We start from the raw sequence: 71,645 nt of genomic DNA on the forward strand, positions 1-71,645 counted from the left end.
AGGATGTTTATACAGCCTGAGATCATAGAGGAAGACAGTGTGTGATTCCTTCTGGTTGGTGGTGGTGTGTGTGTGTGTGTGTGTGTGTGTGTGTGTGTGTGTGTGTGTCCAGACAAGCGAAGAAGTAAAGAACACAACCTGACGTACTGGATCATGACGTCTTTTATCAACCTCTGAAAACACTGCTTAGAGTCATTTCAAATGCTTAAACAAGAAGCACTTTTCTCCATTAAATTGAATAGAAAAGAATAATATGCACTGGTGACACAAAAAAACCTGTGTGTGACCCTTGGCTCAGGGGCCAAATGTGTGTGTGTGTGTGTGTGTGTGTGTGTGTGTGTGTGTGTGTGTGTGTGTGTGTGTGTGTGTGTGTGTGTGTGTGTGTGTGTGTGTGAGATTAAAGTGGTGCCAATTTGTGAAGCAATATTTTTAGAGCGGAGGCCCATCAGCTCCGGTAATACCCCTCAGATCAGTCTAACCCTTTGATGCGTTCATTGTAGCGTGATCCTACTTCAAAGCTGCACACGGGTACAGGATGGGATGGGGAGGAGGGGGACTCCACGGTACACTTCATTACTGCGGGCCAGAGATTCGGCTTTCTGTCACCTCTGACCTTTAGGCATTTGTGCTCATAACACACTTCCACTCCACAAGATCCACAACCGGAGGTATTTATTTGTAGAAGGGCTCAGGGCAGAGAGGATACATCTTTTTTTCTCTTTTTTTTTTAAATGTCCAAACAGTGTTAAAGAAAACCAATAAGTTAATTTTCCAATTAGCTCCAACCCTGTGGCTCAAACTCCCCCTCAGTATCAGATCAGCTGAGTCTTTTATTCCAATTCACAGAAATGTCTTGTATTTCATGGTATTGTATTGTACGTGCACCTGCAAGCATTGTGTAACACATGTTTTGAAAGGCGATATAGAAATAAAGTTAAACTATCTAAACTGAATATTTTCTAAGCAACTCGTATCAAGCATGACTCTCACGGCTATATGAAACGTTCAGTGTTCATAGGCTTTCTTAAGATTATTTTTTGGGCATTTTTAGGCCTTTATTGACAGGACAGCTGAAGAAATGAATGGTGAGAAAGAGGGAGAATGACATGCAGCAAAGGGCTGCAGGTTGGAGTTGAACCTGGGCCTGCTGCATCAAGGAGTAAACCTCTATAATGGGCGCCCGCTCTACCAAGTGAGCTATCCGGGAGCCCCTTCATAGGCTTTCTATGGTAGAAACACAAAATCAACCCCACGGTTTAAAGTTTGTTGTTAGTATCTACTATGAATATAAGACAACTGCATTAAGTAAGTCGGAAATCCCAACACATGCTTATTAAATATGCCTAACTGGCATTTGGTTTATATACAGCCAATAATATACAGCCAATAATATACAGCTAATTTAAAATGACTAATAGTTTCACATGAACTTTACAACCTGCATTTTATTATAGGCCTTTCAAGGTTTTCTGAATATGACTGAAGCCGTGCCCACTGGGTTTATAACAGTTATTAAATAGGTGTGTACCTGGTGTCATATTATACCTATTGAAACAGCCGTTATGTCATGAAAACAGGGCAGTAAAGTGGACTTCCTGTGTGTTTTCTCCGCCTTGTAAAGAACGGAGGCGTCTGATAAGGAGTTTGTCATCTGTTAGTTTGAAAATCAACTAAAACCAAATTTAGCTTATATGTGAGGTTTCTGAAACACCGCCACAACTGCAACACATTCAAATGTAAGATTTTAAAATGTAATCATTTAGCATTTCCATCCCAACAGTGACCTATACACCTACATTACCAGGAAGCAGTTGAGGCAGTGGTGTGGTCTACGTGATACGCAGATATACGCAGCTCCAGGATTTCCATATATTCACTTAAAAATGCCCAATGACACGTAACAGCATACTTTGCATTGTAATTTTGATATATTTTGAATTGTCATCTGTATTTTTCTTCCTTCTTCACATAGGCTAAATAAAGGTATTTCCCCCGCAAAATGGTGCATAAAAGTGTGTCAGAATGCAGGATATGAAGTTGATGCTCAAAACTTCTCTGGGGGAGGACACCCAGACCCCCCACTATGAAATGCCCCCCCCCACAAAAAAGGTCCATTCTGGCCCATTTATACAGTATATGTCCATTCATATACAGTACAGTATACCCACTACAATACATTAGACTACACCACTGAGTTGAGGTGTGTTCAAAGATGCCACTATGTCTTTCAAGTATCCCGTGCTGCTGACTAAATCAGCTTATCAGTTATGACTCAAGCCTGAAACCCTCCCAGTGACAATAAAGAGCCACATTCCACCTGACAGCAGAGAGGAAAGGGACTTTCCTGTCCTCCACTCCCTTACTATTGCGTGTCTGGCATTTACAAAGAAATGCTGCTGGTGAAAAGCCCCCAGAGTGTCAAATATAGGCTGTTACTGACTGTATAATGATGTCAAGTAAAACGTTTCTAGTTGAGACATGACAAAACAGAAATAGAGGAGAGCATAAAGTTATGTCAAAAATGCATGGATATTTATTCAAATAAATACATACTCAACACACATTGAAAATAGTAAATAATTTAAAACACAAGCTGTTTGCCAGTAACACCATATTCTGGAAACAAATAAATTAACATCATGGTTTTAGGAGGCATTCCCAGGAGAGCAAACTTGAAATAGTTTTGACAATTCAAGGGTTCAGTCCTGTGTGTGGAGCTTCTGAAAATCTCTCAGTCTGTCGGTTTAGATCAGTTTTTCCCTCTCTCCCGAGAGCTCAGTCCCGAACAATCCTTCATCTCTGGACCGGATGACCTCGTCCTCCTTTTGGTCCTCGTATTATTTCTGTATGGTCCACTTTGACACTAAAAAGGAGATAAAAACCCATGTCATTAGTTTTTAAGATTCTCCCACTGCGTTAAACTACATTTAATGTTTATTCGTATTCACATATCATGGCAGCTTTATGTCATGGTGTTTCCCCTCACCATATAAGGAGTTGGTAACTGCCAAAGTCCCTGCGGCGGATCAGGGCGCCCTCGCCATGCGCCTCTCCTGCTGTCCGGGCGAAGCGCTCTCATTGTCCTGCCGCGTTTTAAAGTCCTGGATGGCCTTTCTGTTCTGGAAATCAATCAGGGCCATGGTGATCACTGCGTTCCAGCAGTTCTCCTCCCCAGAGCACCGGAAATCGATCTCCTTATTGTCTGTGGTTACGATGGTGAAATAGACGAACTTGCCGGTGTGCTCCACGCAGTCCACCTTCTTGATGGACTGCAGCTTGAGCTCCTTGCCCTTGGAGCGCTTCTGCGTGTCGGCGTAAATTGTGAGGCTGTCCGTGGTCAGGACGCACGTCTTCCTCCTCCAGAACTGGAGCAGGTTGTCGCTCCTCTTCTCCAGCTCTCCCTCTTTGAGCACCTGGCTGATCTCCGCCGCTGACATTTTCATTGTTTATGTCAGGTAGGTCTGTGAACTCCCTGCTTTGTGTCGGTCGTGTAGGACCCCGAGGAAGGAGCTTCTCTACTGAGGCTTTGGTAATCCAGAGTGGCGTTGTGTGAATGAAAGGTAGCAGAGGACTTTTATAGCCTACTCTGGCCTGAGCCCTTCCCACTTGACGTCAGATGACTTGGGAATGCATCAACAGTTGCCAGTGGAGTAATTCAAGGCTGTGTGGGCGGAAGCTGTGGCGCAGGCGGGGAGAGGGCAGAGTGGAGAGGAAGTCCTAACGTGGACCTAATTACACCGCCAACATGTTAATTACTAATCCACATCCTACTGCGGTAGTCCAAATATTTGCCCACTCTGCAGTGAGTGATTCAGTATACGGTTAGTTACCTGATGTGCACTGAGTGAGCTGAGCACATGCGTAAAAGCCAGTCTGGACAACCGGGGTGAAGTTCGCTTAATGTATGGTATTCTTCGGTAGCCTGAGTAACTTTAACCGTTGTTCATGTGAAATCTCAAAGACAGCCTGATGCTTTATTTATAGACTATTTGTGGGTGGCTGTTTGACCTATCAATTCCTAGTGATAAAGTATAAAAGGCTAAATCCTGTATAGTGCATACACTTGTAGCTGTTATGTACTTGCAGCTTTGTAAGTCATTGTAATCGCAAGCCCACGACCCACAGTGCCACCCTGCTCTCCTACTCTGATTCTGTACCTCAGATTAACTTGTTTTACCTCAGTGGTCCATCCATCCATCTTCGTCCGCTTATCCGGTCTCGGGTCGCGGAGGTAGCAGCTCCAGCAGGGGACCCCAAACTTCCCTTTCCCGAGCCACATTAACCAGCTCCGACTGGGGGATCCCGAGGCGTTCCCAGGCCAGGTTGGAGATATAATCCCTCCACCTAGTCCTAGGTCTTCCCCGAGGCCTCCTCCCAGCTGGACGTGCCTGGAACACCTCCCTAGGGAGGCGCCCAGGGGGCATCCTTACCAGATGCCCGAACCACCTCAACTGGCTCCTTTCGACGCGAAGGAGCAGCGGCTCTACTCCGAGCTCCTCACGGATGACTGAGCTTCTCACCCTATCTCTAAGGGAGACACCAGCCACCCTCCTGAGGAAACCCATTTCGGCCGCTTGTACCCTGACCCACCTCAGTGGTGTTTTACATAAACTTTGCTATTCCTGTCTGCGGATGTCAAGCTGCTGAAATACACCCAAACAGCTCACGAGCACAATTAACATTCAGTGAGGAGAGGATTCTTTGGAGAACTACCTTGTAGTACCTTGTGCTAATGTGCACAATTTTTCTCGAAAGCCAATCAGAGCAGACTGGGCTTTTTTCGGGAGGGGGGCTTAAGGACAAGTGCTAACATGGGGCGTTTGGTAAATAATGGTAAATACAGCTATATTCAGACAGACAGTATGAGAAAAATAATGTTTTTTGTTTTTTAAAGCATGTGAACATGTTCTAGTAAAAACCCAAAATACAAGTATGGACCTGAAAATGAGCATCAAATGTCTCTAACTGAACTAGACGTATTATTTAGACACAAAGACCTTGTCTTGGAGAACTTTGGCTACTCTTTGAAGAGCTACATGGAGCTGGTACTGAGACGCAGATGCAGGGCTTCTCCCAGTGATTGTGTTCAATTATCAGATCATGAATTGGATACTAAACTTCATTGTGATTTGCCTTGTTTTTATTATTACAATGAAAACAAAGACATCTACAAACACCAACCATCATGTTTGAACTCTCAAACATTGGATGGTGGAAGTCTGCTATATTATACACTGATATATTTATTAAAGTTAGTGGACTAACTCATAATTTCAAGACAAAAGACTAGAAGTTAAGTTGAAGTGAGTTCAAATTAATACGACGTAAATATATACATATATTTTTTATATTAAGTTAATGACAAAATACGAGTTGATACCACTAAATCCCTGTATGTTCTACAGTGTTTTTCAAGAATGAAATAAGGAAGAAAAGGGTCAGCTATAACTAGAAAATGCATTTCCTGCAGAAAGTTCTTGTGAATGCTGAAAAGCTAAATTGCTAAGGCTAAACTGGATTTCTGGCATAATTTTGTAAGAAGAAGGTGAAGTTGTGGGAATAGTTGGAAAAGTGGTTATGGTTTTAATTAATATGAATTTCATTGAAATGTTGAATAACACCAACAGTGTATCAAACAAAAGTGGAATAATTTAAGTTTTTTTTTTTTTAAACTGTCCCTACACTGAATTGCTGCGGGGTATAGTATGTTGAAAAAAGTATCATAGTATAGTATGTTGAAAAAAATCAAAAAAGTCATAGTATAGTATGTCGAAAAAAAGTGATACAAAATAATAGTCGAAAAAAGTCATAACAAGTAATAGTATTGTTTGTTGAAAAAAGTCATAAAAAGTCATAGTTTGTTAAAGAAAGTCTAGAAGAACATGCAAATTCCACACAAAAAGGGCCATCCAATACTGGGGATCGAACCAGGGGTCAGGGTCTGTAGCGCATACTTGCTGATGCTAGTTAGACCACTGAGCCACCTTGAGACCAAATAGAGTACATGGAAGCAGTCATAGCATAAGATGTCCAAAAAACCCATTAAAAAGTCATGGGAAAGTATGTCGAAAAAAAGTCATAAAAATTCATAGTATAGAATTAAAAAATAGTCATAATATTACAATACTGTGAATGCTGCTAAATCAGCATTTACACAATTATTTCTTGATTTAACAGTCATGGGACTTTGATGCAACCTGAGGTTACATGTCATATGCCCTTTGATATCGCTGCATAGGTCACATATGCCACTGCATGCTGAGCCCCTCTGACCACAGTGCCATCTGATTGGCTTAGTCCTGGTTTACATTCCTGTCAGACTGACAGTAGCAGGCTATCACTGAGCTCTCTGAGCCTGTGTGAGAGGGATCGACCCCCAAACTATTATACTCCTGATCCCAATCTTGTTTACAGTATTGATGAATACGATCGATACAAAAACAAAATTGTGGTATCACCACTATCCTGTGTGAATCTCTTTTTAAACAGTCTATGGTGTGAATCAGCAAGATGAGGTGGTAAGAAGGCACATGTCATCGACTTATAATCACCCACACAAACACGACCCTGACCCCAGTGTCCAGTTCACATACAGCAGCCAGGGTTCATAGCTTGTGTGCAGAGTGGCGAGTGTTCACCAAGCGCCCACTTCAGGCTCTTCTGCCTCGCTATCAGTCTCTTCTCTCAGACGTTTTCGGAAAGATCTCCCTCCAGTTTCCCTCCGGAAGTGAAATGTCATTGTGGACTCAACACACACACACACACACACACACACACACACACAAACAATTGAGTTTATGTGTTATGTTAAGTGTGCTACTGATCACTTCTCTAGAGTTCTCCAGTAATTATGCAAATATCTGGGTGACCCTAAATTAAATTAAATCACATTGTGCTCCCATGAGTTAGAGAGAACCACACATAATACCACACAGGCAGAGCAACTTGTGCCATGTGCCACACAGAGCGGGATGTGGCGGCCTCTTTAATCCTCTGATCTCAAAGAAAAGGAAACCACATGTGTGTATGGCTTCTCTTTACCACTCCCTTTGTATCAGGGGCTTTTCTCTTTGTTGCCTGGCGGTAGGCTATGTGTGATGTGTACATGTGTGCATATATAGGTTTTTGTTTGCGGTGGAGTCTGGCAGACATGCCCAGGCAGTGACTCAGCGTGTGGTGGAGCGCCTTACTTTGGAGGAGTTTGCTTGCCAAAGGAGGGCCAGGTGTGTTTGAGACAGAGTGTGTGCACATGTGGGTGACTATGTTGTGTCTATATCATCAGATCATGATTTATTTTCCCTGTGAAGAAGGTTGGAGGCTAATGAATTATATGCAGCAGTGTTGTTAATGTTTGTACGTGTTTCTGAAAGAAGAAAAAAAATAGAAAAATAAGAAAATATAGAAAATGGAAAACTAAACAAAGTCTGAAGAAGCAGTAATGGGCGAACATGCAGAGAGTAGCTCTTACGAGTTTATCAGAATAAATATGATCCATATTTAGTCAGTACACACTCAGTAAATATGATCCATATTTAGTCAGTAGACACTCAGTTATCAAAGTGTTTTGGCCAACATCATATGCAGAGCAGTAATTCTTTAAGGTGCCAATGTGTTCCATTTATTTTCCTGCTTGTGAGAAAGTACAACTCTTACTGGAGGGAGTCGGACTGTGTGTTGGATCTCAGGAAGTGTGTTGTGGCAACCTCAGGTTCAAATCAGCGCCCTCCAGTTCTCACTGTCATTGAACAGACAAAACAAAACCCCCAGATACAGAGAGAGAGGGAGGAAGTAAGATAATGTGTCATCTGCAACAATTGAGGAGGGTTTTGATTACAAAATGAACAGATAAAATGTGAGTTCCTGAGCACAGGGGTATAAAAACAAACCAACTACATGTCTGCTCTTTTCATCTTGTTTACTTCAGTGTGAAGGAGTTTTGCAGCCACGGGTACATGGGTGTGACAAGACAGCAGGTGGAAGGACCGGAAGGGCCCAGAGTTTGGTAGTCGTGTCGGGGCATGAAGCTGCTAAGTGTTTACTGTGAGTCACAGAACACAAAACACCTAAAATAAAAAAAAAGAAGTCAACTCTTTTGAACCCTGCCAGAATTAATTTGATAAGGCTGAAAATAAGTCAGTATGCATTAGAGATTAATCTATATTAATACAAGATTTGGGGAGGTTACAAAAAACAGGACTGCAGAACTCTGGTAGAGAAAAACAATCTACTTTGTTACAGCCTTTTAGAACAAGTCACTACAAATGGGAAAATAGTGTACTTTATTAAAGGATTTGATGATTCATTATTGGTCATTATTGGGCCTTTGGTCAATGCATTTTTTTTGTAATGTTTTGATCTGAACCTACAATAAATCAAAAACCACTAGAAAACCAAAACAATAAAAGAAACTAAAACTCTGTAGAGCTCAGAGGAACGGCAGAGTCAGAAAATAATGAGAATGAATGGAAGTAATCATGTGATCCATTGTTAATGTAAAACTAAAGTTGATGTAATAAAGATTTAAAATGGCCAGGACAGCAGCAATAAACTGTAAATAAAGGTGTGGACTGTGTTAACTGTCACACCCAGCAGTTACACTATGAACACGCTGTCATCAACTATCCTGTGCTCAAATGTTTGCATATCCTCAGATTGCTATACACTAAATGGTAACTAGAGCATAGTAAGTGTTCAAAATGAAATCTGCTATCTGTTTAATTTAAAAAAAAACATGTTGGATTTTGGAGGCTTGTCGTAAAAAAACAGGTGCATATTCTCAAAAGTTTGGTAGTTATTGATTATACTGCTTATAGTTTTATACAGGACAAATAAGACCTCTTTTTAATTTTAGTAAAGAACACAATTTCTTAACATGGCTTTTGCATTTTTTTCTTGTTTCTGCACAACAGTTCAGACAAATGAATCTTGTACGAATGTTTGGTGTGCATGCACATTTAATACAGTATATGTTTATACAGTTTATTCACATTGTGAAGCCTCCATCAGACAGTGAACTATACATAGTCAGCCTAACAATGGGGAGCAGTATGGATGAGCTGGCTGTGATGGGCCGCTGACAAGTACAGCAGAGCCCACAGGTAACAGCTGCATACTATGACACGTTTATGACTTTGGCCTGGTGCACACACACACACACACACACACACATCCTCTTCTGCTCTTCTGCTCTTTGGTGACATGCCCTTGTGATGAGACTCTGGAGCTATTTGAAGCATTGTTCTGATAAGCCAGTGTGTGTGTGTCTGTGGCCCTGCTGGCATTTAGCAGCGTGGGAAAAAGAACAAATGGCTGATGAGGGCAGCGCACAGTTAAACACAATGCTGCAGGAGGATCCTTGAAGAACAATCACAACAGACAGGAGGAACTGGGCAGTTATTGTATTTTGACAGTGAAGATGGCCAAGAAGCTCAAATCTACATCACTTTATGTTACAGCCAGAGATTTATGTAGTGATGGAAGAACTATTACTGTAATATCCTTGAACTTAAATCAAAGCAGCAATACAATCATGTAAAAACACTTAATTACAAGCAGACAACCTGCATTGGAAATTACTATCAATATTTTGTCTTAAGTATCATCAGTGCTTATTATGTAGAATGGCCACAAAGGGTATTCTATATTTTAATGGATTATACATTTTTGCATTGACATATAAGTAGCATTTTAATATTGTAGCTGATTGTAAAAAAAAGGTTCATTTAACACCTTTATTTATTTATGAGTAGTTTAATATATAAACATGCATATACATGTATTTAAAATAGTAACCTGCAAAATAAATAGTAAATACCGCTGCCAGGTAAATGTAGTGGAGTAAAAAGAACAATATGTCTGTATGAAATGGAAATACAAAGTGCCTAAGTACATGTAATCATACTGAAGGAAAGTATATGTATATTTAGTTTCATTCCTTCACTGGCCTCATTACTCTGTGAGAATGCTGTTCAGCCAAAGAAAAATCTCATAAATGTAACTGCTTATTAAACACTCTAATTGTTGTGTCCCACTATCATTAACACATATTTCCACACAAAGGTGTGTGAATCATGCAGCCTGTGATAATCACACTTCCTTCACAAACAACACGAGCAACGTGAAGAGGCTCCGGTGAGAGTTACGAGATCTAGCAATTCCGCTCGGAGAGCCCAGCACTACTTCAGTACTTGCCAATTTGACTCTGCAAAGAATGGCAGGTATGCAGGTCTGCGATCCTTCTCCCTGCCAGGAATGTAGCATTCACTTTGCTGTCTGCATAGCTTTACTGCGGCTTATATGATAAACCTAGAGTCTTTCCATTGAACCAGAACTAGTCAAAGTTGGAGCAGGGCCATAGACTGGACTTTTAGGCTTGATGGTTTACCTTCTTTCAGGCCTGGGCTGTGCATTTCCACAACTAAAAGGTTTGCTGTAACAGCGGTTTATCTACCATGTTGTAATGTAATGTAGAATACTTAGGCAATGCCTCATTGTCAGATAATCCACATAAAGACAAGAGGGATAGTGATTCAACAAGTCTGGATTTGACTGGTGGTCATCAATCAAAATCAAGTCTTCATAATTCGTTGTGTGTGTAGGTAATTCCTAGTTCAAGGTTAGGAATTAGCAACATAGTAATTTTAAGTCTTAATTGGAAATCTGTGATGCAATATTCTGGGGGGGGGAGCCAAGAATACAATTCTCTAGAATTACAAAAGAAGTCTATTTCTGTCAGGACCAAGTGTTTATCTTGAAACAAAGCTGAGCATGGCGCAGCATGCTAAGTTTTGGTCTTACTGACTTTATCTGTGCTCAGAAGTCGAGGAGCGTGATTCAGGTTAAAAATGCCGCACCTAGTTCCCTGTTCATTCACTGTTCCATTCATAAATCCAGAGGTGTGCTGCCCTGTCGCTATGCTGTAAATGGGTGTGAAGCTTGCATTCCCACACATACCAGGCAGAAAGGTAACTGGTGATAATGCAGTAATGCAAATAAGATTAGCAGGGTTATATTGACCATTGTTTAAAGTCATTTGTGTTTAACAAACAAGGATAAACATAAAAGAAAAGAACAAAGTGCGCCTGGCTGACAAGTCACTTTAATGTAACATATTGTGGAGAACTTTCTGACAACTCTGGTGCATTTGGCTTACTTCAAAATGACATTTTGTTTCTCCCACAGCTCCTTCTAATGTTTCCTCAAATGTAGTTTTAGTGAAACAGTGACGTACAGTAGAGGTCAGGTTTGATTCCACTACCTTTTCTCTTTTACAAAGAGTTTACACACTCTCCCCGTATTGCCATACAGTTGTCCAAAGACATGCCAGTCAGGACTGTACATGCTCCAGCCCCAAATGAGCAAGTCAAAAAATTCAAAAAATAAAAAAAATACATGAATTGTGCTTTGGCCAACAGCTGTCAACATCCTTCCATCACCCGACGCCCACATACAACATTTAAACAGTGCGGAAGAAGATGATTGGAGGATTCTGAAAGAGTTTGGGCTGGAGACGATGGAAAATATATTGTGAAACCCACGCTGAAGTGTTAGTCACATCCTTGTTTGGTCTTACTCCTGGAGGAGATTGTGCATCGCTGTCCCCAAGGACGCTGTGCTTCCTGGTTCCCATGAGGCCTCTGTGTGTGGCAGGTCTTGTTTATGCATGGCAGGTGCTGTCAGGAGAGGTTAAGGTGACAGCTGAACAGCATTTTTTCATTCATTTGCTAACCTTTGATTTAGTACTTCACAGCACAATTCCCCTCAATTTGTCCTTCACTTGTTTTTGGTTTATAGGAATCATTGTCTTAGGAGTCATTATCTTCTCACCAATACCGCAAAAAGTTCTGAGCAGGCAGGTCACGTTTCGAAATTTGGAATGATTTCCATTAAACAAGACACAAGAGAAAAACAAGAGTCTACAGCCATGCTAGCAGCTCTGTCAGTGCTTTGAGTTTAATGCTAATGTGAAGGTTTTTATTTTTTTTTTGGCATTTATTTGATAAGACAGCTTAGACATAAAAGGGGAGAGAGGGGGAATGACATGCAGCAGGTCGGAATTTAACCTGCAGCCGCTACAGCAAGGACAGAGCCTCTGTACATGGGGCTGTACAAGGGGCATTTACTAATTATCACTAAACACAAAATACAGCTGAGGCTAATAGGAATGTTATTCATTTTCACAGGTAGGCTACAGTATTTGGTCATAAGCCAAAGTATTCAACAAATTAAATGTTTGACCTGATGATGGAACTAGATGAAAAGTTAAGGGATCACCAAAGTGATTATAATTCACCCTTAAGGAATCATGAATGTCTGTACCAAATTTCATAGACATCAACTAAATTGTAGTCGAGACATTTCACTGAAAATCACAAATGTCAACCTCATGGTGGCGCTAAAGGGAAAAGTCAGGGGATCACCAAAGTCATTGGTATTCATCCTCTGTACAAAATATGTTGGCAATGTATTCATTAGTTGTTAAGATACTTCAATCTGGACCAAAGTGGTGGACCAACAGGCCGACATTGCTGTCCATAGAGCCATAGAGTGTGGCTGAAAAATAAGAAAGAAAGGAGACAGTTACTTCAGTTTTTGTACTTCATGCACCAGCTGATAACCTGAAAGAATGATCAAAATGTGTGCAACGCTGTGAGTTCTTGTGTCAGCGCCATCAGCAACATTATCAGATCTAAGATGTGATGGGCTCTTTAGTTCAACTCATTCAGTTCTAAACACCACCCCGGCATCAGCAGCATAAAGCACCTCTCTATTCCCTTCTTTCTCTGGAAGTCAATCTGGCTCACACCACTTCCGACCAGGCGGGGGACGATACAAAAGACCCACAAAGACAACCTTGTTAACACACACTGGTGTGTGCTCTCGTACACGTATAGGCTCTGCCAAAAGCACCTTGGGGCCAAGAGTGGACAGTGGGTGCAGCTGCAGTTGGGAGAAAGTTTGGAAGTAGACTGCACCCTTACACTTCTGCTGGATGAGGATGAGACGATGGCAGAAGGCGTCATTGAGGAATAATCCCAGCAGTCTGAATACTTTCCTTTGTTCTGCTGCTCTGGTCATGTGCAAAGTTTAGAGATCATCTCCCTTTGAGCACACCAAACTGATTTCTTCTATCTGTGTTGTTGATACATCCTCTCTGTCCATCCATCCATGCACATACACACGTGACAAAACATCAGACATCTGAGGAGTGGTGTGCAGAGGATGTCACAAAGAGCACAGAAAATAAAGCCTCACTGTAGGTTCTTTATTCCCCATTTTCTTTTCATTCTCCTGTTTCAGTCTCAACAGGACCAAATGAGTTGATTTGACAAATATGCACAGCCTGCTGATCCCTCTCTCTCTGATCTCAAGATGCCCTGCAATACTGCAGGATGAGAGTTGTACTACACCTGGGTTTAGTAGCCTCCATATTTGGTTCAGAATTGACATTCTCTGATACCCCTTGAATTGTTTGTCTGATATACATTTATCATTTCATAAGTGCATTGTTTATTAATGCTTACCTACTTTACTAGTCTCTATTATGCTGGCATACTAAAGGTATCGTAGCAAATTTGGTTGACACAGACACCTTAGATATCAATTTTCAGTGCAAAGTGTAAGCAGTGTGTCCACTGTGCAGTTCCATTTCCCTGGCGGTGTTACAGAAATTAGTTTTCAGACACAATTGGACTCCTTGTTACAGTGAAGCAATCCTCAAACCCACACACAGCAGTCTCAGCATGAATAGCATCTTGTTCACAAGTCTGCAGAGCAAGATCCCCAAAATTACAGACTGGAGAGATATTTCAGTTTGTGGTCTGCTGTGGGGGGACTGAAGGATCAGAAGTCACTGCTGCCTACTCATTCCCTCCAAAACATCAAAATCCATTGTGCATTTTATTATTATCAAACAGCATTAAGGACTTAGTGTTGACAGTGGCCTAGCTCTTGTCATTAACGTCCGTTGTCACCTCTGTTCCCATGAAGATCGAATCATAAACTCACACAGTTGAAAGTGTTGCTGGACGAGGTGACGGGATAAGAAAGCGCCTGTCTTTCAGCACTTGGCTCAAAACTTGGGTTGCTAGGACACAGTGTCGCCAGCCTCCTCCAGAAACTTCAGAGCACTCAGACATTATCTCCCACAATGCATTACAAGGGTCTCTCAGAGGAGTGTACATGCTTTCTCTATCTGCAAGACAGAATTCCAGACATTCTGGTTGCCTTGCCTGATGTTGGGCAGATCGTAGTCAAATTCCTCCCGCCTGGATACCACCATGATGTCACAAAGTCGCCATGGTGTTTGTGAGGAAGAAAAGGGTCAGTGGCTGCATTCTTAGGTCATCATGTTGAGGCTGTGACTGCATGCTTTGCATCCAAGCTCCTGCTAATCATTTGCAAATCATCACCTGGTGCCTAATAGTGAAGTCAATGTGTGTGGCTACTCAGTGTCCAGTCACATTGTGCCATCAACAGCGTGTACACCCACCCAGAGAAACGTATCGGAACACACCATCTCGCTACAGTAAAAGGTGATGTGAGCTGGCCATTAAGACCAGTCTGTTACTGGCGACTACGTGCCTTGCTCAATAGGCATTTTCACTGACGACATTTTGACATGTTACAGTAGGAAAAGCACAGGTTTTAATAAAATGAATGGCAGAATTCCATTTAGCTGCTTCAGTTTCAGGATCCTGGTATTGTGCATGCTGGCTCGGTGGGACACTTTAATAGAACAGAGCCATCATTAATGTTATTGGTAACACCTGTGCTTTTCATACTATGACAACTCAAAATGTCTGCTGTTAAAAGGTCTAAAGATCATTAATTTAGACATGCGTAACCTGAGACGAGGGGTTGCAAGGGGTCACAACTCAAGAAGTTAGGAAACAACTGCTCTACACTGCTGGTCAATCCACAAATGGCACACACCACACACACAGGACAAAAGACACAGAAACAAATTTCCATGTCGCACAACTTTAATAGAATATTTTAACTAACTCTGTACAAATTGAAAAGAAATATTGCGCAAGTAACAAATTGTGAATAAGAACCAGTTAAGGCCATTTCTAGCACACGGTCCAATGTGGTAGATTTGAAGATGTCAACCGTGGCTCTGAGAGATCTGTCCAACAAGATCTACAATCGTTCTTTTTAAAAAGAGAGAAGGGCTGGGTATTCTTTTCGCTGCAATTGCTCTCGCTGACCAGTCACCAGGCAAAGGTGTCCAACCAAACAGCAAAATCCAATGGCAGTATATAAAATACATTGGCAACCTCTATTTGTTTCCACAGACATTCTACTGAATCATCAGACAATAACAGAAATATTTATATATTCTTAAACAACTTTAAACGCTGAATTAGATTACACTGTGTTAATGACAATTGGCAAACAATTGAATAAAAGAGGACGGTGTGTTTTGTCTTTCATTTTGGCTTCTCGGCAACAGAATTTTACATTTCATCCAAACATCCTGCACCCTGTCTCATCACTGACTGTAAATGGCATTTGATGAGAACTGGATGCATACCAGAAGTGATGACAACCAGTAAAGGTTGTGGGTCTGCCACTGTGTCTGCTTGTATGTGGTATCTTTAAGAGAAATATTCACCAGACTGGACGTAATGCTTGGGCTAGGTACATCCGACAAACGTAGATCAACCCAAGTGGAGAGAAATTTGTACTTTTCAATGGTCGTGTTTTCTGAAATTGGTCGTATTATTCAAAAAGAGCTTTTCAGGGGTGATTGGGGCAAACAGGGAAGAGCTATATATGACAGTTTTGAGGTATAACCACATGTCTGTCACATGATGTTAACTAAGTGTTACATGCTCAGTTTAATTGCTTGTTAAGCCCAATAGATCTGGGCAGAAGTGAGCAGCATTAATGCAGAACACAATTCTTAATTTCGACAATAAAAAAAACATGACTTGGCAGTATTCACATTGTTGATGACCTGCTAAGTCCAAATACGATTTGAACAAATGAGAATGAGCCTATAACTGCAGCAGGGTTCCCAAAATGCACCACTCACAGACAGCTGCATGACACCAGAATAAATAGTCCAATGACATGACAATGAACATTTAAAAAAAGTAAATGAAATTCAAAATGATACATCGTATGCCTCTTAAAAAACACCATAACAAAAGAAAAACCATTTAGCAACCCCAGTGAAAGATTAAGTCAGACTTGTTCAACAGTTTCCTGGTAACCTAGCACTTCTCTTCTTGACATTAAAAAACCCTGAGTAACTGATTTATTTTTTAATGAAAACTAAAGTTGGGATCCATTCCTTTCCTATCTATTTTCCTGATGATGTGCTGAGGTTCCTAGCAGTAGTAACCTACTCCACCTCAACAAAGAACAAGACTGTCCCTGATGCCATGGTAGTTTAATTAGAGTCAAGTCACTTCCTGCTTTAAGTTCGAATGAAGCCAAATAAAGAGGGATGAGATGGGCGCCAGACAAAAGAAAACGAAGTCATGCACATAGTAAAATCGCAGTTTGGTTTGCGTTCTATTGCGTTCAGATGAAAGTTCATAAAAGAGCGGAGCCTGCAAGAGTAGCAGGACTTGCTGTTTGGCTAAGAACTGATTTGACGGACAGCAGGTCTCCACCTCCCCTGGTCACCACGGTTACTGCTGTTTGCATTCGGCAGGCTGGGGCTGTTCTTTCTGTGGGGAGCAGACAAGAGAGAAACCAGATTAGAAAACAAGAGGACAGAGAACTAATGAGACCACTAGGCATTAACTAGCAACTAGAAGAGGCTAACAAGAAAGCAAACGCTAGAGAATGAAAGCACCTGGTTTGGTACAGCAATGTTAGAAACCTGGGATGGGACTACAGGAGGAAAAACAAATAGATGGAAAGAGCAAAGACAGGACGGGAAAAACAGAAGCCGTATCTACCCAAGATGTGAGTTGAGGGTCCTAAACACCTCGGACTACTGGAAGAATCAAAGATGTAGTGAAAGGGAGGGAGGCAGCCAGAATTAGAGACGAGAGCCAATGGACTAGACAGTGTATCAAGTACGTGGAACGCCATCCTTATTTCTCGCTTACCTAGAAATTGCATGGGGTGAGAATGATTTATTATGCCTGTAATGGAAGGGAATCCAGGGAAGGGAGAGAAAACAATATGCACAAGTTTAATCGTCACATTGAGAACTGACAGTGAGCACAGTGAAACATTGTTGAATTTGGTGAATGAGAACACTGAATTCCTGATGAAAAATAAACAAACTGATGAGCTGACAGCAGGTACCACGAGAGAAAAAATTCAAAACAACAAGCTACTATAGAAACTCATTCACAGACAACACAGCATTGTTGGTCACTCCTGATTTAAAAAAAAGAACTGCTTACAGGCCACATTATGCACTTACTCACTATCAGACTGGAATAGCTCATAATGGAGCATAGTCATCTTTGTCCAACTAAACAATAAAATAAATGTCTCTTTCACCGACTATCATTGTGTAATAATTTGTAGCCAATGGTCTGGGAGAGTGACTGCAGGAAAAGAAAACACCTTAAAAAGTCTGCCATATGCAGGAAGTATTGCCTGTCTGAGCTGGTTGTGGAAACTGGAGATACTCTAGCCTCTTTCCGATCAAGTAGTTACAGGAACGTAGTTATAGGAACAGTCCACTTCTAAACAGTTCTACTAACTACTCTCCCCCAAAACCGGTTTTACCATTTGCATTCACACTGGCCAAGTGGCCATAGGAACTGGTAGGAGGGGTAAGGGAGTGACGCAAGCACGGCAACGGTCTTTATAGCGTCGTCACTAGACTTTAGGAGGACTAGGCGGAGGCCATCGGAATGTTCCTGTTGTGCCTTGCCGGGATCCTCATAATGGAGTTCGAACGGCGGCGTTTAAAGACTAGGCTGGAGTAACAGAGAACAGAGAAATGATGAGAAACACAGAAGACGAAGGCTCCAGCGTAACATGATCCTAATTAATATAATGGAAGAAGATAGAAGAGCAGAGCGCAACAGGCAAACGAAATGACTGCCAAGTTTAACTAGCATTAACAACTAGCTGGTCGAATGCGTGATGTTTGTCTTACGAGTTAGCATACGTAGGCGAACTGCGACAGACAGTGAAGAATATGTACTGTTTGTGTTTCAGACGTTGCTAGGTCACTAAGGGTTCGTATGCGGAAAAGAAAAAAGACCCTGCCCTGAAGTAGGAGCTGAAAGAGTGACAGGAACTGCGGTAAGAGGAATTTAATAATCCCCAAATTGGTCCAGTTGGAACACAAGAGAAAAAGGGTTATAGGAACGTTATGTTCTAGGAACCGGAAAGCGGCTTATAACTTTTGAAGAATACTCACATTCTCATCATCATGGGTCTCCAGTGAAATATAGACTTAAAACTGCAAGTAAACTAAAATATACTCTGTAGCTTCAGTTTACAGGACATTGGCGACTATGAACAAAAAGATCTTGAAGATCACTTGAAGATATCCTAAAGGTGACAGCAAATCCATAACTCCATTGAGATGATTATTGGCGGTGGAACGACATACTGAGCTGTTCTGTACAGAATTTCAGTACGCTCTCTGAACCAAATCATTTTAAGTCTTTTACATCTGTAAGAGTGATATAAAGATGATGTCTTGACTTTGTCTAAGCTAGCTAAACCAACCATTAATAGTATCAACAATATGGAGAGGGCAAATGAGCCAGAGATGCAGAACCTCCCATATAATTTTGCCCCCATGTAGAAGCATTATCATTTTGCAGTTAATCAGCACATACGACTGGACAAAAAGTAGTACATTAGATGAACGCCAACAGTGTTATCTTGATACACTTTAAGTAGCTTTCAAATACACAATGGACTTAATTGCTTAAAATTGTGACACATAAAAGAGTAGTTTTTATTAGTGCTGTCACACGATTAAAATAAAAAATGTCCCATTATTTTTTCTCATTTTAATGCTCTTATCAACATGGAAAAGTGGATTGGCTTGCTTTGTGCAAATAATTTTTTTATTGAAAACAATATTGGCATACTGTAGTGTTCAATTTCACACTAACATTCTCACTTGGAGCAAATCTCTCACACAATGTAACGGCTTTGACGAGGGGGCGGAGAATTGGCATCAGCTGTGTGCTTGGCCATCAAGTGGTATTTCAGACTGGACGTGCTGCGATGATAGCTCAGTTCACAACGACAAAACACACAGATCACTTTGGTCTTGTCAATGGAACCATTTGGCAACTTTTTAAACGTAAACTTTCCATTCAGAATCTTATTGGCATCCATTTCGGCGTCTCGCGCTCGCCATCCACTCAAAACGTAACGCTAGCCTACTATTCTTTGGCCGGTTCGCAAGCCCAAACAAGTGTGTGCGGCGTGCCTGTTGTTTTGTTTCCGGTCTAGCTAGACCCGGTGTGGTGTTGTAGTTTTTCTAACGTTACTAGTTGTTGCTAGTCGTTAATAACGCGTTTAACTGACAGCACTAGTTTTTATGAATGTGATGTTAAGGACATCGTCCAAGTAGTTTTTTAGGAAGCCTTCTCTGACCACAACGCAAAATTGCTGCACGGCACTGTGCTGTTCCAGCAGGCTATCATTAACACAATAAAACCAATACAAATAATACAAAACACATGATGAGCAGGTGCACAATAAAAAAAATCTAATCAGAAAAAATGTCAAGAATTCATTCTGACCTTGGGGTCGTCTCCCTCATCATCGTCATCGTCACCCTCGTCATCTTGTTCCTTTGACATGAAGACATGATTATAAGATTTTAAGGAACCCCTGGTTCAACAAAATATATACCATGACTACTTTTATTATTATATGGTGTAGCAGTGATGTGTATGGTGGTACAGTTTGTGTGAACAGTGATGCCAGCTGTCTGATATATCAGATCAAATTCAGCATTTGAGTGGCATTACTAACCTCTTCATCTCCCTCTTCCAGCTCCTCCTCTTCAAACTGCATAAAGAAATATAAAAATAGTTAGACGTGGTAAAACAGTGACGACAAGTTTAGCTTATATGTCCTCAAAAAAAAAAAAAAATGTCAGTCTGCAAACATCCTATCTTGTGGCTTTTTTCAGTGTCCAAGTGTAACATTGTGTTAGAGGAAAAACACTCACACTCTCGTCATCTTCCAGGGCCTCTCCAGTGAAATACAGCACTGCTCTGGGAACTATTCTCTCACGGAAGAAATGACCAATCTCAAAGTCTGTGGCTAGGGTGAACTCAGAGTCTTCGTCCTATAAAACATGAACACATGGAGCCCATTTCAAAACAGCTCTGATTGATCTGATTGATGGTAATAGAAGATGCAGTAAAAATGGGTGGTGATTTTATGAAGAATAAGCTACATTTTACTCACCATTTCTCCATCTGGTGAAGCTGTAAGGGAGAGAAAATATATAATTTAACTAATAAGCACCTCAACACCTTGCTTTACAATGACTACAGAAGGCAATTATATGGTATGATGAAAAGTGGAAAATTGGATGGATTTTAAACAGCACATTCATTTTAAAATGACCAGTTAAGCCAACAGCCACAGGCAGATGTTACATTTGTTTTACAATATGGGGCAGCTTTGGGATTAGCTGTGATTCAACCAAGATCTGAAAGCCCATTTAACGGTACGTTCCAGACAACTCAGAACTCGAAAATGTTCGACTTCCTACTAGAAAAAATACAATGGAAAGCCACTCAAAGTTGGAATTCCTACTTGTAAACTCAGGGCAAATCCATCTACCCCGACTTCAAAAAGAAGGAGTTGCCTGACGTCACAAAAACATGGCAGCATCGATGTGAGCGCATATTGTTAAAAGGTAAAACATTCAACTAAAAGGCAACGTAAAGTATATTTGCCTGTATTTAAGTACAATAATATTTATGAAATAGTTAGGGCCTGAGCACAAAAGTGCCAAGGAACCTATTGTTTTTGTAAGAATTATTATTTTTCTGCTGCTTAAGCGCATTTTTGAGGGGCTTAGTATACTCAAAAACTGTCAGATCAGACCAAAATTGGCACACATGCAAAGTTCTGTAGTGATTGGGTTCGGGCGTTGCCACCGGGCTCCATGGCACCTCCTAATGCACCCCATGGTTTGGATAAAGTTCCTTTTATGTTCACGAAATTTGGTGGGAACATTTGTCCCATCTTGAGGAACATATATAATTTATATTTAATTTTTCCACCTGACAGGAAGTCAGCCATCTTGGATTTTGTGGGTTCATTTTAATTTTACGAACACGTTTGAGGACTATAGGATGCACGAAAACTCTCAAAATTTTATAATCTTGATATTTCAAATACTAAATATTCAATTTGATATCGCATTTAGGCTTGGGCGTGGCATGGTGGCTCCATAGCGACCCCCCCCCCAATTAGTTTTAGGCATTGACTGCATTTTTGACACCCTTTATCTATGGTATATTAGGCCCTTAACAGGTATGGGACTTTTTGAAACCCCTCCTAGAGGATTCAACAGATCCTTTTCAAATTGGGTCAGCAGCATGTCAAGACTTTTATGATGCCAAATTGCAAAGCTTTTGTATTTGGTAGAACGTCTGTATTTGCAGGCAATTTTGTGCGTTTCACTTTACATTGTCCAATCTGCCTGAGACTTCACATGCTAGATAAGACTCCAGACCTGGAGACATCTACACGCCCATAGTGAGTTATGGTCTTTCCGCCACCTGCTGGCAACAGGAAGTCAGCCTTATGTGACAAACTTCATCCGATTTACATGACATTTTTATGGTGTGGTCTACATGATATGATATGATATGATATACAGCAACATGACAAAGTGTGTTCTCTCTAGTGCCACATAGTGGACAGAGGAAGTGTTACAGGCAACCGGCATCCCGCCAGTTCCCCCGACATGCTGGGAGGGGCGAGGGCCTGTTCATCGCTGCTTGCAGCTTTAATTAGATATGTTTTCAAGTAAAAGTGCCGTAAAATAAATTGTATTATGGCATGTGTGCTAACACATAATTTTTCCTCCTACTGTTCCATTTATATCTATGGTTCATATATGCAAATAGGCTGTGCTGCTGAGAGTTCATTGTGTGTAGACCATTTACCAGTCCGACCTCCGACTGAGCAAGAAAACAACCATGCTTATTATCAATGACATCACAAGGCAAGGTCACATCATCTACAGAAAATGACAGGCTGTTAAGCAAACAGCTGTGCTCCAACCTCTGAGCAAGAAACTGACTAAAGGTGACATCATCCCATCCTTCCTCTTCTTTCAACAATATTGCAGGAAGGAAACGGCTTTGTTACACTAACAAGGTTCTGTACACGCTCTACAGCATGAGCATCAGAATTTCAACATGTACTCCAACATCGGGGTCCACTACTGTACGATCATCAGCATACATTTAAAAGGCTCAGTATGTGCTGTGCCATATACTCTCTTATCCAATCAACAACAACAAAACTGTTCACACATCCATTAACTACACAGCAGTCAAGTCACATGCACTGTTTTGTGCGTGTTCATATGATCAGTGAGCTTCTTCACTAATGGGCATCCCAACCCAGAACTGCACAGTGCACACCTGAACACACTTAAATAAGGGCTATTTATATCCACCATTCATATACCGGGGCTATGACTGAAGCAGTAAGACAAACATTTGCTCAGCCAATGAGTGATCAGTCATCCTGTCAAAGTCAGAATAAGTCCAGGCATGTCTCACAGGTAAGTTGACTACACAGGAAAGACGACACAGTAGTTAAATAAAGGTGTATTCTGCCTAGCTTACTGATCCTTTGAGAGAGAATGACTCCTATTTACTTACATGATCTGTCACTGTATTATTCACTTACTGTTTATGCAACTGCACAAAAGACTTTTAGACTGACCTGCCTCACCTTTGATGAGGGCAATCACACCAGTAAGGTTACCTAATGTCTTAAAAGGTATGATTTAATCATTTAAATAAACTAACATCAGGCAGAATTATTCTAAAATGTAACAAGCTGAAAGCCCTTTTTGTTGTTAAATGCTTCTACAGTACTGGGTCTGTGATTTGTTGTCTTCTTTCATTTATTTATTCTCTTTAAGTTCTCTGAGATGTTTACTCTTGAGCGTGTGCTATATATATATATATATAAACGTAACGCTTACAGATTTTATAAACGCACATCAGTCGTTTGTGAAGTTGTTTTAGGTAGTAGTTAGTTGTTTTTGTTGTGTCAGTGCTCTTATAACTTCGCCACTTTGTCATTTATGTCACTCATTAACTGACTGTTTAGTGCCGCAAAAGCTACTAAACTCTGGACGCCCTACAATAATGGGAAAACCAAAGTTGATGTAAAAATTTGACGGTCCAGTGACACACAGTCCAACATCAGTGAGCAACAGACATGCTGACTGTTTCACCTACACACAGCAGAGCAACTGCACAATCTGACACAGTTTAGGAGTCTGCCGCCACCTGCTGTTGAATGCAGCTTAATGCAATGACCAATGGTAAAACCACGACATGACATGCATGCTAACATGTTAAACGCAGACATGTTGACTGTTAGGGTGCATTCAGACCAAAGAAAGCGATCCAGTCATTTGTTGCAGGGTTGTGTGGCGGTGGGAGTGTCACTTAAATGACCCATTTGTGTGACGTGTTGTTGTGTTCTTTAACCCCCCCAATGCAGCACAAGTAGACTTTATATTTCACAATTGTTGTTTTCTGTCAGAACGACATTTCCGACCACACCTGAAGGCATCTTCACCTTATGGAGAAAGAAAGCACTGTGCTTTGTGCTTCAGCTTGATGCAGGAAACGGTCAGCTTTTATACAAACTCCTGTCAAGTGCTTGCGTTTCGTTTTCCACCCTCATAGATAGCGTTTTAGAACTTTCTTGTGGCAGCGATAGAGACGGTGAGGTTTCCCGTTTACTGTACGGGACTCTCACAGTGCCTCAAACCGACAAGTCTGATCGGCGGTTACATTAGTGGCCAGCGCAGCGTGACGTCGGGTTGCATTTCTCCAAGTTGAATCCGTCTCAACTTTCCGCCACAGACCACTGCAGGGTTTTTTTTCGGCTCCACCATGTGGCCCCCACCGCCGCAGCCCAAACACACTACCACCAATTTAAAATGAATGGCAAGACTGACTGTATGTAAACGCAGCCTTAAACAGGTGTATGTGTGAGCTTTCAGTGCTTCAGGGTTTTCTCAAGGAGTTTGTGTACAAGGCGTGTACACAGCTAATGGAGCAAAGCTTTACATTTAAATAGTTACTGCTATGTGAGATAGTTGTTGAAAAGAAGTAGGAGTAATTGCTTTGAATATCACATTTAAATCCACTACATTTTGTGTGCATCTATTTCTGTGTGCTCTCACCTTTGACAGGGTTAAAGAAGTTGAAGAAAGAGTCGTTGGGGACCTGTTTGGTAACAGTGCGGACAGTGCCACGGCCTTTATGCTTCTGCTTCTTCTTAATAGTTTTCACAGTCACATCTTTCCCCTTGTGCCAGTCAATCTGACAGCTACAGAGAGGAGATGTGCAAAAAAAAAAAAAAAAAGTGAGAGGCGGCAGAAAGCAAGCACGCAAAAAAAGTTAAAGTTGGAAGTGCCAAGAGGAGGCTGATATGTGGGATGTAAAGTCAGGAGAGATTAATATAGAAAGAGTGAACAGAAATGTTTAACAAACCACACAATCCCTATGTTTTTTTTTTTTTTTAAACCTCAACATCATATGTGTCAAAGACACAGTTTAAGAAGCATGCGTGTATGCTCTCGCTCTCTCTCTCTCACCCTTCACAGTCAATGATCTCTGGCCCCTCGAATGAGAAAGGCTCTGAGGCATCAGGCTCTGACTTCATCTTGTAGACTTTAGTGAGGACTGCATTGTTGAAGTAACCATTGGGCTCAAAGTGGAACTCTAATGTGAAACTCTGGGAGAAACACCAAGATATATAGATAATTTCACACAGCATTTTAACTCTTATTTAGTTTTTAATATGGAAAGATACCAATTCATTATTATAACATGTGGATACTGACCATTGGCTGTCCTGGCTCAGAGAACTTGACTTGAATATCTCTCAGGTGCTTTAGAATGGGCTCATCATGTTCCTGGTGGTAGATAAACAGTGAGATCACAGACATAGGGCATGCATACAGCATGAGTGAGAGATCAATCATTTAAATGTACCTGTAGCATGTCACTGAGCATGTCCACACTCTTGAATATGGTGAGCCAGAACTCGGGAATGCCTTTTGGGTCTTCCTGTGGCGTGGCTTCCTCTTTCTTTGCATCCTCAATGGCAGCTTTTTCCTTTACCTCCTCCTACAAGAAGTGGGCAGCGCACGCATCAGAATTCACTGTTCACGAAAATCTAAACAATTAAGTTTGTTGAGCTTTAGAGAAGTCGCACTGAGATTAAGATGTTTTACAATACACAGATATTGTGTGTACAAAGAAATCAAATAAACGCAGCAACAAAACGGTCATCAGAGTTTGTCAGTCCGAGTGATTCTCATTAAAACCACATTTACCACAATCCTGTTGGACAATTTCAGCAGACTCTTGGTATCGTTTATGAGATTCAAGCAGCCTGTGTGGTTGTAAGAAAGCTCTCTTTTCCTTTATGGAAAACCATAGGAAGTAGGATTTGGAAAAGTAATCAGGCTCTTAAGACAAACAAAATGAAATCAGCGGCACGTTCAATCTCACCGTTGTGCACCGTTTTGCTACGGTTTCCTGGTTGAACGACGTTTCCTCGGAAAGGTGTGAACCGGTGTTCAACTAGCCTGACAAGCCAGACCCACATCAAGATGTTGGGTCTGGGAACTCACCATTGGCAGGGCTCAATCCGAGGGGCGGGATAAACGGTTGTCTTTCATATTCCCTCTGCACGCAATAGGATAGCGCTACAACCAGGCAGAGCAACGCTAGTTGATAGATTAAACTTTTGCCGTATCCGGTCGGCAAAACTCCGAACACACCTTCCTTTTTTAAGAATGACTTCAGTGCCGTTCTTTGTTCCTCCAAGTCTTCCAGAGTCGCGGCCAAAGCCGATTCGAAAGACCGCTGTTCGCCAGCAGCAGCAGCACGCGGAACCGTCGCAACTCTGCCGTCATTATGTTAAGCCCGCCCACCGACTCTATACACGATGTGATTGGCCTGACCAGAGTTTGGTTTTTCCAGCTCGCAAGCCAACGGAGAGTTGCTAGACTGACCCTGGCTGCAAATTACATTTGCTGCCACTAGGGTGCGTCTAAATTTCTAGGCTAGTGTTCAACGGCTTTGAGTTATGTTTTCTCTCGTTCGGTGGGTGCGTCTCTCGTTTATTGGCTGTGTCACAGGTGATACCCAATCAGCAGAGACGTGTATGTAAACTCGTGGTAATAAAAAGGCAGAATGCCTGTGCACACAACAGGGTGTTCAAAGAACCCCCCGTTTCAGTTTTAAAAAAACGTGTTGCTATGTTTTGTCTGGGCTGAACATGGCCCTGTACTTACAGCTAGCTCCTCCTCTTCCTCTCTGTCACTGTGCCACTCGCACTCTTCGTCTGTGGGTTCCGCTGTTCCTGTGACAATATCTCGTCTCTGTGACACACATAAGTTACGACAAAGTTAATCATTATAGACAGGAATTTGAGAATATTAGCGTGAAATATCTGTATATGAACAAGCATTCGTTTGACAAGGCAGAATTATTTTCAGCTAGCACGGTGAAAGCAACACCATTTCTCTCTCTCTCACACACACACACACACACATACAAACACACACACACACACACACACACACACACACACACACACCTGTCAGTCTTCAGTGTGACTAGGAATGGCTGAGTTCTTGTCACTAGCTCTGGAAATAGCCTTGACTGACAAAAGAACAGCGGACTACTCGTTGAGGCAGTTTTTAATTTAGCACCAAGGATGCATCCTCACTGACCTCAGATCAGACCAGAGAGACACACTTCACCACCCATTAGTGCAGGGAACAACACAAATAATTTATACATATTTGGTCTCCTAATAAATAAGAGACCTTATTTGTTATCTTTTTTCCTAGCCTTTGCTCTGTTCGCATTAACATAAAATGACCAAAGAAAATTCTAACAGTCAAGTGAAGTGAAGTAAAGCAAATGTTCTCTTATAAAAAAAAACAAAAAACATTAGCGTACCTTGTCAAACAGTGGCTGATAGAGAGCGGCATACTTCCTCTCTAGCTCATGGACCTCCTCGTAGAATTTAGCCTCTATGTTGGCACACTGCACCTGTAGCCTTTTCAAGGCATGCACTCGCCTCTTCACTACTTTAGGAAGCATGCTATGAGAGGAGAAAAACATGGGAATTGATCTGGATTGGAATCATTTACAACTATGATTCATGTTTTCGAAGTGAAACTGTTACACTGAACCTATTCTTCCACAATCTTTAATCCTTTAAACTGGTTAGTCATCGACCTGGTGGGTTGGGAACCATCAAAGGATCTCGAGATGGTTTTATGAGATTGAAAGATGATTTTGTTTGTGGGTGTGGTAGTGTGACACCGTTTCCTTTACCAACAATAATTCTATAGTTTCATTTATCAACTTTCTCTTTTCATCAGACAAAGTAACAATAGTCAATAATCTAACAAATGGGTTTGTTTTACAAGTGTGAAAAGTTGTTGCCAATGGTATGCATGAAATAACAATAGTTTAATGTATTAAACCTCAAGTGGATCATTTTATATGTGATTTTGAAAACATTCAATGTCGGAGTATTTAATTGAAAAAGTATTTCAAGTAAGTTCACACAAAAGTACCTGATGATATCAAGGTCACAATCCTGAATGTTTAAATTAACAATCAGATCACAAGTACACCTCTCCACAATACCACCTCGGGTAATACAACACCATGTTTAAGTCATGAGGAAGTAAGTTAAATGCCATCTTTTGGCTGGTAAGTGCAAATTACATCATTGTGCAACTGGCAATTGTGACCAAAACTGGCATTTTTTTAAACAACAGATAGATAGATAGATAGATAGATAGATAGATAGATAGATAGATAGATAGATTATAAAAAGTAAAAAGTGTCCAAGGAACATACAAAGATAAATGCTTCATGCTAATAATGTTTAGATAGTTATGTTTTTAAAAACAGGTACACTGCTGTACTGGATGAGAAGCATAAGCAGTTACCACTTCGCACTATTGCCATCTCAAGTTGTCTGGCAAGTAATGTGAACAATAGCATGTTGTAACAATGAGAATCTTTCCATTTTAACATTCTATCTCATATAATACAAACGTAGTATAAACCAGCTGCACTGACCTTTCCAAGAAGTGGAAGCTGACAGGTCTGTCCATCTGCCCACCTGGATTCTGCATCCCTTGTTCCCCTTTACCTGCCAATCCAACAAAGAACATTGTTGCCGGTTATTATTATTACACAAATTGCTTCAAATTACAAGAACAAGGGTTGTGCCATTCTTAACATGCATAGTGTTGTTTTAATTGTGGCTCACAATACACGTATTACACAATTCAATACATCAGCACTCAAACAAGTAATGTGTGAAACTTTCTAAGTTGTATTTTTGTTTAGACTGTCAGTTGTTTATTAAACTTTTTTTTAGGTTATAATGATAATTTCAACTTCCACATTTAGTTTCATAATACCTCAACTAATGTTTAACCCTGAGTATGAACCAACTTCTCTCACACTGACTAATTTAGTATGGTACGTTAACTTCAGAATCAGCTTTACTAGCCAAGTAAGTGTGAAAACATGCAAGGAATTTGACTCCAGCTGCTCTCAAAGTACATACACAAGAATCTAGGATACATACTGGTCAAAAGTTTGGGGTCACTTAGAAATTTCCATTCCACTCCATTATAGACAGAATACCAGCTGAGATCAGTTGCATTGTTTTTTTTAACCAGGGCAGCAGTTTTCAGATTACATTATGTGCTTACATAATTGCAAAAGGGTTTGCCAATGTTTTCTCAGTTAGCCTTTTAAAATGATATCAGATTAGTAAACAGAATGTGCCTTTGGAACATTGGATGAATGGTTGCTGATAATGGGCAATGTAGATATTGCATTAAAGATCAGCCACTTCTTTCTACAACAGTCGAGAACCCTTTTGCAATTATGTAAACACATAATGTAATCTGAAAACTGCTGCTCTGATTAAAAATACAATGCAACTGATCTCAGCTGGTATTCTGTCTGCAATGGAGAGGAATGGAAATTTCTAAGTGACCCCAAACTTTTGACTGGTAGTGTAAATAAGGATAAAAACAAGGACAACAAAGCTGAACAAAGTAAACAAACATTTGGCTACTATGTACAGATATAAGTTTGTATATAAAAAAGTGTACATATACACATGTAAACAAACATTGTAAATAGGTAGATAGCAAATAACTTCAAATATGTTTGTCATTACCTTTATTGGCGTCCATTACCGAGTGACAGCTCCTTCCCCCTCTAATAAAAACAGATAAATTATATTAGACATTATACTCGTCATCATGAGTCGCAGACTGATTGAGTTACTACTGACAGAGTCAGCAACAGAGTGAATGGGGAAAAACTGTGACAATTGTATTTCACCAGCGAGCGCGTTTGCGCCTGTCATTTAATCATTGTTATCATTATTACATTGCCACACAACCATCATCTCCGTTGATTTTACGAGGGGTCCTAACTGAAACAAGCGTCAGCTAGGAAGTCAGAGCGACTGACCAGCTGAGCTCACTTGACTCAAAAACAGCAACACTGGTGTTGCGCAAGCGCAGGCCGATGACGCATTGACATGCTAATGGCAGCTGGGCTAGGCTATGACAACCAAAGTTAGCATCTCTCCATTTACAATAAGTAAAATTACTATCGCTGCCTCTGACAGTTACAGAGGATCACTGATAAAACCATATCAAATGAATATACACTCTTACATCGGCGTACAAACAAGCACATATGAATACTAACATGGTATGGGCGGTGCCAAACATCTGACAGCAGCTAGCTAACCGAGCTAGCTACGAGTCAACGTGCTATGAACAATGCTTTAGCTAACAGCAAGTGCGAAGGTTAACACATTTAATTAACCATGTATCCCCCATTCGCACAAACTAGCTAATGATAATGTTGTATGCTAATAAGTTGCTAACACAACAATGCTAAGACAATCCATTATTTAGAAAAACTGCCCGTTAACGTTACAGCTAACTTATTACTGCTAGCCGCCCGCATTGACAAGCTGATCGTTAGCTAATGAAAGCACCAGAGTCAGAGCAAAGTGTCTTCAAGACAGTTCACCAGCGGCCTTTCTCATTAGTGAGATAATTCGTAACGTTACTAGTCAATACCCTAACATGATAGCAAATGTTTGTATTAATGAAACGACTGTGCATACTAGCTGTTTTAGCAGTCTTATATCTATGGTCTTACCTCTAGCTGAGCGGAATTATAGCTGGTCGCCTTCCTCTCGCCAATTTTTTTCCTAGGGTGGTGAAGGAATGACCCGCCCTCGTTGCCTGCTCTGGTTGGGTTGGTTAGGTTTAGGCAAGATGCGTAGGATTGGTTAGGTTTAGGGTAAGAATGTCAGGGTACGCCAATCAGAGGCAGAGTAAGGCGGTACCTGCCTTCGCTATCCTGGGAAAAAAACTGGCTTCCCTCACGCGTCTTCGCTTCAACCCCCACGGGCGAGCGACACGCGCTCCAGCATCCTGGATTCTCATTGGACAGCTGGTGAAGGAGGGCATGGTGCTGCATTCAAGTGATGCGTTGCGAAAATCACAGTCAGTATTTTTACTCAATTATCTGTGCTCTCTCACATCGGTGCTTATGTCTTCATCTTCTCTGTATTTTGAACAGTAACATGGTTATAAGGGTAATCATGATTTCTGTTCTGCCTGAGTACTTTTCTGACATTGTAGAAACATTACACACAGACCACACACGTATGTAAGTGTTTTGATTACTACAAAAGTCCAAGGTGTGTCTGTAAGCAGATCAGAGCAAAGACAAAGAGCAAATGGTGTTAGTTGGGCAAGCCAGGGGAAGAGGGTAAGATGTACGCTCCTCCTGAGACAAGTAGGTGTAGTAGGCCCACGTATAACTGACAGTGACAACCCTCTGACTTCCTAGGAGAAGATGAACATAGCCAACCAGGAAAGACAAATCACATCCCTCCCTTAAAACAGGGGGGACATTTGAAATGCGTACTTGCGCCAATTTTTACGTTAATCTTGATCGCAATAAATATGCGAGTACATTCGATTGAAAAAAACCCGACCTGAATCGGTCCTAGCAAACTGGAGTTGCTGCAGCTACCTCTACGAGCTTCCACTGAGCTAAAATGGCAGTTGTCGGGCAGGTTTTAGAGAGCCTTTGTGCCTCTTAACAGACACAAAATGCAATTAAAATGTCTGTGCAACATGAACAGGGCCCTTACGTGACAACAAGATACGTCTTCAACTCAGACATTGTTTAAATTCACCTACCCTGTCTCTATCCTGCCGGCAGCTAGCTCGCCCTGCTAGCTGTTAGCTACTTGCTTCCATCCGTGATAAGTGTGTTCAGCCAGGCTTATTCTGTGATAATCATCACGCAACAGTTCCGTATGGATTTGTAGCTCATCCATTTTGTGTGTGTCGATCTGGTGTTGGGGAGTAGGAGGCTTGGCATTGTCAATCTGGTGGTAGTTCCCTTAGCCGCGCTAGCAGGCCCTACCGGGATCCTTGCTTCTGATTTCTCCCCGCCTTTGTCACTTCCCGCTCCCGAAAACAATCCAGTGAGCGCCCGGTGGTCTGGCTATGTCCTCCAGAGGACAGGTCATGCCTTCGCGACGAAAACTTGGTTTATTCCCCCTCAAAAATAGGTAATTGAGCACTGTAGTGGTTATGACCATATCAGTGACTATGTAACTACATGGAAACGGGCCAAATTATGTCTGTGGCTTGCAAGGATTGCTTCTCGGAGCGATCTGCACACTGTTTATCTTTTCCTGCTACACCGGGACTTCAGCGCAAGACTACAGCTATAGCCTTCTCTAACGCTATCAGTGTGCAAGCCCCAGACATCATTTGGCCCGTTTCCATGTAGTTAAATAGTCACTGATATGGTCATAACCACTACAAGTTTTCGTCGCGAAGGCATGACCTGTCTTCTGGAGGACATAGCCAGACCACCGGGCGCTTACTGGATTGTTTTCGGGAGCGGGAGGCGACGAAGGCGTGAAGAAATCAGAAGCAAGGATCCCGGTTGGGCCTGCTAGCGCGGCTAAGGGAACTTCCACACAGATTGACAATGCCAAGCCTACTCCCCAACACCAGATCGATCACACACAAAATGGATGAGCTACAAATCCACACGGAACTGTTGCGTGATGATTATCACAGAATAAGCCTGGCTGAACACACTTATCACGGATGGAAGCTAGTAGCTAGCAGGGCGAGCTAGCTACCGGCAGGATAGAGACAGGGTAGGTGAATTTAAACAATGTCTGAGTTGAAGACGTATCTTGTTGTCACGTAAGGGCCCTGTTCATGTTGCACAGACATTTTAATTGCATTTTGTGTCTGTTAAGAGGCACAAAGGCACTCTAAAACCTGCCCCAACAACTGCCGTTTTAGCTAAGCGGAAGCTCGTAGACATAGCTGCTGCTACTCCGTGTTCACCACACCGATTCGGCTCGTTTTCTTTTCTATCAACTGTACTCGCATATTTATAGCGATCAAGATTAACGTAAAAATTGGCCGGAATTCTCCTTTAACATAGTATCTGCCATAATGTCTCAAGTGCCAATGTGGTCTCCCCAAGTGGCCCTCCAGTTGGCTAATGTGCCCTTTAAGACCAAGTCTTATTGTGTGTACGTTGGGGCCCTACTGTTGGGGGCTACTTCTGCTTGCAAGTACACCCCACCAAACACCACAGGCAGGAGCCTGTGCACACCACTGCAATTTTCATCCAATGAATTCTAAATACTGACTGCTACATTTCAGATAATGAATTGCATGGCCATACACATATTTATTTTGAAGCTGCATCTAAAAACTCTGTATAAATTCAGAATTCTTAAATAAAACGATTCCATCTTACAGCATCTTGAGGCTTTGTAAGATTTATGATGACTCTTGAAATAAGACATGCAGCATTTATTTATGGGATTCAAACTACAAGCAATCTGAATTGCTGTATGTTGTAACTGAATATCCAGATTATTTACCCATACATTTATTCATTTGGCAGACACTTTTGTCCAAAGAGTGTAGAATCAGACAGATCATATTTAGACCACAAGAGGGCTTCATATACCTGTGCTTTATAGGAGACTGTGACTTTGACAGTGACAATGACTCAATGACTAATATTGTATAAATGTCATGGTGAGTGTGTGTACTTTTATGTTTTTCATGTATTATATTTCCTCCAGTGCTTGTTTTCACTCTTAAAGGAATATTTGACAAACCCTAAAGGTGTTTTTTTTTTGTTTTTTTTTCAAAGTATGTCAAATTGTTAACACGAAAATATACTATTAAACAGGAAACAAATACAATGCATACATTTAGGTGAGCTGACCTAGCTCTTTGTGTATTGACATGGCTGTATGAGATGGCTGGACAGGCTGGTTGATGATTGGAATGAGTAAATCTCTACGGAAAAGTACGGTTAACGCAAAATATTCTCCCTTGTCACCTGTAGAAATGATACACCTTACGCCAGGGTGTGAACTACGGGGGAGCTGGCTGGAGGTCGGCTCCCCTTACTAAGACATGGGCTCCCCTGAAAACGTGATTTGTGAAGTTTTGGGGAGGTCTCTAGAAATATTAACTGTGTGTCATTTTGACGTGCAATTTCAGTTTTGTTTAATGTGATCAACGTGGATTATTTTGTGTAAAATTGCAAAAATATCATTCATTCATGCATGATGGCGATTTAAACCTAATTCACTTCAATAAAGATAACTATATATGCTATTCTTGTCATGAGCATCAAGGCGTGGCGGCACTGCGGTGCAAATTCAACTCATGTTTAGTACATGTTAACTCAAAGATTCATAGAAAAAGTATAAACGTTGGAGGCCCAGTGTTCGAACTATACCGTGGCCTTTGGGGGAGCCCACTTTGTCGTGCGCTTGCGACTTACAATGACTTACAAAGATACATAACAGCTACAAGTGTATGCACTATACAGGATTTACCCTATTATACTTTATCGACAGGAATTGATAGGTCACACAGCAAACAGCGACCCACAAATAGTCTATAAACAAAGCATCAGGCTGTCTTTGAGATTTCACATGAACAACGGTTAAAGTTACTCAGGCTACCGAAGAATACCATAATTCCTCCATTCAGTTAGGCCTAAGCGATGCACCCCAAGCTTCCATCTAACCGTTTTGCCAGCAGCATGTTAGCATTTGAACAAAGTGCTGTGTGTCCACCTTCTTTATAACATCAGTGTTGAAGTGATGACATTGAGGTAGATTTATTCAAAGTGGGAAGTGTTAATATCTTGAAATCATTTTCTATCAGCATCCACAAACGGACAGATTTGCTTTTCTTCTCTCGTCATTAGAAGTTACAGCTCAAATTAGAAAATCCACAGCCTTTTCACCTCATATCTATTTAGAAATATGGTGTTTGTTTGAGATTGGTTAAGCATGTCATCCGACTAAATCAAATGTGATTATATGTTCATATACAGTATTCCACTGATCCACCATGAAGTTTTTTTTCAGTTTGGAAAATGTGCTTTTTGCGGAAAATAGCCCATTGAGTTTCAGACATAAAACCACTAAAATCCAGCCTTCTTTCTGTTTGCTATCTACCACTGCGTAGTCTACACACTTGAGAGGAAGTGACAGCACTAGGGCCCCTCAGGGTACGATTGTGGTGACCAGGCTTTGTGCCTGTCACAGTGTGACATTTACCAGCAGTGTCTGTACTCACAGAAGAAATCAAATGTGATTGTGTAGCATTTGGGATGAGGCAGGGATCTAGAAACAAATGTACAGTTATTGCTATTTTTGGAAATGTAGGGTGATTGTAAAGGGGTTTTTTATAACGAAAATAGTGGTTTAATGCAGGAGGGGAGCCTCAGTCTGGACCTTTGAGTTGCCGCTAATAAATCAAAGAACAAGAATGACTTTAAATGCAGTCATTTAAAAGCCATCGATAGTTTTGCGATCCTGTGCGGATGTTGAAGTGACTGTGATAAGACAATAGTAACACCTGCAGCTTTCGCACAAAGCTGTACTTTACAGCTTCAGCCCATCCCTAACTCCACGACTCCCAGATTACACCCCCTCTCAGTCTTTTGTGTGCAGAGGCACACACCTGGCTGTTCAAATCTTATGCATGCTGGTGCATCACCACTTGTCTAGTCAAAGGGCTGTTCCCAGCTGTGTGTACACACATTTCATTGTGTGATAGTGCAAGTGTTTACACTGCACATATAGAGGATGTGAGATAAACTCCTATCACACTTGTGTGCATTCTGTCAGATTGGCTGATTGCAGCCAAGACTCTCTAGTGCTGTGTTGATATCATGACAGTAAAAAAGCACTACAAAATGGAAGTTAAAAAATGAAAGGCACAGATCCATGCTCTAATCATGCATCACTCTTAGTCTTGAATAGCAGATTGTTGGAGGCTGGAAGAAGGTCCAATGAGACAGATGAGAGTTAAGTAGGTGAGAGAAGAAAATCTGTCTCCAGTACTAGGCTACAAGTCTGTCTTTTCACAAAGTCCGATGTTAAAGGTTACTTCCAAAGTTCTTGAATCCTGTCTTCTTCTTGGTAATCGTTTTAACGTCTTTCTCTCAGTCTCTATTGGAGGATGACTTTTACTGGTGTAACAAAAACAATCATAATGAAAGCTGCAAGCAGCGTTGGACGGGCCCTCGCGCCTCTGCGCGTGTTGCGGTTACTGGCGGACACCGCTCCTTGCAACCGTGCATTTGCGCGGCACTCAGACATCGCAAATCATCACCAATGAAAAGGGAACTCCCTGCTGAGATCAATGATACCTCACACAAAACTCTACGTCATACAGTTCATTAGCTGTGAAAGGGGGCGTGGCTAAAGCATATGGGGCGGGCGAAACCATCAACAATGAAGAAGGAACTCAGAGAAAAGTGAGGTCAGGAAACTGCTGAACGAATATCATTTCTTAATTCTTCCCAGGATGATTCAAAGCGGCTGCACAAGTTCAAAATCTCCTCAGGGAGAGGAGGACACCTGTGTACCTGTATTGTGATGAGGTGATGAAGAAATACGGTTTCCCCACAGTAAAGGGATGCAGTTTGGCGATGAATAGTGGTATGAGGATAGGCCAGAGCGTTTGTGTAGTGGACGAGGTGGTAACATGTCAGGCCACAGGGGAGAGTTGGTGAGGGTAATTGAACTGGGAACTGCCATGGTGGGCGGAGAAGAAGACTCCTGGGAAGGGGCGTGTGCCGTAAATAGTCATGCACCTGACTGTACAGCATGCTATAAATTGGCTCCTGCGGGTTGTTAGCAATGTCCTGGAGTAAGCCCTTGTGTCTGTGAGTGTGTACATTTGGGATTAGGCCCATTACATCTTATTATTGATTATTTGATTTTACTGCCAACCCTAATCCTAAAAAAGTGATGAACGGGCCCTCGCCTCTTGCAGGTCGGGGTACTGGCAGATGCCACTCTTTGCGGCCGTGCATTTGCATGGCACTCAGACACTGCAAATCGTCACTGATGAAAAGGGAACTCTCTGCTGAATTCAATGATACTACTCAGTTTACCTTAAGTGGTTCACAAGTTATGAAAGGGCGTGGTCTGTGTACATGGGTGTGGCTAGAGTATAGGGGGCGGCTCAATATCACATGTAGACCACACATTCAAAGTTTCATGTAAATCGGAATAACTTTTGCCAAGATACAACCGTTCCTGTTTTAACAGCCACCTACAGGAAGTTGGTCCTCCATAACTTGCGCATTGCGTTAGCTATCAAAATTCTTTTGATAACTTTTAGTCACGAGGGTCCACCGAGTCTATATCCAAGTTTTCGTGCAGATTGGACTCACGGCCCAGGAGGAGTTAGACAAAGTAGGTTTCCCATATATCGCAATGTGGCTAATTAATAAAAAAAGTTCTAACAGCGCCATCTAATGGCCGATTCACTCTAAATTTGGCATGGATGCTCAAGCCCCTATGTGGAACAACTGTGTCATGTTTGGTAGCAATCGGAATAAATGTTGGTAAGATACGCAACTTCCTGTTTTGACAGCCCCCTACAGGAAGTTGGTCCTCTGTAACTTGCGTATTGTGTTAGCTATCAAAAATCTTTTGATAACTTTTTGTCATGAGGGTCCTCCGAGTCTATGTGCAAGTTTTCGTGCTGATTGGACTCACTCCCCAGGAGCAGTTAGACAAAAAAGGTTTCCCATATATCGATATTTTGCCGATTATTTAAAAAAAATTAAAACAGCGCCATCTAATGGCCGATTGCCAAGTTTGGCACAGATGCTAAACCGGCCATGAGGAACATGGAGCCCCCTAAGGTATGGTATGGTATTACAGGTATGTACTAAATCGCTGTACAGTCTTGCAAAGCTCCCAAGTGTTTACGTGGGCGCCAATTTTTGTGAGTTTTCCTCTAGCTCACCCAGTAAGAGCGTGCGTGTTGGCTGAGTTCGAATTCGGCGCTGGTTCGAATTGTGGTTCGAATTCAGCCTGCCAACGGCCTGTCATCCCCCCATCTCTCTCCCCCTTTCATGTCTATCCACTGTCACTCTATAATAAAGGGAAAAGCCCCAAAAAATAATCTTTAAAAAACATTTTTTGTGAGTTTTCGTATATATTGAGGCCGTCAAAAATGTGCCCAAGGGCTAAAGCCAATTGGGGGACGCTATAGAGCAACCATACCACTCTCAAGCCTAAATGTGAACTCAGATCAAAGAATTTTCTATTCTGCACATGGCTGCACAACTTCGAGAGTTTTCATGCATCCTAAAGTCCTCAAACACCTGTTCGTAAAATGAAGAATTCCGCACAAAAACCAAGATGGCGACTTACTGTCAAGTGGAAAAATTTCAAAAAAATTCTCCATGGACTCCAAGATGAGACCTATGTTCCCTCAAAATTTGGTATATTAACTTCTCATTTTTTCAGAATTCTGAAGCTCGTTAGAGGGCGCTATGGAGCCCCCTGACAACGCTCGAGTCCAATCACTACATAACTTTGTAGTTTTTGCCAGGTCTGACGTGTGCACATTTTTGTGAGTTTTCCAGCATGCTACGCCCTTCAAAAATGCGAGTGACATTGCGGAATAATAATCCTTACAAAAACAATAGGTTCCTTTGCACTTTCGTGCTCGGGCCCTAACTAGAACTGCAAGCAGTTATGACGGGGTCCAAGCCTCCTGGCGCCAGTCGCCCCTGACGCCAGTCGCCCCCGACGACCCGGGGAGCGTGCAAAAGTGGGACCCAAAGCGTAACGGTGGGGAGGCAAATGTCGGGAAATATTGAGAGGTGTGAGCTGCAAGGTCTGCGGTACATTGCCATTGCAAATATCCCAGAGCCCTAAAGGACTTTTGACAACCTCTGGTCCGTCTGGTTTTATTTTCTATAAAAGCTTGTAAAACATCAACCCGGTTGTTCACAGTCAATCTATGAACATCATTTTTTTTCAGGAAAAACTGGGCTATTAGAATATTTGTGCTGCAGTGAGGTCACTTGAATGTTTAAAAGTTTGTAGGACCATAAAGATAAGTAAATAAATAAAACGGAACATCAATCTCACAGATATATATTGATATCACACACACAGCAATGCCACACAAGCATTTGTGTTGTCTAAAACAGTTCTAAATATTTGGAGTCATCCAATGCAAAAATAAACATATTGAACATTATAACTCATATAAAGGACAAACTATTTACATTTCTTACATACAGTGTATCAATCTTGGATGTAACGGTGGATTAATGGCACAAAGACCCTGAAAAATACTTTTTGTCTTTTTTTTTTAGGCTGGATACAAAACCTTCTGTAAGGGCTAGGAAGACAACAAAGACATCAGCAGAATGGGGCGACTGTTCACTTTTAGCTCCAAAAGACTGTATGTTTCTAGTAGTTATAATTACAAAGTAGTTATTTATCAGTTAGTAAGTTATGAATCAGAAGTGACGTTTGGCGTCATATATGACCTATATGCTTGACCTCAGAAGGGGTAAAAGGGCCCAAACTGGTCTACATTGACTATAGCACCCCCTAATGGCCAATCTTTACCAAATTTGGTACAGAGCCTCAGAAGGGCATCACCAGTTTTGTGTTGATTGCATTTACTCTGGCAGAGATATTGCAATTGCAAATTTCCAATTTAAATGCATTGAGTTATTGGCCAAAACAAATAAACGTTGATTATAGTGCCCCCTAATGGCCGATCTTTGGCAGATTTGGTACAGAGCATTGTAGTGGGATGTTGACCAATGATCTCAAGTTCTTTGCTGATAACATTTAATTTGGCCGAGATACGATACGGTGTGGTAGCTAGCTAGGAAAATGTGTTTGGTCGTCAAATGTGCATACTTTAACGTAGCAAAATTCTTTTAATAACTTTTGGTCAGGTCCATCTGGACATGCTATGTACCAGGTTTTGTGCAGATCGGTCGCATGGCCTAGGACGAGTTTGAAAAAGTTGGTTTTTCCCATTGCGCGATATTGCGAAAAAACTTCTTAGCGGAAATGGGCGGGCCTATATCATGGGATTCAGCTTAATTCAAGGAACATGTGAATGTAAGGCTTTCTAATGTGCGATGTGTAATGTGGGAGTTATAGGCAAAAACACGTTTGACTTCATTATAGCGCCACCTAGTGATCAAATTTTGTAAAAATCGGATGAGCCGTTCATGAGATATAAACTTTATGTACTTGTAGCGCCCCATAGTGGCCAATTTTCATAAAATGTGTGGGGCACCTCCAGATGGTCATGGCAAACAAGAATCTTAAGTTTTGCGTTGATAGCATTTATTTTGGTCGAGATATGGCAAAGTTGGTGTTTTCATACTTAGCTACACAAATTTGTTTGTGCGTAATATGCGCAATTTTTATCCTATGAAAATTCTTTGGATAACTTTTTGTCAGGTCGGTCTGGAGATGCTACCTGCCAAGTTTCGTGCAGATCAGTCTAGGAGGAGTTCGGCAAAGTAGGTTTTCGATAAATCATGATTTTTCACGCATAAAAGTCTAGGTGAAAATGGGCGTGGCCTATATCAGGAGATTCAGCTGGATCCAGGGAACGCAAAGATATATGGTTTTTGAATGTGCGATGTACGGTTTGGGAGTTATAGGGCCAAACACGTTTTTTCTGCTATAGCGCCACCTATTGGTGGATATGTGTAATATTTTGAATCTTTGCCATTTTCACCAGTTGTGACGAGTGCAAATTTTTGTTAGTTTTCGTGCATTCTAACCCCCTCAAAAATGTGACGAAGGACTCGGAAAAATAATCCTCACAAAAACAATAGGGTCCTTGCAGTTTCACTGCTCGGGCCGTAATAATAATAATCCTTACAAAAACAATAGGTTCCTTCGCACTTTCAGTGCAAGGCACCGTTGGGGCCTTGCACTTTCGTGCTCGGGCCCTAATAATAATAATTCCTTCAGTTCCAATAGGGCCTTCGCGACTGTTGACGCTCGGGCCCTAATAAATAGTACATTGTATCAATGCTCAGCTCTTACAGTCCTAAATCTTGAATTTCTAAGTCTGCATGTTTTTCCCATCTTTTCTTTTGGTTGTTCTCTGGTTCGTTCCCAAAACATGCATTAACTGAACAGAGACTCAAAATCATCAACAGGTGTGAATGTGTTGCATAGGCTCCATCCCCCGTGACAATGAATAGAAATGAGTGGGTAAAAACAATAAATGAATGAATGATTGAACCTTTGTAGGTAATTGTCTTCCCATTTCAATACATTGACTAATCAATTTCTCAGCGTTGATTGATTGAATGTGGAAATTTATGGTGCAGACAGAAGAAGACTGAAGACTGAATAACCATCTGTTTATTATTTAAAAGCTATCTAATCAATATTTTTGATTACCTTTGACAAGAATATATTGGTCATGGTCTGGAATAAGACTGGTCTGGACACAAAGATAGTCTGGTAAATGCACCTGTTGTAATTTATTGTTCTCTCTATCTTTTTTGTGTCCTTGTTCTCCCACTTTCTCACTTGCACACACAAAAAAAGAACAAAAGATTTGACATCCTCCTGCAAGTGGATGTCATGATAGCCCTTGTCTTTTCCCGTTGATTGAACACGTAGCAACAGCGTCTACGTCGGCCCATCTCATCCCACTGGGGTATTGGTTTTGTGAATGAAGTGGCCAACTCCCAGATGGCAGTATTGATATGGCCGGGAGGACAGGGCACGATATACGAGCCATCCTGCCTCTGCATCCTCTGTCGTCCATTAAGCCCCTCTCCTGCTAACGCGTGGGTAATGGCCTATCTGTACACCATAATCAGACAGACACACACATACACACTGAGTTTAAAAAGCCATCAAAATAAAACACACAAACAAGCGCACACACGGCGAGCATCCACATTGACACAGCTGCGGTCATTAGTCGCAGCAGGAGGTCTTGGGTGGGGGGTAATGGAAAAAAATGGCAGGCAGAACTACTATATCTCCTCTGAGGTGGCTGTTTCAGAAGGCCCCGCATGCGTAACAAATTCACAGGAGCCGTTGATTTAAGTTATGGCAAGCTGAGTTCTGAGTGCAATTTACTTTCATCTGCACCGATAAGCAATTTCAATCATGACATTGTTTGTTTTTTCTTTTTCTTGTCCTCTGCGTCTCTATCTTCCTGCAATGACAGCTAAACCTTTTAGTCACCAAAAAAACACCTATCACACACACACACATGCCCATGAGCGCGCACACACACACACACACACACACACACAAACTTAGACTTTGTGTGTTGAGTTTGTGTGTTCACAAAATGTAATTGAATAGTACCTGTTTCTCCCTATAATTTCAGCACTAACATTTTGGACAACAAAGCAGGGTTTATTCAAGTTCTGACAGTTAAGGATTTCTGTCAAGGGCACACATACTTTCATCACTTTCATTATTAATAGAATATGTCTGTTTTAATTATTAATTAATATTAATTATTTGTTTTAAAATAATTTGTTTCATTGGGTTTTGTGTCCATACTTAACTGAAACAGCACAGACTTCATCTGTGATCAGTTATGCAGCTTACGTAATGTTCATTCTTGACCTTGGACATGTTTGAAGCATGAACGAATGTTTACAGCTTTGTTTCAACTGTGTCTCACTGTCTTCAGACTACAAACTACCATCCTCAAACTGAGCAAACGCCACAATTTAGGCAAAACTTAAAAAACCCTTGAAAAAAAAAAAAAAGCACATTAAAGAGCTAGTAAGCAGACTTTGATTTAAGATTCATTCATGTGTAAAAGTGTAAAATTCTTCCTTGCATGTCAACCTATGCTTTCAGCTGACAGATAGCCCAACCAAACCCATCACATATCTCTGCACTAATTTGGCGGTCTACCCTTTATGTGAAGATTTTCTAAATGTACGTGTGGCAGACAGCAATGCACGTCGCTACCCCCATGGGTCCTCTAATTTAGTGCTGGTACGAAGACGATCTTTTGCAGCGCTACAACATAATATGCACTTCAACCATTTGGTGTGTGCTTTGCAGCTCACATGATGCAAAGGTGAAAAGAGGTGGTGGTGAAAAATGGGTTTTTGACAATGTGTTAACAACCCATGTCCAATGCAGAATACATTTATACGGCTGGCACAACAACCAGTTGCAACACCACAGGTGGAGTTTGTCTGTGACTCCAGCTGCTTGATTTCCATCATGAGCTGCAGTAGCTTGGCCCCTGCTGCTGGAAGACAGGGGCCCATTAAGGAAAGGTAAATCTAATTAGGAGTCTGTGTGCTACTGCTGGAGGGGGAATAGGCAGTGTTACAACGTCATTATGCTTCTGTGACCCCGACACAGGGCAAATGGTTGGATAAGACTTTAACATGATGCTTAGACTACTTATATACAAGCAGGTTTATGTTTCTGGACACTCTGGTAGGTCAGAGATGAGAAGTGCTATATCGTAAGAGAGGTCTGTGTGTGTGCATACGTATGTGTGTATGTGTATGGGAGTGGACACTGTTCTCAAAGCAAATATACAAATAGTTTCATATTTGAATAGATCCTGACATTAAATCAGGTTTTTTCCCCATCATTCCTTGCAGCCCGTAAGCCAGAAATAAACGTATTTGTGCTATTTGTGACCACTTAGTTCTCAGACCACTTATAGTGATTGATGGAAATCATTGTTGAACGACTTATAACTCCTTCTGGGCATATCCGACATGACACACACTAGTAGATATGTGGATGCATCCGGACCACGATCAGACTTATCAGATATGACATTTAGGAAAGCAAAGGCTGCTCGAGAAACAAAGAGCAAGACAGAGACGCAACACATGTAGCCTAAAGCACTTATGTACTGTAGGGAAGCATCAATTAATTGCCTACAGAATTAAGGCTGCTGCTTCCCTTGAACTGCGCTTGTAATGAACTGGTGGGAAATGTTAAATTCATCATCCTATTTCAATTTCATCTTTCAACTGTTCTTTTCCCTAACATCCTTGTTTATTTATCATCATAACTTGCTGTTCCTTTTCTAAATGGACCAAAGTGCAGTACTTGACAGGAATGATTTGTTTTTTCTCAGGAGGAAAAGTTAGATAGATTGTCCTCGATTTAGAAATCTTTAATCAACTTGCCCTGTTCAGTCATAATGGGATCGCGTTAAATTACATGTGCACATCTTGTGACTGTGTGTACCTCTGTGTCTGGGAATATACTCACGCCTAGGCCTAGACGATTGAAAACCAGGTTGATGTGAAGTATGAAATGGAAGACCCTTTTTTGTTGGCTCCTAGTGTCGACCGTCTGAACTGTGATGGTGGTAATGTGTTAGCGTCGTGTCACAGCCACAGCTGTCCACCGTAGCACCGGAGTGATGACGGCAGTTGACACGGACCATTGAGCATCAGTCCCTAAACCACTCTCCCACCCCAGGAACACTTTATGCCACTGCTGTCAAATTACACATGTAGACATAGGCATTGGAGGAGCACTCTGTGTGATTAGTCATTCCACTTGGCAGCTGTATTTTGACACATGCAAAAACAATCACAGTCATCGCCAGTCACAGATGCTCAGATGCTCTGTCAAAAAGAGAGAAAGGGAGGGAGAAAGACTTCCATGGAATACAAATACCTAAAACAATCAAGTTATGGGTTTGAGCACTACTGAATAAAATTGTTTAGGCCAGGACTTCTAATCCTTGTAATTATACAAAATTAGCTATTTTCTTATAAAAACCGATCAAGCTTTGGTTTGAAATTCAAATTTGATCACATCATGCTCTTTCAATACAGCATCTTTTTGGTATTACAAACACTGACCAGCCACAGATGGGTGATAAAGAAAATAGAAGAAAAAAAACATATAGTCTCACTAAGGTGTGGGGTCACCACAAACCCTCAAACAGCTCCAATGCTCCTTGTTCTCCAAGTTCCAAAACTCTTCCAAAAACACCATTCTTCCAAAAGATATTCCCTCTGTTGTGAGTCGGTTGATGACATTGTTGGAGAACGTTGTCTAACGTGTCAGTCCAACATCTCCCAATGGTGTTGAACTGGGTTGGGTTCTGGTGACTTTAAAGTAATGTATATGATTTGATTATATCATATTCACAACCCCTCATGTTCTATATGGATGGAGGCATGTGCATCAATTCTGTCACCTGGCTATATATTTACTAGAGTACAGCATTTAAAGGTACCCTTTGGAGTATTACACAACTAGTAGCACTAAGGAGCAATTTTTTGGGTCCCCAGTTTGTTTGTCCCGTGTACATACATCCTTGTGCATATGTGGGCTACATAATGCACATTCCTGCCTATTGTGTTATACTACTTCAATGATCAACAGGTTGCTGTAATGCACTAAGAAATGCAACAAAGCGTCAGCCAAGGAAGGGAAGAAGAAGACTGCTCACATGTAAACATGGATGTAAACAATACAGGTGTCAAAAAAATTGTCTTTGCATATGATTTATGAAAATGGCAATTAATTCAAAATGTATGTTAGGCCTCAAGGATATACATAAAGTGTGTCTTTCTTTTGTGGCTTGTCATAGTGTCTTTGTGTTTCAGTCTGATCAAGCGTTGATCATAGACATTACAAAGCACTATTGTGCAAATAAACCATCTTATTTGTGACTTGCAAAGCAAACAAGAAATCTCTGTCTTACGCTAGATCTGTGTACATCTGTGTGCTAGCTGAGATCCAGATCTAAGAGCGCAGTACAATTTGATTTTAATCACAAGTGACAATCAATCACACTTAATCAGACATCATATGGATAGATCAAGCCTCACCGTTGCATTTTTACATACGTAAAAGCGGACACACAAACACACACACACACACACACACACACACAAGAACACACACCCACACACTGCAAAAATGACCATATGTCTGTTAGCCACACAGATAGTTTCATCTTATTTGTCCATGTTTTGAGAATATTGTCTATTGAGACTTCTTCCTCCATTCATAGTCCATACATCCCATGACATATAATGGATGTGAAGGGAATTTCATTTGTTTCGTTTACAGCATTGAAAAAATACATTTCAAATTTAGAAGCAACATTTAGGTTTATGCGGGTATGCTAGTACGCAACAAGCCCTGCAAGCTGATATGCTCATTTTGAGACTGTTTACCCAACATTATTGCGATTAATAGGACATTTATTTTTTGTTTCCTCATCTCTTCATCAACTAGATGAGTCTAATGACTACCACAAAGGTGCCCAGCATTGTTCAGCAGCGGGAGAGAGAAAAGAAATGTGGAGGATGATGAATAATAGCCCAGCTGGTCGCGTTAGCTGCAATTAGCCCTTCTGAAATCCTGCAATTATGCAGGGAAAAGCTGACACTCACAATGCCACAATGCTGCTGCTGAATCAATACATAATTGTAATAATTATCATCCTGGTGTCATTTGTGGACACGTCCGACACTTGCAGAAAAGAAGATTGAATTGGATAAACACAGAGGGATGAATGCCAGAGAGATATCGCCTCTTCAAGTGCAGCATTAACAACAAAAGGTAGCCTCGATACCTCGTATGAGCAATGACGGGGGGTCGACTCAATAGCGGTGATGAGTCAGCCTGACTACTTATGGCCAGAATGGACTTCGCAAACACTCTGGAGCCGAGCCACTGTACACCACAACAAGAGTCAAGTAAGAGAGGATGCTTAACTTAAAATCAGATCATTTATAAAGGTAATTCATATCCAGAACTCTGCGGAGTGCCCTGCTTAATATGTACGTAGATGACCAAAAGGATCTTTTGTATGTCCCCTACAAAATGTAACTTCAACTTTTAATTTACAATAACATGTTTAAATTTCAAATTAGGGTAATGCTTTGCTTTCCCTTTCCCTTTATTACCTATGTAGTGTTAAAAAACTTCAGAGAATGACAGACCACCTGAGATAACTCAATGCTGGACAGGGGTTGACATCTATGTAAATATGTATCTGGTAAACAACTATTGTTGTTTAGATAATGTCAAAATACATTTAAAAAGCTGTCTTAGATCATCGTTTGGCATAGCTGCAGGTTTTATCAGCTTAAATTTGATTAGACTTGAATGGAAAATAGGACCAATTTTAAACCGAGTACCGAGTATGACGAATTGTGTTCTGTGACGTTGACCAATAGGAGCACAGAGGGCTCTTCCACGCACAACTGTAAACATGGCAGAGCCAAACAGGAATGATGTTGTTGGTACAGCTGGGTGGAACTGTGAAACAGAGGAATGGTCACATTTATTTTTTCTTTCTCTTTTTCGGCTTTTCTGAACACAAGACAGCCAGTTATCATACACACTGCGTTGGATGCCATTGTTTGGTTACATTCTTGTTCCCAGAAGTTGGTACCTAGGACCTCCTTCCCCATGAAATCATGCAGGTTGTGAAAGACTAGCTATGATTGGTCCATCATGTCTCACTGCCAAGTCAGGGCAAGAATTGATGACTCTATAATTGTTCAATCTGACACAGTGACCATATTAATAGACAAGAATATTATGAAGTCTGAATCCCTGCATTACATAGCGTGGGTTTCTAGGGAGACTATACACATTTTTGGTTAAATATTAGAAAAGCAATACTTTTTGAAATATTTTTTTTACATTTTGACACCAGAACACAAATTTAAAAACAAAACATTTTGAGGAACACCAATGAGTTGAGAGTTTAATTGAATAAAATGAAAGAAATAGACAGGGTGTGATATAGTACCGGACTGCTAAAGACCCAAAGTATTCATTTAAGGGTTAATTATTAGTTTTATATGTGTTTAATAAATAAGAGAAGCACACACAATGGCAAGTTGGGCATTGCAATAACATATAAATTGAGTCCTGCATGGCCTCTCATAGCACTAAGCATAAACTATATTGTAAAACTTTCTTCTTCAACATTATTCTGCAAGTTTACACCACTGCCCTTTATCATTAAAGGTTTGAAACCTGCTATACTTCTGAGCCAGGCTGTCTTTGGCAAAAAAAACAAAAAAAAAAACAAATGAGGGGAAGGGAAGATCGTGAAAGCTTTCCCCTTCAGGGTAATTTTCCCTAACCAGTAATGGGCTACAGTCTTGATAAACTGGGCTGAAACAGGAACACAGACAATTGGAAGGGAGGAGAAAGAGTGATATCAGTTTATCTTGATCATGATTCAGCCTATAGCTCCGCTGTCCTTCCTCAGACACACAAAATCCCGTTGAAGTTGAATAAACCTGTGCTGCTGTGCAATGATTAAGTCCAGGGTTCAAAATTAGCCAGCCAAATGGCAAGTGAATGTTTAAATTTTACCAGCCACTCAATTGATTGCCTTTTTTTGGCTGGTGAGAGAAGCAAATCTACCAGCCACTTGCATATTTTACCAGCATTTGGCTGGTAAGTGGTGCTAATTTTGAACCCTGATTAACTCTCTTGTGGCTTGGAATAAAAACATTTTTTTATGTGTATTCTTTTTTTCCCTGGACCCTGAATATATCAAATTTCATCCATGTTATTTTTTAGTCAATGATGTATTTTAAGTGACTAATGTTTCCTGGCTGTTTTACAGTAACATGTCTTTCTTGGAGGAACCTTAATATATTTTGTGAATTATTAAAGCAGTAAGTAACCATAATGTTCTTATCATCTACAACCATGAGTCATTTGTAAGATTTCTGATTGCTTTAAAAAAGATAATAAACATGGATGGAACAAACCATAAAACTGGTCATTTTTCCTATCTTTGAATAAATGTCAATCTGCCTATTGTTCTTTTATGTCATACCACTTTCATAAAAAGGTCAAGATAAAGAAAAAACACAACAAAGCTTCATTTCTAAAGATATACCAATTTACTTTGTATCCATGCAGAACACAGGCTTTAACAAAGTGGAAAGGTGGTTTCTATCTCATTGTCCGTTTGCTTTATCTTTCTTTATTCATACTCACTCTGTCGTCCCTCAATAAAGGAGGGAACTGCCGTTGTCTGTGCCCAGGGCTACATCAGTGCTCTTTAGCATTTTCAACCTGTGTGTTCAGGTTGGGGGGGAAGAGTCACACAGGGGCCCATTTGCCTTCTCTGCACCCAAGGTTGCTGCTGTGGCAGCATGTGGCCAGAGATAATCCTTTTACCTCTGCTCGCCTCTGGGCACATGTACATCACTTCACAATCATGTTAACCACCAAAGTCCTCAGCCAGAAACACTACAAATTCACTTGATGTGGTTGTTGCTGAGGTAAGAAACAGACAGAGTGGCCCAGGAAAACGTATTCTTCTCTCTACTCTTTTTTTGGTGTGTGTGTGTGTGTGTGTGTGTGTGTGTGTTTTCTACACAATCAAATCTAATTTGTGAAAACCTGTGGAGATTGGATTGAGCTGATAAATTGACTTAATTTTCCGCAGTTGTCTTTTCTCTGGCCTAACCTTTATGTAAAACCCTCGAGTTCGGAGCTCTGATTATTGTTTAAAGAACTAGGCCAATTCACAATGCTTTAAAAACTGTAATTGTCTATAACATTCCCTTATGATGACGATGATGATAATGCATGGAGAAACACTCAAGTAGTATAGTAATTCTCTTTTTTTAAACCAAACCAATCAAAATGTCATTTTAAATTGTGGGACAGCACGATTCACTCCCAAAAGTGTCATCAACCAGTGACAAGTAGTTTGCCTTATGACTGTCCTCAAGCAGTTTTTCTGTCACTTCCAACCCATCTCTCTGTGGTTCACCACAGGCAAGCCTGGCCTCTGTTTGACTCAACAGTGCTTACATAGCTAATGATGCCTGATGTACTCTGCTGAGAGTATTAAAAACCTACATAATCTGTTTTTCTCCCTCTCTCTTCTCATCTTGTCCAGGATTAATCATCTTTAAAAGAATGTGCTCTTCACAACTAAGGAAACATCAGGCTGACTGTATGTTAAGGGTATTAACAGTCTATGATGTTTACCCAGAAAATGAAAACCGGCAGCTGATTGGACGAACATGTCACGTGGGTCTTTTTTCTCCGGAAATTCACGGCCAGACTGTCATGGCGGCTTGTTCAGAATACGATCTCATATTGTACTAAAATAGTTCACCGAAACGTGTTTCTGAAAACATTTTAAGCGAGAAATAGGCCATGCAGTTGCTGAATCTGTCTTCATTTCAGAACAACAAAGGTCCGTTAAAAAGATTTTCATCAGATTTTGAGTGGCTCATCCACTCGCCATTTCCGGGTGAGCCCCGACTGCCCTGTCTCCGACTGAACATGTCGGGTCGGCCCAAATGAAGTCCGACGGGCGACGGCACGGGACACACCGAACAGACTCGAGTCACCGACCTTGCCAGACGGTCCGACGGCCGATAATCGGCTCTGTGTGTCAGCGCCCTAACGTGTTTGTGTACAATTAATTTCATCATTTGCATGTAGGGTAGACAGCAATCAGTTTAGGCAGATGATCACTTTTTCAGTAGCCAACTGCGAAGACATGCTTGGGGCCTTGGACAACCTGTTCTTATTTGCAAGTTGCCAAATACTGATGCTTGGTAAAGGACTGTTCATTATTTAATTAAGGGGCCACCAGAGGAGTTTTGGGATCTTCAGTCAAAATAGACCTAACCCTCCCTTCACCAGCATTACATTTTGGATGACCCTCTAAAATGATTGGGAGTTAATAGATGGCTCTCCCAAACAACTTATTGTACTGGTTCGCACTGAGCAAAGGTGTTCAGTTTCCCATTGTTTTTCTACAGCCATGATGCATGTAACTAAACCTCTGCGTTCTCATCTGACGCATCATACTCCTCTGTTATGGTGTGGTGGCCATTTCAGTAGATTTACTCTCTAACATTGTTGTGGAAACACAATAAGCATGGAAACTAAATGCACACTTCATGCATTACTGCATTACTTACTTACATTACTTTAAATACTAAGTTACTCATCTAGTGAACTAGTATTCACATGAAATAAAACAATAAAACATTGAGACCATTCAGCAAAGCACACTGGGTAATTCAACACTGGTTGCTATGGACTCGTCACTAGGCTTTCTCAGTCATTGTATATTTTAGCATAGGTAAGCTTGCCGAAGCTGAACATGATCCAAAACTCAATTTCTCAGATGAGCGTCAATTTGGGAGCTTGCATGTTACCACTCCTTCCTTCTCAAATGCCTTGAAAAGGCTGTCGTTTGCACATTTTCACAAATAATCACAAATAATCACCGGACCGAAAGGATAGACTTCCCGTCTCATGCCCTCCCGGCTGCTGGCTGGTGCTGTCTGCGCCTGAGTTTTGACTTTTCAAAATAAAAGCTTGCGTCTGGTCAGCTATGTTTTCGTATGGCGTTTTGGATGTTTTTGAACTAAGCAGTACGGCAATCATGCTAATGAATAAAATTATTTTTTCAGCAGATGTCTTCGTTACAACACGATTGAGCTAGCAAAGCAGTTTTGTGTTTATATGTGCAAGCAGGATTTATTCAGTTTGGGTAAAGCTACAGGTGTGGCTGACTAAACAGGGAGGGATCCATCTGCTAGCGATAGGGGCCGAGACTGAGAGAGCTACATGGAGCTACATGGATAAATATGCACCAAACAAGCCACTTTGAAATGTTGCTCTACTCATGAATACGAAAGTTGGGTGACCCTTCCCCGTAGACTAAAAAAAATTGGATGACCCTCCCCTCAACAAAGAATAAAAAGACATGACCCTCCCCTATTTTCCTCCGGTGGTCCATTCCATAAATACCGAACGGTCCCTAAATGGTTCTCAGCGTCAGATACCGGTGCAAAAGGCACCATTTAGCGTCTGTATGTGACGCACCTGGCAGAGCAGCAGCTCAACCGTTTACATAGTATGAAGAGCGACAACGGTAAAGAGTAGTATTAACGACCAAAACTTCACGTGTAAGGAGGCAGGTTGGAGTGGTGGATGGGTCAAACAGCACAGGACTTTGTAGCAGAGCCGGTGAACCGCAATCAATGAGCCTTCTAGGGATGTAGCAACTCCCAGCTCCCGCTGCTATAGCCTACTGCACATGTGGGACACACACACACACACACACACACACACACACACACACACACACACACACACACACACACACACACACACACGCACAGAGATTCCTCGATTAATTAATTGTTAGTTGACTAGTATATTAACCACAACTTCACCTTACTGATGTAAATGTTAATCAAATAAACACATATATATATATATATATATATATACATTGTTTTTAACCAAGGCAGCAGTTTTCAGATTACATTATGTGCTTACATAATTGCAAAAGGGTTCTCCAATGTTTTCTCAGTTAGCCTTTTCAAATGATATCAGATTAGTAAACAGAATGTGCCTTTGGAACATTGGATGAATTGGTTGCTGATAATGGGTAATGTAGATATTGCATTAAATATTCAGTCGAGAACCCTTTTGCAATTATGTAAGCACATAGGCTAATGTAATCTGAAAAGAATAGAAATTTTTAAGTGACCCCAAACTTTTGACCGGTAGTGTATATAGATGCCAAACAGTATCAAGAGCTTGTGCAGGTTAACATAATTGTTTATCAAAATAAAACATAAATCATAATATCATATCTTGAATATAACTTGTGTTTGAGGATGTTGTAAATTCAACACTCATTGCATTTTTTTAAAGACCACTGAAAAAGTGCCAAACATGAGGAAAATGCTCGTGTAGAGTTTACAGAAGGTCATATTAACTGTATATAGATGGCTCCAGGTTGGGATGTGTCTAGTAGATTCTGAGCAATGATTGATTACAGCGGGATTAGCGTGTTTGACGTCATAAACTGCAAACAAATGACCCCATAAAAAGAGGGAACCTGTCTGAAAAAAAGGAAAAGCTCTGGGCGCACAGCACAGCCTGAGAGGTATAGAGAGTGCCACAACTACACTGCCACTTAAAGTCGCGATTGGACACGCAAAAAAAGACAGAAGACTTCTGCGCCTGAAGATGCCCCTTTCAAGCAGCTCCACGTCCTCCACAAAGAGCATCCGCAGAGCAGCATCAGAGCTGGAGAGGTCTGACTCCATCACGGTAAGAAATATCAGAAATAGACACGTTTTCTTATTTAGTTTTTCTTTTTAATGTTCAATTATAATCAACAATCTGTAATTGTGTTTCTAATGATATGTCTAAATGAAATCCAGAGGACCACCAATGTTTTGCGCGCAGAGTGCTTGGCGAGGTGACCATTACGCAGCGGCGATGCCTGATGCCCTCTATAGAAAAAAAGCATGCAGCAACTGACAGTTAATATAAGCTGAAATGTTCGCTGTGGCAGTTACTTAGTTTTAGCTGTGTCGTAGGTTTACTGCATTGCTGTTCTAATGCGCATTTGGAGATAAGGCGCTCCCATCAAATATCCAAAGAGATATCCAAAGAGTCAGAAAATCCCAGCAGTTCCCCCGCTCTGTTGGTGTGTCTCTGTGCTCTGACAGTTCAAACAAAACAGTAAAAACATATGCAGCACGCAATACTTTGTTTCTTTCTTTTGGAACAGTCAAGGTTTCTCGGCAGACGGCAAAGCTTGATCGAGGACGCGCGCAAGGATAGGGAAGCCGCCGCTGCAGCGGCAGAGGCTGCAGAGGCCAGTGAGCAGATCGTGTTTGAGGAGGACAACGGAAAAGCGCTGCTCAACCTCTTCTTCACTTTAAGAAGCTCCAAGACACCTGCACTGTCGCGGACACTCAAGGTTTTCGAGGTATCGCAATAGTACTTACATTACAATGATGTCTTTGCGTATTTGAGAGATACAAAATTGGCAAAAAGTATGGGGCACCACTTTCTAACAAGGCACGGTCTATAAAGACTTTATAAGTTGTAGCTCGTGAATTAATGAATGGTTTATAAGTTATTTACTAAGGCGTAATAGATCATTTGTAAAATAAATAAATAAAAATTAGATAAAATACCTATTTTTGGGTTGCTATGGGTTGCAACTGGTTGGTTATTTCTGTCTACTTGGAAAGAATGCAGTTATAAATTCAAAAATTATAAGGCTCATGGGTTTCTCACTAGCCATCAAGTCATAAATGTTAACAATAAGTTAAGTGGATTTTGGTTCCGATCGTCTGGAGCCATGAGGTAATTAGTCAAAGGGATTTTCCTTTATAACCCTTATTAGAAAGTGTTACCACAAAAATATTTGGGAAGATTTAAACATGCTTGGAGACACATTATATCCCATATGCTGTGTCATTTACTAACACATATATTGTAGACAAGAGCATCTCATTTTCTGGACAGTGAAATCCTGATCATCTATTAGAGATAATGACTTCTAAAGCTCAAAGCATTTGACAACCTGGGGCAGGGGGGTGGTGACTATATTAGGAAGCATAGCCAAATTGAACATTTTGTACTGCTTTAAATGTTACATGTTCAACAATATTTTTTTAAGTGTTTAGCTTGCTACAAAATTGGGCTAATTTTTTCCTTGTCATCCATGCACATTTTACATCACAAGAATGTTCCGCATGTTATATTTGTCTCAAATACTGTGTTGCATGATTGGACCCCACCTTGGTCATGCTGTGAATGTAATCCAGTACTGCTGCAGGAGTTACATTTCAGTGTGTTCACTGTGTTTCAGACATTTGAAGCTAAGATTCAACATTTGGAGACGCGACCGTGCCAGAAGCTAAAGGACAGCCTGGAAGGCCTGGAGTACTTTGTTCGCTGTGAGGTGCACCTCTCAGACGTCAGTACTCTTATCAGCTCAATCAAGAGGAACGCAGAGGATGTCAAAACCACCAAAGAAGTCAAATGTAACTCCCTTTTGCTACAACATTTGAAACACATTCAATATTGAAAGTATAAAGTAATCACACAAACAGCAGTAAACTTAATGTATCTGCATCTGTTTCCTTTTCTGTACCAGTTCATTGGTTCCCAAAGAAAATAGCAGATTTAGACAGATGTCATCATCTGGTCACAAAATTTGATCCAGACTTGGATCAAGACCATCCTGTAAGTAACCACTTTTCCAGTATGAGGAGAACTGTCATTGTTAGGCTGCTTATGTTGTTGGACCAATATGTCATGACACACAAAATGCGATCAGCATTTGATATATTTGATTTAAACAGGGCTACACAGACCCTGCTTACAGACAGAGGAGGAAAATGATTGGAGACATCGCCTTCAGATACAGACAGTGAGATACAGTCTTTTGCCTGAATGTTGCACAGAAGTTAGAAAAAAAAAACAGACAAAAAACTAATACTTGATTGTTTCTGATACATCTATATGTTTGTCCTCAGTGGGCAGCCGATTGCCAGAGTGGAATACACAGAGGAGGAGATTGGCACATGGTAAGAGCATGCTCATTTAAAATGCAGTCAATACATGATGTGAAATTTACACTGAATTCAAAGTGTTGCTTTTTTCTTTTTTTCAAACAACCAGTTTGACCTTCCTGCTGTTTCAATATCAGAGCATCGTTGTGTCCACTCACCATCCACTGAGTCAATTAGTTCCAGATGGAGGGCACTATCAAAGCAGTCTAGTTGTGACAGCTTGAGCTTGTCTGAACACCACATTTATCAGGGAGCTGGAAACACATGACTTGACAGGAATAATTTACAAGTCAATGGGTGTTGTTCATTTGGCTTGGACAGTTTGAGACAGAAGAAAAGTCTTCTCTGAAGATTTACGACTCTATGAAATACCAGGTAGAAAAGTATTTGGAAAGCAACTTTCAACAAGAAGTCTTAAAAGACTTAAAAGGCATTTAGAAAATAAAGGTAAGCTACATTTAAATAAAACTGATTGAACAGGAGAATAGAAATCACACTGCAGCAACTTATGAATGAACTCTACCAAATGTATTTTTAAGATATTTACAGTGGATTTTATGCTCATTCATTGTTACAATACCTCAAACAGGGTTTTTAATATTGGTTTATGCTTGAGAAGCTTTTGTTTAAAAAAAAAAATCTTAATTATTATGTACTGTAATTGTATCCCTAATTAGGAGGGAAGTCTACTCAACTCTGAGGGATTTGTACGTCACCCATGCCTGCAGTGAATACCTCGAGGCCCTCTGTCTGCTGGAAAGGCATTGTGGGTACAGTCCAGACAACATTCCCCAGTTGGAAGACGTGTCATGCTTCCTTAAAGGTAAAGACGGGAAAATAAACAATGGACCAATGATTAATGATTACACTTTCCATCAGCCCTAGGGTTTGATTCTGTCTCTCTCTCCTTATCTACCACCTCCTGAACACATACATGCACACGCGCGCGCGCGCACACACACACACACACACACACACACACACACACACACACACACAGAGCGTACAGGGTTCCTGCTGCGTCCAGTGGCAGGTCTGCTCTCAGCTAGAGATTTCCTGGCCAGTTTGGCATTCCGGGTGTTCCAGTGCACCCAGTACATCCGACACTCCTCCTCCCCTATGCACTCCCCAGAGCCGTGAGTACGACTGTGACTCCTCTTACTTTGCTCATTGCATCAAATCCCATCACACATTTCGGCCCTTGCCACCAAAATCTAGGTGCAGTCAAGGTCTCAGCATAATGTTGACTGAACCTCCATAAACCTCCCATCCTTCAATCTCTAGTGTTGTTCCTTGGCTCTCTTCTCACTCTGTCTTCTAATCCAGTTTAATGAAACTTTATTGGAATGTCATTTCGATCAAAAATATGTTGCCAAAGCATGCACACAAAGCGGCAGCATAAAGCAAACAAATACAATGAACTTTTCATGAATACAATGAAAGCTGAATCAATAACTGTGATAAGTAATGTAAATCAGAATAGATTAGAATTTAAATGAAAAAGCTATCCTATTTACTGTATAAGTAGTTATATTTATCTTCCAGTTCTGCGTTCTCAGTTTAAATAACCTCACTTTTTGAGGGGGAAAAAAAGGAAAATCTGGACCGAAGTGAACTTCTGTCTTCACTTCTCATGTTTGCACAGATTTGTTTTTCACTCTGTAACCATTGTTTTGTAATGCAACCAGATTGAATTGCCAGTTTGGGATCTTAAAGTCTGTATTTAGTTAAATTTATCTGAGTAGGGTTTTTTTTAATTTGAATGGTTCCAGTTGAATCTGTCTTTCTCTTTCTCTTCAGTGACTGTGTCCATGAACTGCTGGGCCACGTCCCCATGCTGGCCGACCGCACTTTTGCCCAGTTTTCACAGGTGAGTGGGAGGACGGCCCTGCAGACTTATTTTCCATGCTGTGTTATTATGTTTTGGTAACTATTGATTATTTGTTCCAGAGCCTTGGTCTGGCATCACTTGGAGCTTCAGATGAAGATATTGAGAAACTGTCCACAGTAAGACCCTAGTCCTCCAACACCAACAGTAGTTAGGGACTGTACTAAAATGATTGAGGTGGAGAGAGGGGCTAAACCTTATGGGTTTTTTTTAAAACCAAGACCCTCCCCAGTGTTAATAATATTTGCTTTAAAGTAAACCCTCCCCTTGACATAGAAAGAAATTAGAACAATATATCCCAACTCAGCCCCGATATCAAGTGTAATATAATAATTTATTACACAACTTTGTTCAACACTAGATTCTGATTGGTCAATTATAGCATTTTACAGTCTGTTATTTCTTATTAGCAGACCACTGCTATTAATAACAGATCATCGCTATGGAAGCCGTTCTGATCATAGACTCTGGAGGACCATTAGAAAATCAATAAACTCATTTAAAAGTCAATATTTTGTGTGAAATTATAGATGTTTTACTAAGTAGCTGTGTAATAAGCGGGATAATGTAGAGCCAGACCTCTTTTTCGGCTTTAATTTGCACTAATGACCTGCTCAATCTACATTATCCCTTACATAATTGCAGTTTAGAAGTGGAAATATGATTGCCAAAATTATGAAAAACGTAACAAGTGGGGCGTTCTGTTCCCAAGCATTCCTGCTGCTCTTTATTTTAGTTGGCTTGTGAAAAAGTGGTGCACCCTTTAGAGAGAAAATGTCTGCTACTGTTTCTTAAAACTGAAATGATGGCTCTACCAGCTAGTACATGATTAAATGAACTGTAAAAAAAAAAATCACAGATATAGAGACATGCTTTGTCCTCTTCATACGACAAAACCACCTTTATGGTCCATGGCACAAACAAAAGCCATTTTCTGGATGTAATATTTTAATTGAACCATTCAGTCTTCTGTTTTCCGGTAAATCTCACAAGAAATCTAATAAAATATAAATCTGGGTCAAGAAAAAATGAAAGGCCCCCCAATCCCTACTCTCAAAACAATCAGACAGCCCTCCCTTCAGCAAGAAGAAAAAATACACACTCCCCCTTTTCTGAGCCCACCTCCCCCCAATCCCACCCTGGTAATTTTTAACAGTCTTTTTTAACAGTCCCTTATCTAAAATTTGACATATAAAATATAAATTAATTGTCAACTCTCAGTCACTCTCTTTATGTTTTTTTTTCTCCCATCAGCTGTACTGGTTCACTGTGGAGTATGGCTTATGTAAACAGAATGGTGAGGTGAAGGCTTACGGAGCTGGACTGCTCTCCTCTTATGGAGAGCTCGTGGTGCGTTCCAGCATGTGTTCTCTGCTTTCTGCTTGAAGTTGAAATCTTTCCCTGAATGAAAAAAAAAATGCTACAATCACAGCCAACAGAGCTGTCAGCTATAATTCTCACTCTTTTACTTTTAATCCAGCACTCACTGTCTGATGAACCAGAGACAAGGGAGTTTGAACCAGAGGCTGCAGCAGTGCAAGGCTATCAAGACCAGACATACCAGCCTGTCTACTTTGTTTCTGAGAGTTTTTCAGATGCCAAGGAGAAATTCAGGTATTGAACCATACATGCTTTCTTGTTTGGACATGCAACTACACAAGAACATACAGAGACAGAGAGAAGAGGTAAAACACAAAAAGAGAGAGAGAGAGAGAGAGAGAGAGAGAGAGAGAGAGAGAGAGAGAGAGAGAGAGAGAGAGAGAGAGAAAGGGGGTTATGTGAGGACATGTTCTAAGGTCAGAGAACAACCAGCCAACCCCAGAGGCCACAAACTTTTATAGGGCAGCCATAGCAGCCAGAAGACAGCTGTTACTAATGTAGTCTTTCTTACCAAGGCAAAACGCTGGAGTTGTATTTGGCAAACAGTTCAAATGTTGCCCTGCAAAACAATTAGCTTCAGTGAGTGTTTTGAAAGCATTTGGTCTCTAGTAGAAAATAGAAAAAAAAAAGCTATGGGTTTGTAAAAGCATGGTATGAAACAGATTTTCTATGTGGTGCTGATACATGCAGAATATTCCAATCTTTATTAAGTGTATATATGCATAAACAACAGGACTACTACTACTGGGGGGGGGGGTTCCCACTGGGGAAGGAACATATTTGGGTTGGAATTCTCAGACAGGGCAGCTGTAATGCATATATTCATGAATAGCTCAAAGACGACCTCACCTTTGACTTCTTAGGGCTTACTTTTTTGTTTGATATCTCTGACAAGGAGGTACGTGGCTGGCATCAAGCGTCCCTTCTCTGTGAGGTTCGATCCGTACACCAGCAGTGTCGAGGTGCTGGACAACCCGCTGAAGATCCAAGGAGGCCTGGAGGGTGTGAAGGACGAGCTCAAGATGCTGACAGATGCCCTCAGTGTTTTGTCCTGATGATGCCCCAGTCTGCGACCACCCTGCTGCTGTCTGCTTCCTCGCCGCTGCGCTCCAAGACGTCCGACATGTGATCGAGACCGATGTGATCATCTTTCTGTGCTGTACCTCCAGTATGATGCTGTTTCTGATGAGTCATTGCTTGCTGTCGCTGGCTGGTTGGCCGACAAGGTTGCAACCATTAAAACCTCGATACACAGCGCGTGCAGGCAAAGTTTCCAAAGATGTTTAAATGCCTCGCTGGGTATGGATCCATTTGTGAAATAATAAGGTTTTACAGACCGTTCATGCTTTTAAAGCAAAGTGTGTTGTTGTCAAATTCTGAACCAAAATCAAAGGGAACTGTGGTAATGAATGTATAAAATAAAACTAAATGGGTATGGTATAATTATTTTAAAATAAATTTAAAAAAAACCACAATATTAAAATAAATATTGAAGGGTATATTTAAACCATTTATTTTAATTAGATTAAAAGATATATCTCTGCTGTGTTAAAGGCTTTATTTTCCAGATATGTGAATTCAGTATTTGATTATTACCTCTAAATTTGCTGATTTACTGTTTGTATGCTCTTTTTTGTCTTGCAGTGTATACACATAATACAAAATAAAAAATAATAATAACATACTTTCCATGTAATGTACTGTTGATTGCGGCTTGAGTTAAACGAATCCATCAAACAATAAAGAATTGCAAATTAAAATGTGGCTGTCATCTTTCAATATTTCATAAAGGATTTGGTCCTGAAACTCTTTTGAAATATATGCATATACATGTATATGTATTATGTACATGCACTTATATTTCATTATTATCTGTTCATCTCATGTCTGACCAAACAGAAAGAAATCCTACAGATTCACATTTAATGTTTGGATTCATAATCATTTATGAGGGCAATTAGGACAGCACTCCAATTAACACGTTTTATTGACACATTATTTTTATTGTGGCAATAAAAAGTATTAAGTGGAGTACTGTCCTAATTGCCTTTATAAATTATTATCTTCATTAAGGATCCAGCACCCAGTCTTCATAGTTTCTATGTGAGTTGAGAGCGTTGTCTTATTTTTTATGCTTCATTATAGTTGACATTTTTCTGCCACAAGAGGGAGCAGTCCAGCAGGGTGTGGGCCTACCTCTCTGATACTAAAATCCCAGCAAATTCTTATTGACCCTATCATAGTAATACATCTTCATAATGCTCTCCTCCTGCCTACAATCACAAAGGGTTATTTTGCAACGTTATTACACGTTAAAAACAAGCTAATGTGAAGGACAAAATAGACTTGAATGTGGATGGGTCCACTTTATATATGCTTTTTGGGACAATATAGAAAAGTACCGTCTATGATTATTGCTGAGACAATGAAACAGTGTTGAATTTATTTTTAAAGGACAAACCTTTGGGGAGTTTGTCCGGACAGAGCTCCTGGTGGTTAGGTTGTGAGATCATTGGGCAGCTGTCCTCCGCTCCCTGATGCCTTCCAACGTGCTGAAAGCTGAGACAAACAAATGGAGGTTCCCTCCCAAGACCACTAGGTGTCAGTCTGAGTCTAAAGACATGTCCGGATCCTTTCCTTGTGCAGAAGCCACACTTATAAAGACACCATCACACAGTTTTATAAAGAAAAGAAAAGCTTACTGCAGCTCAATGTATGCAGTCACTTTTGTCTGTTGTTAATCTGCCTGGGCAACATCTGGAAGAGTTTTTTCCTGCTAGACTTTTAACAGTCATCCACGCTGTGATTGATGCATTAATTAGCTTTAAAAAAAAAAAAAAAAAAAAAAAAATATATATATATATATATATAGTATATCCTCTATATATGTTATTAATATTATTTTTTAGTTTGTGAGCAACCAAACAAAGTCATAACATTCTTCATCATTTCATCATGTGATGCAGCATTTACAGCGACCACAGGCTTTGACACTTGGGCATCAGTCAGTCCTGCTGCTGCTGCTGCTGCTGCTGCTGCTGCATCATCCTCCTGCCTTCAGGTATAGGATAACCTTACTAATCATCCTTAACTTAGACACATTTGACTCCGGTGACTACACAGCCACAGACCTTGGCCACACTGCTTCCACTCTGAATGCTAATCTTAATTACAGCAGGGAGGAGACATTGACATTTCTCTTGGAGTCTTGGAGGAATTACGTCTATTCTTGTTCAGTCTGTCCTGTGTGTAAACATTGTGATTGTAGGTTACAGTGCGTAAACGTGGAAAATGCCTATGGAATTGTTCCATATTTTGTGACTCTGCCTCTCTTTCTCTTTTTCTCCCTTTAAGCACTTTTCCATAAACCGTCTCTGGACCAATTCTTCTTTTTCTTTCTTCTTATTTTCTTTGCCAGCCGTAAAGAGGAGGAGCGAGGGGGTGGGGTGTGGGTGTAAGGGGCGTGTTTGGGTATATAATACTTCTCCCTGAGAACTTTTGCCTGTCGCCTGGTCTTTGGGACAGCCTTCACACATCATCTCATATATCCGCACCAACTGGGAAATTAACTCACCTGCAATCTCTACAACCAAATAACCCCCAACGTTTTGACTACTGCCAACTGACATGGAGATCCAGCAAAGACACGGACACCACTCACTTTGCCACACCTGCCGGAGAACGGAGAGCAGCAGAATGAAGGTAACCAGAGGGAACAAATAGTTTTATACTCTCCGGCTGTGCTGCGCGGGTATTGATCAAGACCTCTGCCGGGGTTATATCCATGTTTTCTTGGTTTTATAAGTGAGAAACCTGCCTCGGGCTGAGCCGTTGAACTGATCCCATCATTTTTTTGTGTGCAATATGAGCAACCGGACATCTCTTAATTTGCATGCAACAGAGAAAGTTCAAGATACACAAATGACATGGAGTGCGCCTGAAGCTTTGAAGCATTTGTGCAACAGGTTACCTGATAGGATAGGCGAAGACAAATAGTTGAGATGTATTTTATTCTTCTCTCGTCTGGATGGTGCGCCGTTCACTGGACTCGGAGCAAACAGCTGGTCTTTTTGTCGGCAGATAGGGGGCGGTAGGTCTGAGGGTCAGTGAGCTCACCACAGGGTGAGCAAGGGGAAAATATATGCTGAGTCTGGCTTTTCACATCGTTAACTATCGAGCAGCCGGTCTTGCAACTTCTGGGGAGTTGTGTAAGAGTGAGAACGCCACAGATACCGTCTACTTTTTCCCCCAGAATAAGCACTTCTCTCAGGTGCAACACCGTGACAGCGGCTGATAACAGTTGAGGGGGGGGAGGGGGGGGGTCATTTTCCGCACGCAATAGGTATAGTTCAAAAGCCTACCTAGAAAAAGCATTTAACATTGGAAGCATTTAACACTGGAACTTCCATCTTGTAGGCATACAAATGTGAACGCGAACAGAGTGGATCCTCTTATATCACACTGGAAGGCAACATCTGGCTGTCATCGGAGATTTGTTCTGTCATCACTTTTGAAATGTGTGGTCGCATTTGTTGATCCGGTGCTTTATTCTGAAATGTGTGTGTATGTGTGTGTGTGTGTGTGTGTGTGTGTGTGTGTGTGTGTGTTTTTGTCTGCAGGTCAAGAAGATGTCTTCGTCCAGTCGCGCGCTGCTATTTGCACTGTCCCTCGCGCTCTACGCTGTGGAAATAGCCTCGGCAGAGACGCTGTGTGGGGGAGAGCTGGTGGATGCGCTGCAGTTTGTCTGTGAAGACAGAGGCTTCTATTTCAGTAGGTTTCATTCCCAGCACATGTTTGCACAATGGGCTGCACAAACGCTGTTTCGCTGTTTTTTTTTATGTCCCTCTGTTGAGTCTCTCGGTTGTTCATTCGCACACATCTGTTTGGATAGCTGAGGCTGTCGCTCTGTCTGTGGCTGTGTGGTATGCGTGTTTGGTATTTTTCTTCCTCACGCATTCAACACGCGCGCGCACGCACGCACACACACACACACACACACACACACACACACACACACACACACACACACACACACACACACACACACAGACAGAAAGAGCGAAAAGAGAGAGGGAGATTATAGCCAGCTGTGTGTCTCAAGACCTCGTCCAGGCTGCTGCTCTGCTCTGCTTGAGGGTGCGCATTCTGCTTAAAGCCCATATACCTCTAATTGCATATGAAAGGCCGGCGAGCTGTGAAGGCACACACGACACAGCGCGACACAATGGGCCGCTTGTTTACCAGTTAAGTAATAGCACCCCAAGAGGCATACCAGTCACCTCAGCACCAGTGTTCCCAGGCCACACTGATGATTCGTGGGGGGGGGCTGTTTTTGATATCAGGTTAAGAGAACGGCTCATTAACATCAATTCTGATTATTGCTTCCATTGTAGTTACGATGGGAATAGCTGTAAAGCATTATGTGAATTTATCGTGGTGGTTGTTAATCCTCCAATGGATAAGCTTCTGTTTGCAGTGTTTGTGACATGCAGGAGTTCACCTTCCTCTGGTATAGCTGCAGCAGAGAAAATACTTTTTCTTTTTCATTGAAATATTGGCCCACCATCTGCTTTTCACCTTTGACAGGCAGGCAGTTTCTGCCACAGAAGCTTCTCTCCAATCATAAAGATCATTATCCAATTCAGGCCAACGTAGATGTGCTCCCTCCGCCTTCACTTCTCCTTCTCCTCCCCCTGGATCACCCTCTCTTTCTCTCTAGTGTTCCTCCTCCTGCAATCAAATCTAGCCTTTCCTCTCGTGAGATTTGGGCGCAGGATTTTCAACATGCTAACCCTCCACCACCTCACCTTGTTCTTCGATACCTTTCTTTCCCATGTCTCCACTCTCTTCCTCTTTTGTTTTGCATTCTTTCCCTCTGTTTTGACCCTCACACCCCCCCCCCTTCTCTCTCTGCACTGATCCATTTTCTCCTGTTTTCTCTACCTCTCTGCCCCTCCTCTCCTCTCTCCCTCCTCATCCTCTTTATCTATACTGACTTGACAATGGACAAGGTCACAGGAGAGTTTCCATTTTATGTATTTGCTCACCCAAAGGTCTGTCTGAGAGCTTAGCTGTCTGTCTCCATCACTTTCTTTTGGTGTCTACAGCACAGGGTGTTTACTTGTGTATTCACTCATTAAAGGACGATAGCCCTAATCAGATTATCCTCTACAAACAAAAAGATTTGTTGCAGTTGGTCATAGATTTCCTTTTATCCTCTTTGCTCCATGGACTGCTATGATTGTCGAAGTAATCCTGCGAAAACAACCTAGATTCATTACTGATGCCAGTGTTGTGTTCTCAGGCCTCAACCTCACCCTCCTCATGGCCTTTCTTCATCCCTTGTTGTGTTTCTCCTCAGGTAGGCCAACCAGCAGGGGTAACAACCGGCGCAACCAGAACCGCGGGATTGTAGAGGAGTGTTGTTTCCGTAGCTGTGACCTCAACCTGCTGGAGCAGTACTGTGCCAAACCCGCCAAGTCCGAAAGGGACGTGTCGGCCACCTCTCTGCAGGTCATACCCGTGATGCCCGCATTAAAACAGGTACATCTCAACAACAACAATAACACGCCAGTATGGGAAACTATTTTAATCCTCGTTCTTATCTGTCCTCCCATCTCCTGCGCCTCCACTCACCTCTGAGCCTCACCCCTATGTCCCTGACACGGAGTACAGACTAAGACTCACGCAAAGACAGGTTTATCTGGTTAAAATGGTCATTGGTAAGCAGTTAGCTTCCATGCAAATTGCTGACCATCAGGGAAAACATCAAAACGGTCACAGCTCATTATATTCAAAAAAGGCAGAGTCATACTCACAGACTTGTGTGAGAGAAAGAGAGAAAGTCTGTGAGATGTTAGAGACTGCTGGTCCGTAACAAAACAGTGTGTTCTGAGTGTGTGATTATTAGTCACAGAACAGCAAGCTCCCCGAAACTGGCATGCGTTTTGATCTGTGTGGTCAAAAACACCTGACCTGGCCAGCAGAGCTTCTCTGAAATATGTCACAAACATTCAAGGAAATCATCAAAGCGTTTCTGGTCTTTTCACTGCGATCACAAGACTGAGCTGTGGCTGCTTTCCAGGTCTCTTCAAATCCCTTCAACCCTCCTTTAGACAAAGCTGGGAAGATGTTTATAATGTTTCTGCTTTAACTTGTTAGAAAATCAGTAGCAGGGCAGTGGCATGGGATAATGTAAAGAAAAATAATAATAAATTAATGTCCAGAGGAAAGTAATTTACAGTAATTTTCTGAAATGCCAAAAAATAAGGGAAGAGAATTGTAAGGGAATTAGTTGGGACATGTCCCTAGTTTGTGTGGGCAGGGAGAGTTGATGGGTACAGCCTGCTCTGAGGGCCAGCTGTTCTTAGGCTATTGAGCAGGCCTGGAGTGAATGAAGGGGGATAAACACACTTCAAGTGTCAGGACCAAAACAAGCCATTCAGAAGGAGCACTGGCTACTCACGCATAAATTCCAGCTTCACTGCTAACACTCCCACTTTGTCTCAATCTGTGGTGCTCAGCTAAACACCTAACACTGTTTAAAAGCTGTGTAAGAATGGAAGATTTGAAATGACAATGTGTTTATGTGGCGTTTTCTCGGTCTGTGGAGGTTAGTCAGTTCAGCGGGTCGTCGGGTGAATGACGACGTGCAACTCATATGTATATTAGGTGAGTGACCGCCCTTCCCTTTGACAGTATGTTAAAGAGGCTGAACTAAGCGCTTGTTGACAGCTTCTTTCAGTCAAGGAAACCAAAACAAGGGCAAGTTGGAGGCAAGGCGAGTCTGTTATGACGCTCAACACTATAAGAATGACAATTGATTTCCATTTGACTGGCCCAACAATGACTGAATGTTCTTGCAAAATAAACAAGGCTTTCCTCCATTTTAATAAGCACTTGCACAGTATCTTATCACAACTAATGAACTGACTCCCTCTTTTCCCTTTTTCCTCTATTTTGGCCTGCACGCCACGATAGGAAGTCCCAAGGAAGCAGCATGTGACCGTGAAGTATTCCAAATACGAGATGTGGCAGAGGAAAGCGGCCCAGCGGCTCCGAAGGGGTGTCCCCGCCATCCTGAGGGCCAAAAAGTTTCGGAGGCAGGCGGAGAAAATCAAAGCCCAGGAGCAGGCAGTCTTCCACAGGCCCCTGATCAGCCTGCCTAGCAAACTGCCTCCTGTCTTGCTCGCCACGGACAACTATGTCAACCACAAATGAGCCCGCTGCCAGCCCTTTGCACAAGAGTTTGGAGGGAGAAAAAAAGACTAGGGGATTATAGCTTTGTCTCTGATGTCATTTCTGTGGCAGTCCTCTTTGACCTCCCCTGCCCTGTCCGAGCCCACCAAACCCCGCTCTAATCCACTACTTCTTGACCCCCTGGCCCTTTTCTTATGCCCCCCTCAACCCCACCCACCCACCCTCCTCCGGCACACAAACATGCCTTCACATTCTTCCTGTCTGAACTCTTTAGCTCCCTCTCTTTTTCAGTCACTGACACAAAGGCACAAACACAAATGATGAACAAAAAGTTAACAATTCGGCTGAATGCAATTCAGGTGGATCCTTAAGCAAAAGAGAAAGGGGAAGGGAGAAAAGAAGATGAAAGAGATCTGTGGTTTGCAAGTGTCAAGAGGACACCCAGCGGAATGTTTTTTTGTCCTTTTGGAAGACAACTGAAAGTGAAGAGCAGCTTGCATGAAATAATCCATTCCACATCATTTTTCCTGAGGCAAAAAGAAAATCTCTGTTAGTTCTTTTTCTTATTAGTTTGCACCTTTACCTATAAAGGGACTTCCACACTGTAAGGAATTATTTTGTAAAATTAGATTCCTGTTCCAGCACCTTTTGATCACAAACAAAAAGCAGAAAAGAGTCTGCAAAATTGCACATTGCCACGGATTACGTCAAAGTAAAGAAAAAAATGGCACTATTTTTTTATGAACAATGAACGTGTAGCTTAAAAAAATGTCATGGTGCTAGCTTTGGGAATGGACTCAAAGAAGAGGTTGAAAAGCACGTTTTTTTTCTTTGAATGAATATTAAAACTTTCCGTTTTAAGGAAAGTGTGACTTTTGAAAAAAGGAAGATAAAGGATATGGGGGAGCTCCTGGCAGTGGCAATGTAAAGGGGGAAGTGTCACTGAGAAAAATATGGGCTGTGTCGGCATCTAGGCTAGAGTGCTAGCGGCTGCTCATCAATAGCTTGCCAGCATTAGCGGCAAGGGGGACCTGAGACCCAGTCCCTGTTCTTCCTGTCCCTGCCAGACACAGGGAGCAGTGTGAGGACAAATATGGGACACCGTGGACCGCCTGGATTGAGACAGTACTACAGTTCTGGGACAGCACTTCCTGTTTGCTATGGCTTTGCAGACTGCTCTGACAGGAAGTAACATGGCATGGACAAAGAGCAAGTGGGATAATGATGATTATATTTTATTTTTGTTTTCTTTTCATATCAATGTTTCAATGAAAAAAAGGAAAACCCCGTCAGTTTCTGGTACCGTGACATTCCTGTTTTTCCAAGTTAGGCTTTTATTTTTGTTTCCATGGTTATTGTTGTGATGTTATTTTACAGTTCTAATGGCACAAAATTTCAATTCAAAGGGAAAAAAACAGCAATAATGTCAACTAACATTTTATTGTTATTGTATATCAGTAGTATTCACATGCTTTTGCCTGAAAACAAATACTTGAATATATATATATATATACATCTCTATATATATATATAGATATATAATTAGTTTCCAGGGACGTTGTGTTATTTTCCTTTAGTCTGAGCTGTATCTTGCGTAATGAGCCGCCAAGCTTTTTTTGTTTGTTTGTTGAAATACAAATAAGGGCACTGTATAAAGGCATTATTTATTTTGTTATAAAATATATTTGAAAAATTGGTCCAAATAATATACGTAGCACTGATGCTCAACTGACGGATTTATTTTGTATGATCTCTGTTTTCCAATTGGAGTTGTAAGGCTTTTTGTAGATGCTTTGTACCAAAAATAATGTCTTTTTTTTCCTTTTTCGTTTGCCATAGTTACTTTAAATTAATATTTTAACCGCAGCATAGCCTGGATTGCTTAGGCATGTTATGTCACAGAAATAGGCACATACTCTGAATACATTGGTCTGCATGGATTTCCAGAAGCCTGTCAGGGGTTATCTGTGAAAAGAAAAGCATCAATGAGTGACTTTATTCTTGGAAAAATAACTGTTCAACAGTGATTGTACTCAAACCCACTATGTTTTGAAGCCACTTTAGTATTGATGGCAGGAGAATGATCATCCTTCATTAAACCATGTCTTTGGAATTGTGCATGGTGTCCTATGATCTTCTAAGGAGCATGCGTATGTGCCAGTGCCACTGATGTTGTCACGCATTGGTTTGGATCGTGAGGCCATAACTGTCCGGTCAGTTGTAGATTTTAGGGTTTAGCTTAAATGTGACTTACACAAGTCATTGTGTCGATGCCTTAATTGGAGGTAATGGTGTTGCTATGATGCTAGTAACCTTCAAAGGTCATTGTCTATTAAGGTGAGCTTATCATCGCTCAACACCTCACTGTCTATCTGTCTGTCTGTCTGCCCTTTCTTCTCTGTTTGTAAAAGACAATGCCCCTGATCTTATGCATCAGCAGTATGTATCTGTATTTGCATGGCAAGGGGGGGTGGGGGGGAGCGGGTGTTGTTAGCCTACCATTCACCCCTCAACAATCTTCCAATCATCTATCCATTATGCATTTGATGAAGGGCTATCACGCTAAAACCATTTCTGGAGCACTCAGGAAAAAGAAAAATCTATGCTCTCTAAGGGAGAAGAGTGTCAGTGATAATCCTGTTGTGGAAAGGCAGCTGATGTTGTTGCCCATACCTGGCCACAATGATACAGCTCTCTGTGACAAACCACTGAAGCCCATGTCAGAAACAAGGTCATTCTGTGCCACATTATAGTTTCCTCCTCCATTGTGTCATGCATCACCCATGAAATGGAGACTTAATGGATACTCGCCCAACTGTAGTGAAGAGTCAAGCCAATATGTTATATCTTCTGTCAGAGAGATCTCAATTATCAAGGCTGCGTCCTGTTTCTAATTATATTCTACTTCAGTTGTGCAACAAAGCAGGCAGTGCAATTATTATTATATTATTATTATTGATAAAATTATTATTATATTTTCTATTTTATTCAATATTTTCCTGCTAGGACTGCATTCATTCACTATTGTAATGTTCAAACAGGCTACTCTAGTGTTCTTATGAATGGCGTGAAAGACAACCACTTCTTTTCGCTGAATATGAAGAGATACCTTGCCGAGCAATGGCAACTTACTCTGTGTCAGTAGCTCACTCAGCCTGTGTGTATTTTATTGATTTAACCTCTGCATGCTAGAACGTCCGAAATGCACAATTCATGTACTTTCATTTTTAATATCAATAAAAAAAAACATTTTATCAAACATACAATGTCTAAAAGATTTACTGCTTTGTTCAGTGTACTTGCCTGTCTCGGGCGTGTGTTTACGCTTTTCATTGTGTTGAGCTTGAGAGCCATTTTTGAAATCTTTTTATATCAATTAAACCTTATGTACCCTGTAAATGATTTATTATATCTTAAGCCTTGCAGAGGATCACCAGCTGCTCTTAGCACCCTCGCTCTTCCTCTCACCCACCCCTCCCCCTTCCCCCTTCCCCCTTCCCCCTTCCCCAACTCTTTTTTCTCAGGGATTCTCCAGGGATTAATGTGCTTGGACCGACGCCAAGATGGAACTGTTACTGAAAGGTATATAAGCCTACCTAACCAATAAGACTGACTGACGTGCGTCGTCGTTTCCAAAGGTCTCTGTTTCTCCCCATCCAGACTACAACGCAACCCCGTAGTTTTCACAGTTACACGTGGTCACTAGTGTTTCAAAATGTCTTAGTTTAAGGGGCTCGCAAACGCAGAAGTAGTGTGGACGCCAGACATAATAGTAACAAAAGATATCCGTTTTTAGACAAAAATATCTTAGTGTGGATGTAGCCTCTGTCTGTCTGTCTCCTGCTCTGTAAAAGGACAAAGTGTGCCAAAGTGGAAATCGGCACTCACAGAGTGGCAACCAGGCTGGCCACAACTCCCCAGTATTTCCTCTGCTGCATGCCACACTAAACCCGACCTGTTCTCACTGCCTCTGACACACCCATCCGTACATCCATCCCTCCATCCTCCAGCGGCTTGCTAACTACTGGAGCAAGCTCCACTTCAGTGGCTAAGTTTAGTAACCAACATGTCTCAAATTAACACATGCATGTTCTGAAAATGGCACAACCTTTCATTGTTGACATGCATGCACATACCCACCCATGGGATGTCTGTTACCGGGCAGATTTACGGTACAGTATCTTTGTTCCCAGAATGGAACAGTTTCAGGCACTGGGGTTATCTTGGTGCAGCAGTGTTGCTACTGTAGCTCTCTGTTCTGTTTTAGGTTGGCATCAAAGAGTTTGAACTTTACAACCGGGAGAGTCAGAAATCTCTTTTTCTTTGGCGTGAGTGCAACATTCTGCCTTACAGTGATGAGATACACATGTGTTGCTTCTGGGAAAGCGGAGAAGATAGCTATCATAGTAAAGGGGCTTGTGTTCTGTGTTTTATAGTCATAAATCACCCAATTAAATCACCCTTTCCTGTCTCATGAAACCTTATTGCCCTACTAAGAAGTTTGTCACCCTGCAAAATGAGGGAAAAACACTCAACTGGAAGTGCATGCTTTCAAAAATATAATAGATATATACACAATCACGCACATACTGAACTTGCATGCAAACACTTGCAAATGTTCACATATTTTCATCTCTTGTTACCAGTGGTGGGAGTATTCAGATCCTTTACTGAAGTAAAAGTACTAATACCACACTGTAAAAATACTCTGTTACAAGTCCTGCATTCAAAATCTTACTTAAGTAAAAGTATGTAAGTATCATCAGGAAAATGTACTTAAAGAATTAAAAGTAAAAGTACTCAGTGCAGAAAATCCTCATTTTAAAAACTGTAAATGATCAAAACAGTTCTGTGGTTAATCGGCTAATCATTTCAGATGTACTTTAGGCGATTATATTAATGAGTAGTTTAATTTATAATGAAACATTGTATTTTATAAACTACATGTTATTTGTGTGCAAAAAATCTTAATTTGTAAAGTAACTAGTAACTAAAGATTAATGTAGTAGAGTAAAAAGAACAATATCTCTCTCTGAAATGTAATGGAGTAGAAGTAGAAAGTGGCATGAAAAGAAAAGACTCAAGTAAAGTACAAGTACCTCAAATTTGTACTTGAGGAAATGTACTTAGTTACATTTCACCACTGCTTGTTACCATTACTCCATTCCCGTTATTGATAAATGCATTAT

At 41.2% G+C, this 71,645-nt stretch overlaps 4 protein-coding genes and 1 long non-coding RNA gene across 9 annotated transcripts; 3 read left to right on the forward strand and 2 right to left on the reverse strand.

Moving 5' to 3' along the window:
* Positions 1–2,510: 2,510 nt before the first annotated feature.
* On the reverse strand, positions 2,511–3,612 carry phlda2 (pleckstrin homology-like domain, family A, member 2). Its single transcript, XM_031283435.2, has 2 exons — positions 2,987–3,612; positions 2,511–2,863 (listed from the first exon to the last, which is right to left on the reverse strand). Exon 1 carries the CDS (start codon positions 3,441–3,443, stop codon positions 3,027–3,029), a length of 417 nt encoding a protein of 138 aa, XP_031139295.1. The 5' UTR covers positions 3,444–3,612; the 3' UTR covers positions 2,511–2,863; positions 2,987–3,026.
* An 11,354-nt stretch (positions 3,613–14,966) lies between these two features.
* nap1l4a (nucleosome assembly protein 1-like 4a) lies at positions 14,967–30,638 on the reverse strand. 5 transcript variants are annotated; one of them, XM_031282832.2, is made up of 15 exons: positions 29,964–30,050; positions 29,422–29,462; positions 28,302–28,374; positions 27,162–27,306; positions 26,489–26,575; positions 25,179–25,313; positions 25,028–25,099; positions 24,779–24,918; positions 24,365–24,510; positions 20,374–20,393; positions 20,132–20,251; positions 19,933–19,968; positions 19,698–19,748; positions 17,073–17,108; positions 14,967–16,685 (listed from the first exon to the last, which is right to left on the reverse strand). In XM_031282832.2, the coding sequence occupies exons 1-14, from the start codon at positions 29,984–29,986 to the stop codon at positions 17,103–17,105; spliced, it is 1,095 nt and encodes a 364-aa protein (XP_031138692.1). In that variant the 5' UTR covers positions 29,987–30,050; the 3' UTR covers positions 14,967–16,685; positions 17,073–17,102. The 5 variants fall into 5 exon arrangements, with proteins under 5 accessions (XP_031138692.1, XP_031138693.1, XP_031138695.1 ...); XM_031282833.2 differs by lacking the exons at positions 17,073–17,108; positions 29,964–30,050 and adding an exon at positions 30,426–30,638; XM_031282835.2 differs by lacking the exons at positions 17,073–17,108; positions 29,964–30,050 and adding an exon at positions 30,412–30,434.
* LOC116038433 lies at positions 17,068–38,159 on the forward strand. Its single transcript, XR_004102106.1, has 3 exons — positions 17,068–17,202; positions 33,603–33,606; positions 38,148–38,159. It is a non-coding gene; the product is annotated as an uncharacterized LOC116038433 (long non-coding RNA).
* A 14,354-nt stretch (positions 38,160–52,513) lies between these two features.
* On the forward strand, positions 52,514–59,715 carry th (tyrosine hydroxylase). Its single transcript, XM_031283452.2, has 13 exons — positions 52,514–52,725; positions 53,192–53,392; positions 54,284–54,458; positions 54,572–54,660; positions 54,780–54,847; positions 54,954–55,004; positions 55,667–55,812; positions 55,990–56,125; positions 56,790–56,859; positions 56,940–56,996; positions 58,132–58,227; positions 58,358–58,491; positions 59,153–59,715. The coding sequence occupies exons 1-13, from the start codon at positions 52,642–52,644 to the stop codon at positions 59,310–59,312; spliced, it is 1,467 nt and encodes a 488-aa protein (XP_031139312.1). The 5' UTR covers positions 52,514–52,641; the 3' UTR covers positions 59,313–59,715.
* A 2,019-nt stretch (positions 59,716–61,734) lies between these two features.
* igf2b (insulin-like growth factor 2b) lies at positions 61,735–69,719 on the forward strand. Its single transcript, XM_031282902.2, has 4 exons — positions 61,735–61,959; positions 62,877–63,027; positions 64,619–64,800; positions 66,238–69,719. The coding sequence occupies exons 1-4, from the start codon at positions 61,885–61,887 to the stop codon at positions 66,475–66,477; spliced, it is 648 nt and encodes a 215-aa protein (XP_031138762.1). The 5' UTR covers positions 61,735–61,884; the 3' UTR covers positions 66,478–69,719.
* The last annotated feature ends 1,926 nt before the right edge of the window (positions 69,720–71,645 follow it).

The sequence above is a fragment of the Sander lucioperca genome, chromosome 7 (genome assembly GCF_008315115.2).
Source record: "Sander lucioperca isolate FBNREF2018 chromosome 7, SLUC_FBN_1.2, whole genome shotgun sequence".
Lineage (NCBI taxonomy): Eukaryota > Metazoa > Chordata > Actinopteri > Perciformes > Percidae > Sander > Sander lucioperca.

Excerpts from the sequence above, each read along its gene's own strand:
- nap1l4a (XM_031282831.2), bottom strand. The coding sequence starts at position 29,986 with ATGTTTGGCACCGCCCATACCAT. Across the intron at positions 26,576-27,161 it reads ATCAGCCACTGTTTGACAAG|AGACGAGATATTGTCACAGG; the intron begins GTACGCTAATGT and ends TGTGTGTCACAG. Across the intron at positions 20,394-24,364 it reads CTTCTTTAACCCTGTCAAAG|CTTCACCAGATGGAGAAATG; the intron begins GTGAGAGCACAC and ends TCTCCCTTACAG.
- phlda2 (XM_031283435.2), bottom strand. The coding sequence starts at position 3,443 with ATGAAAATGTCAGCGGCGGAGATCAGCCAGGTGCTCAAAGAGGGAGAG.
- igf2b (XM_031282902.2), top strand. The coding sequence starts at position 61,885 with ATGGAGATCCAGCAAAGACACGGACACCACTCACTTTGCCACACCTGC. Across the intron at positions 63,028-64,618 it reads AGACAGAGGCTTCTATTTCA|GTAGGCCAACCAGCAGGGGT; the intron begins GTAGGTTTCATT and ends GTTTCTCCTCAG. Across the intron at positions 64,801-66,237 it reads TGATGCCCGCATTAAAACAG|GAAGTCCCAAGGAAGCAGCA; the intron begins GTACATCTCAAC and ends ACGCCACGATAG.
- th (XM_031283452.2), top strand. The coding sequence starts at position 52,642 with ATGCCCCTTTCAAGCAGCTCCACGTCCTCCACAAAGAGCATCCGCAGA. Across the intron at positions 53,393-54,283 it reads GGACACTCAAGGTTTTCGAG|ACATTTGAAGCTAAGATTCA; the intron begins GTATCGCAATAG and ends ACTGTGTTTCAG. Across the intron at positions 56,997-58,131 it reads ATATTGAGAAACTGTCCACA|CTGTACTGGTTCACTGTGGA; the intron begins GTAAGACCCTAG and ends TTCTCCCATCAG.